This window comes from Dermacentor albipictus, chromosome 5 (assembly GCF_038994185.2).
Source record: "Dermacentor albipictus isolate Rhodes 1998 colony chromosome 5, USDA_Dalb.pri_finalv2, whole genome shotgun sequence".
NCBI lineage: Eukaryota > Metazoa > Arthropoda > Arachnida > Ixodida > Ixodidae > Dermacentor > Dermacentor albipictus.
The window spans coordinates 7,970,624-8,042,712 of NC_091825.1; the positions used below are offsets into that span (position 1 = coordinate 7,970,624).

The 72,089-nt window shown below is 47.0% G+C and overlaps 3 long non-coding RNA genes across 6 annotated transcripts; 1 reads left to right on the plus strand and 2 right to left on the minus strand.

Annotated features, from left to right (window-relative positions):
• Nucleotides 1-17,955: 17,955 nt before the first annotated feature.
• On the minus strand, nucleotides 17,956-36,783 carry LOC139060387 (uncharacterized). Of its 3 annotated transcripts, none has more exons than XR_011514770.1 (4): nucleotides 36,685-36,783; nucleotides 27,781-27,842; nucleotides 26,324-26,398; nucleotides 17,971-17,996 (listed from the first exon to the last, which is right to left on the minus strand). It is a non-coding gene; the product is annotated as an uncharacterized lncRNA (long non-coding RNA). The 3 variants fall into 3 exon arrangements; XR_011514768.1 differs by lacking the exon at nucleotides 36,685-36,783 and adding an exon at nucleotides 28,835-29,000; XR_011514769.1 differs by lacking the exons at nucleotides 26,324-26,398; nucleotides 36,685-36,783 and adding an exon at nucleotides 28,835-29,000 and having other exon boundaries at nucleotides 17,956-17,996.
• LOC139060385 (uncharacterized) lies at nucleotides 20,566-22,235 on the plus strand. Its single transcript, XR_011514767.1, has 2 exons — nucleotides 20,566-20,861; nucleotides 20,926-22,235. It is a non-coding gene; the product is annotated as an uncharacterized lncRNA (long non-coding RNA).
• A 120-nt stretch (nucleotides 36,784-36,903) lies between the features above and the next one.
• Nucleotides 36,904-45,040, minus strand: LOC139060388 (uncharacterized). 2 transcript variants are annotated; one of them, XR_011514771.1, is made up of 3 exons: nucleotides 44,947-45,040; nucleotides 38,910-39,009; nucleotides 36,904-36,974 (listed from the first exon to the last, which is right to left on the minus strand). It is a non-coding gene; the product is annotated as an uncharacterized lncRNA (long non-coding RNA). The 2 variants fall into 2 exon arrangements; XR_011514772.1 differs by lacking the exon at nucleotides 36,904-36,974 and adding an exon at nucleotides 38,537-38,597.
• Between the last annotated feature and the right edge of the window lie 27,049 nt (nucleotides 45,041-72,089).

The following is a 72,089-nucleotide window of genomic DNA, read 5'->3' on the forward strand; positions in this document are numbered from 1 at the left end:
GTAATACCTGTAAGAGTTGGTGTCTGCCATGAAAAGGGTACCTTGCCCATACCGTTGTTCGACTCATTCATGCTAAGGATGTTGTTGAAGGGAGGAAATTGTTCTCATTAAGAATGAGGAGTAGGGGATTTATTTACAATATCTACATGAAGGGTGGAGAACATTACATCTGATCAGTCTAGCATGACTGAAATGCACACTGAACAGCCGAAAATGCTTAAACACTCTCTGTCCTTACTAGATCCCTAGGCCAGGGAAAGCTGCCATCCAACCTTCATCCAACCAAAGCGTCCAAAGTCGTCGAAGTACCCGCCTTTGAGGGCGAAGGTTCACACACTCTCTTGCACTTTTGTTTTACTGAACACACCAAAATGAGTGGGGCCTCATAGACAGGTGTTGTCACGCTTGACTCAAGCTGGCACGTCTTGGTTCCTGAGCTGACTCTGCAGTTAGCTGCTGAATCTTTCATGACTGTGACTTTTACCAGAGTACATGGGGGAACACCATAGAACAAACATTTCCAGGAGTTTTCTTGCTCCAATTGGTCCCTGAAGGTGACAGCGAACCAGCTAACAATCCTGTCCGCCAAACGTGTCTAGCCTTACTGGCTCCGAAGGGATATTCGAAGGGTGCGTGTTGTTGGCTTCACGAAGCGATTCATTGCAGCGAAGCCAGAAGGTCACTATCCCCGCTGGCCAATCGTAACATCCCCCACCCCTATGCCTCCTGGGCTCTTTAGAGTACTTGAACAAAAAAAAAGTGTTATGGAAGTTAATATGACCGGTATAAACAGCAGCGTCGCAGCAACACGAACTGCTGCAGACGGCAGCACCAGGTGTGCTGATGACGTTCTGATCATTATAAGCTGATACTGCTCTTTAGTGCCTTATCCATCTACGTCAAACCATTATGCGCTGCCTGGACCATATCTTGAACGCCGTGTTCTCGTCGCTTTGCCTTGAAGAGCGGGCCCATATCTTGAAAGCGATCTGCGAAAGGGGCACGGTGCGGTGTGTGCTGAGAGATTTGTGAGCGCTGCTTCGATCTCGTGGTAGCGACAGGCAGAACAAAGGTAAAGCCACTCGCTGCTGCATGCTCTATCTATATTGTATGCACTTTTCACTTTGTTGAGTGCTTGAAGGCTGTTCACCTCCGCCGTGGGTCGGCCCAGTATTGCACTATCTCTGGGATCGGCCCACATTTTTATCTTGCGTGATGGACGTTTGGTAAGCATAGAGATGCTTACACATTTAAGAAAATTTTAACCAGTATGTTGCAAGTACTTTTATTTGAGTAGGTAGAAAGCCTTTGTAAATAATGAAATAAAAGTTTTGTGGGCTAATGAAAGCAGCTGTGTGCCTAGGCGTCGGAGAAGCAAGAAATTACAACTGCACTAGAACAATTCGCTCTGCCACACATAACAAAAGAAGTGAAGGTGAATGTCTTATGTGCATTTGCAAATGACGCATGTGCTTTCATATGCACTATGGTATGCACAAGTGTATTACACCCGATAACAATGCAAGAAGCTCGACAAGAGACTGCCGCGAGGCTATGAACGGCGTCCAGAAGGAGGGGCCATAGCACAAATGGATGCAAAGATGGCAGTGGTGGACACAAACAACATTGCTACCATTCCATGCACTCTTTTGTTACAAGGTGGTTTGCTGGCCTCTGCAAATAGATATGAGTCGATTCATCAGCTAACTGTAGCTTTAGTTGCTGATACCCAACCGACCTGATGAAGCAGTGCTGATTAGGGCCAATGGTCAGGGTAGTGTGCCATGAAATTAGCTTTTGTTGATTGTGATAGGGGCTGCAAGCAGTCGCAGGAAGCTTGGTGTTAATTTTATTTATTTATTTATTTATTGATATTGCGGTCCTGTTACCAGGACCTTAGCAGGGTGCATACAAAGTGAAAAACATCCAAGTAAATATACAGCGATACATAACATAGGTCACTCGCGATGTACAAATGCAAGCAGTTACTGAATAACACAGTAAATCACTCGCTACATAAACATAGGTGCGATTCAAATAATGGCAATGAGCATTGAGTTACAACGTCATCAGTAAGATTATTCCATTCAACAATAGTTCTGGGGAAAAAGGAAAATTTGAAGCAATTCTTCTTAGTAATTAACGGCGTTATTGTCTGCGAGTGTCGATGACGTGTAGCATAACCAGTAGAGAAAGTGATAAAGCGTGATGTATCAATGTTGTAGTGCCCCTTTATGAGCTGGAATAAAAACTTTAAACGGCATGTTTGGTTCCTTTGTGTTACAGGTGGCAATCCACTTCTCCTGAGAAGCTCCGCAACTGAAGTGCGACCATACGAATTATATATGAATCGTACTGCCCTTTGTTGAACTTTTTCTAGTTTAGTAATGTTTCTTTTAGTAAAGGGATCCCATATGACAATTGCGTATTCCAACATTGGTCGAATGATGGCATTGTAGGAAAGAAACCGCACAGGAGGCGTAGCGAATTTTAGAGAGCGTCTTAGGAAAAATAGTTTTCTAAGGCAGTTTGCCGTGACAATGTCAACATGTTTGTTCCACGAGAGAGTGTTAGTAATCCAGAGGCCAAGGTATTTATATGCGGTTACCTCAGAAAGCATGATGTTTTCGGCATTGTAGTTGTACAATAAAGGCTTCTTTTTTAATGATATTCTCATAAAGACAGTTTTATCGAAGTTAATTTCCATTTGCCAATCATTGCACCATGTTACTATGCTTTTAAAGGCATCATTCAGTCTAATTTGATCGTGAACAGAGGACATTTTTTCGTACAAAACACAGTCATCAGCGTACAACCTAATACCCACAGAAATCTGATCCACAATGTCATTTATGTAAAGTAAAAACAGAAGCGGGCCAAGAACTGATCCTTGGGGGACGCCGGAATCAACGGGCACCTTATCTGAACTGGCTGAATTTAGTGTTACAAACTGACGTCGGTTAGTCAAATAACTCTTTATCCAGGCGAGTAGTTTGTTATTTTGGAGAATGTAGCTTAGCTTATGCAACAATTTGTTATGCGAGAATTTATCAAACGCCTTACGGAAATCCATGAAAATTACGTCTGTTTGTTTACCCTCGTTTATGGCTGCAGCAAAGTCATGAATGATTTCTGCAAGTTGAGTATTAGTTGAAAATCCTCGCCTAAAGCCGTGCTGCATGCAGGTAAGTAGCTTATGTTCTTCAATAAAAGCAGTTATATGTTTGTGAATAATATGCTCGAATATTTTACAAGCTGTCGAGGTTAGCGAAATTGGACGGTAATTCTGAATGAGTGTTTTGTCACCAGATTTGTGCAAAGGCACGATTCTGGCATCCCGCCAATCATCAGGTACTGCAGCTTCGTTTAAAGACCTAGTGTACAGAACATGTAAGTATTTTGCACACCACTCAGCATAACGTTTCAAGAAAGCATTTGGAATATTGTCTGGTCCAGGAGATTTTTTTACCTCAAGGTTCAACAGCAGGTTAAAAATGCCATGTTCACTTACTACAACATCAGGAATAGGAGGTACGGACACTTCAAAAGGCGGAAGACGGCCGTCATCTTGCGTAAATATGTCTCTGAAATTTTTATTGAATGCCATCGAAGCCCCTGCATCATCCTGCACGCAGCCACCATAAACTACACGTCCGTCGTTAGAGCGAGACTTCGGGCTCACCAATCTCCAAAATGTTTCAGGTGACCTTTTGATAATGGATGGCAGTGTTATATCGAAATTGTTTTTCTTATCATGCGCAATCTTGTTCTTCACCTCCTCCGATATCTGTTCGACCATTAGTTTCAAGTCAGACCTGTTTGTCGTTCTCGCCCTCTTCTTTAGGCGTTTCAATTTTCGCTGCAGCTGCAGCGTTACTCGACTTATCCATGAATTTCGAAAGTTATGTTTTTAGCTATCCTTGGCACGAAACGCTGAATGCATTCGTGAATTACCCCCTTGAAGAAAAGCCACAAATCATTTACCGAACAAGTGCTGTTTCTGAAAGTCATAATTAAAACTGAGAGTATCAAGAATAGACTCGTCTTCTGCTTTAGAAAAATTAGGAAACAACTTGACATTGCCTCGCTGCTCCAATGCGACGCCCTCTAACGTCAAGACTACTGCTTTGTGATCTGAAATGCCGGAGGTAACGCTGCAGATCACTTTGTCTTTAATATTCCCACTTATAAGGAACAGATCAAGGACTGACTCAGAGCCGTTCTGAATTCTGGTTGCCTCATTTACAACTTGCAAGAGGTCGAAGTTGAACACAAAATTTAACATTTAATTCTCGACACTTTTGGCACTGGTTATCGAAAAGGTGTTCCAGAGCAGATTCTGAAGGTTAAAATCACCTGCCAGAATCAGTTTGTCTTCAGGCTTTACGCGGCGATGCATATACTGGTTAAGCTGTTCAAATATTGTGGCAGGTGAATTCGGAGGCCTGTAAACTGCTCCTAAAAGGTAGCAGACTTTATTTATGTAAAGTTTGCAAAATAGGCTTTCCACGCCTGTTACGTCAGGCATTGCTATAACATGTAATGAAGATTTGAAAAGAACCGCTACGCCTCCTCCTCTTCGATCACGATCTTTTCGAAAAACGTTGTAGTTTCTTGGAACGAACTCACCGTCGAAAACGTCTTCGTTCAGCCACGTTTCTGTGAGCACAACTAAGTCAGGATCGTGGCAGACCAACAGCGCTTCAAGGGACTCGATCTTATTCATGATGCTGCGGCAGTTAACATTAAGGATGGTGATGTTCCGCCTATCTAATATTATAGGTCACGTCTTATTTTTTGCTATATAGAAACGCCCTCCCTTCTCCTCATTCCACCCGTACAGTGTGCCGTTTACGATTAGCTTGTCAAAGACCAGCTTAGCTTTCGCGCCTTCTGCTCGTTCTTGTGCTGAGCTCAGCCAAAGTTTCTTTCTTGCTTCGCGCACGTTTATATATATTGATACGATTGGCGATTGTTTCCGAGATCATTCGTACGGGTTTTTGATAACTGATGAAGCACTGCTGTATGAGTGCATAAGATGACAGCAGATCTGCTTTCCATGTGAAGCTTTCATCACTTTAACTTGTATATTATTCTACTATATGCAGGGCTCGCAAACCATATACGATATTTTCCAGACAATAATTTGAACCTGGCACAAGTAACCTACCCCTCTTTTCACAAGTCAACAACTATCACAAGTGTGCACAGAAGTTAGTTTCTGTACTTAAAGGATCACAAATTGCCATACAGTTCTGAACCACGTGCAAGAACACATGTATGGAATGCAAACTGTGTGCCTCCCAGTGGTCAATGGGTCTTAGCGCATGCCATTGTGCTTGCTATGAATGCTGCTTTTGTCACCGTACCCTGTTAGCATTGCATATAGTAATTGCTTCGATTGGTGTTGACAGCCAGGACGAATTTTTACTGAGAGAGGCATGCCTGATAATCAGATCGTGGTATTGGCATGTAAAAACGCAGATTTGTTTTGTGTTCTTGTTTAGAGACAAACCAAGTGCCCTTGAAATGCTGCATGCAATGCAATGACCTCGGGCAATCCATTGCATTACTGCAAATATTACTCAATATTTGAAAAGTCTAGTAGATGATCCATCTCAAACTGAATTACTTGCACGTTCACTATTTGTTTCCTATATTTAAGTCTTCTTCTCATACCCCTGCTGAAAACGCTGCGTTGCCCTGAAAGCGTGAAAATACCGCACCTTTGCGCAGTTCACGTAGCCAGGTTTCAGGCAAGTTGAATAGTAGCTAAATGGCGTAAATGGTGTAGTAGAACCACCATTAAGCATGTGCTGGAAGTCCAGTGCTTAAGTTAGAATAAACCACCCGGTTATCTTTTTCCACAGCTACAAGTAAACAAAAGCTGAAGCGGCCTTCAAGTGTTAAGTGTGGAAAAAGATGTTTTGCGGCAATGGTTGTGACTGAAGACAACACAGGTATGTATGTGGTTTTCCAATTCAAGCACAGAGGCCAGGACTTTGAACTGGGTCGTGTTTTTCTGTCCAAGTCGGAAAGAGCTGCTATTGCTGGTAAGAAACCGCCTTTGCTCTGCTTTATAATACATAAAGAGTGGTTGTTGAGTTTTCAACATCCCAAATACAAAGCAATACTCATGCCAGACCATGCAATGAAATTGGAGCACATGTTAGTGCGTTTGAAATTCATGATTTCCACATAATTCGAGGCCACCTTTACTGACTGCAGGGCATTATAGTTAATGACATCATAAACATGTTTATCATTTTGCTACATTGTATCAATGCCTGAAGAGTTCAGAGAGAGAGAGAAAAAAGGGAACCGTTCTCCAATTTCACAGTGGTAACGACTACCTTGGCACAGCCAGTGGCCTATATTTGACCTATATGGCTATTCTTATTGCAGACAACGACTTTAATTATTTTATACTTGTTTGCATCACTTCATGTACCAAGCAGGAAGGTGTAGTGCCTCCTGGTGCACTGTAGGCCACGCAGCAGACGGTGGCTTTTTCTCTTTCTGCTTTATTTTTCAGGCTTGCAGTTAACTGGATTGGTATGACTTATGATCCTAGTGGGATTCAATGTCTCAAAATAGCAGTAAGCTGGAATAATTTCCACTTGGGATTACTTAAGGTGCATTGTACATAATTATGTCTGCCGTTTTGCCGAAACTGATGTGCAAGTATTACAGACATTGATGAAACTGCGACCTCTCACCACTACTGTAGGTCATCCACAGCAGATGTGCTTTCCATGTGAAACTTTCATCAGCTCAAGTTGTATTTTACTCTACCATATGTAGGGCTCAGAAACCATGTGCCATACTTTCTGGACTATAATTTGAACTGTTGTACAAGTCACCCCCTTTCCCCCTCTTTTCACAACCTTCAAAGAAAAAATATGTGTATATAACTCATTGTATAAGATGCATCTATCTTAACTTGTGTCAGCATCGTGAAATGCGATTGTGCATGTTTATACACTTATCCTAAAATGTCGTACTTACGCATTTCAGGGCACTAAACTTCAGTAAAAAAATTTTCATGAGCCGCACATTCTAGCAGGCAAAATAAACTGCAAGCACATTGCTGGAGAAAAAGAATGTCTCATGTTGGTCTTGCATATATAAGTTACACTGTTGTATAATACGCTTGGACGAAAATGAAAAGAATAGTGGCTCCTATGGTTTGGAAAATATGGTACCTAAATATTTTGAATGCTCATGAATCAGCTATGTGAATAAAAGATGATTGGAACGATCACGATAATTAGGCTTATATCCCTGTCACAAAGCAAATCTAATGTCATTTCCAACAAATGACATTTCTTGCGATTAATGTCATTATCACAGTGCGCTGTCACACGGCGAAAACTGTCATTTGAACATGATGACAATGACGATAGTAAAAAAAAAACACGCCTCAAACCCACTTTTGTCCAAGAATTATTTTCCAATATGCTAAATTCCACTAGAATATGTGATCGTTGCTTTCAAACCGTAGCGTTCGATCACTAACTTGTCGACATTGCCAACGAAGTCGAGTCCAGCTAAGGCAAGCAACAGGGAGAAGAGAACGATACGTGCGTCCGCTACATCTGCTAAAGTGGTAAGAGAAGGGCAGTTGCATGTCATCGCCGTTCTGATGTGCATGCGAGCTTCTAATATCCTCATTCTTGGAGCGTGCCATAGGAAAACAGCGCACGTTTTTACGCCAAGTCAATTGAAGTGGCCGCAGCCGATGCTCCGGTGAGAACCAACACAACTGCTGCAGCGAAAGAGGGGCGCTGTCTGGTCACTGGACTGAAAGTAGTTTTCTGTATTTACGCACGTGATGGACTTTAATGTCGTTAAAGCAATAATTAGGTAATAAAATGGATAGAATAACAGTGATTTTTTGTTAAAACAAAAAAGCATGTACTGTTCGCAAAACACTGGTAAACTTGTGGTGTCGAGGATACACATTCAGTTCCAAACGAATGCAAATGAGCTTGGCGAACTCATTTGTTTGTAAATGTCATTTTCGAAAATGTCCTTACGTTTTACCGTGCGACACCAAAGAAATGGCATTATCAGCAAATGTCATTCGTTGTAAATGAAATTAGATTTGCCGTGTGACAGGGGTATTCAGGGTGTCAACCAACCGGGAAAACCGGGAATTCTCAGGGATTTTGAGTAGTCTGGAAAAAACTCAGGGAGAAACTCAGGGAATTTGGGCCTCTATCAGGGAAAATTAGCGGCAATTTTATTGAAAGGGTCGAAAGTCACGGTAATGCTTGCTCGAGTAGCAGACAGGAATCGTAATGACTCGTCTTTGACGCCCTGTTGTTGGCAGGAGGAGTTGCCAGTGTACAGTCAACGAGCGACTTTCCGGATTCCTGATAATTTGGACGGCTTCGCGGCGCCACCTCGTACCCCATAGTGTCAACGTATCAGAACATGTGAAATTTCCGACGCAAGAACTCCTTGCCGTCCGATTTTCCGGACGTTTTGCCGCGACCGCAGGTTCAAAACGGCATTAATCAAAGGCACCACCGCTGCCGTTTTGATTACTTCGCCGCCTCGAACCAGCACTCGCACGCAGATCCGCTGGCACCCGTTGCCACCACTGCGGCAACACTAGGCCTAGCTGCTTCGAAGTTCGCTACGAAGCTTCTTGCCATTAGATGCCGAACTTTTTATTGAAAGAATTCGCTGCTGTCAGCAATGGCACGGACTCCACCTTTGTGGTCCTTGCGATTGGCTTAGAAACTTGGAAAACACGGTGCGTTGCATAATGCCGGTTCGTGAAAGTCAGCTTCGCCTCTGTACAGAAATGTTACTCGGTAAAGCTTACGCAGAAGTATTGCAGTGAAGCATAACAAGCGTGGGAAGGGGCTATTGCCACGGAATACAGTATGTATATCTTAATTATGCACGCGGGCACCCGGCATTTCCTGTCACAGTACGAGCACAGGTATGCCTAATATGTGTACTGACAGGCCTTCAGAGCGTTTTCGAACATGCCTGTGGCGGTTTGAGCCCCTAAGGGCAGTAAATGACACGCATTTATTTTTTTCCAACTGGCCGATTTTTCGGACGTTCTCGCAGCCCCTAGGGAGCTCGAAAAATCGGTCGTGGACTGTGCAACTGATCAAGATGCTTCAAATGGTCCTTGGGGTGGACAAGAACAGAAGTGACCTACGCATTGAGGAATAAACGAGAAAGGAAGCTTGTTGCCGCCGTTTTGAAAGAGCTCGAGCTCAAAAAGTAAAGTTTTGGCTGATGCCGAGATGCAGGTGTCCCTCATCCAAACCAAAATACACTCTTTGAAGCAGTGCAACACAACACTCAGGCATCGTGCGCGGGCTGAGAGTATGTCAGGACTGTTGAGGTTGACTTACGAGCTGTTGAGAGAGAATCTCAATTGTGACAGAGTTCAGGCCTCATGCCACTGAGGTTGCTATCAGTTGATAGAAATAGCTCATATTAGAAAATATTTGCCTTTGTATGCATCTCCTTTTTATTTGTATTTGATAATGTCCGACCCTATTTGCAATTGTTTTCGAAGACACTTTATTTGCTGTGCATTTTACTAACCCCTGCCGTCTATTCTCTTTTTGAATAACATAAACACTGCTCCTTAGTATTCAAATTGGATTAGGTTGCCTTTTTTTTCATGTGCTTACTAGAGAGTGACAGCATCAGGTGATATGGTTTCAGCCCGTGTTGATATAAAACATACTTCTGCATCACTCAGGGAAATTTGCAATGGCACTCGGGGAAAACCTGGAAAACTCAGGGAATTTGGAAATGTCAACTTGGTAGACACCCTGGGTATTAGACATGAACTCGTAAAACAGCTTCAAGTGTCCAGTCAGTACTCTACTTGACTGAAATAATACCTTTAACTCAAAAACCCGCATGACTGCATAGCCTTCAAAACATACGTTCACAGGTGTGTCTGCTCCGTAAATATGGATGAGTGACTGATAAATCAACTATATAAATAATTGCTAAAAGCTTTAATTGACAATCTTTATATTGACATTAATCAAATTATGTCCATCAATGCAGTCAGTAACAGTGATGTTTATATTTAAGTTAATCTGGAAATGCTGCGCGGTTTCGATTGCCGACTCTGTTTTGCCCTTCTATGGTGGCATGCCACTATGGAAGTGGCAATAACTTCTGCTATGGAATGTAATTGGAAAATGAAGTTCTAACTGAAGGATAGAAATTGTAAATAATGGCAATATTTAGTAAAGGGAATAAAAGTGGAAGAAATTTTTGCCCTGGGTAGGATATGAACCACAATCTTCACATGTCCAGTCCAGTGCAATGCTTTCACAATGCTTCAGTAATGTCTTTTGTGCGGACAAGGTTACCAACAGTGAAGGATGAAATTGGCAGCCTAGCTGTAAACTTGGTACACACAATAAATTTTTTCACTTACGTACCTGATAGCACTGGTGCAGATAATCCCTATGATGGTTTATCAATGACACCAAACATTGAAACACTTAAATATGTAATCTTGCCTCTTCAAATGTAATGTAATCGTGTAGTGTAATTCAGAAATGTAATCTTGCCTCTTCAGCAGCTGAAGGCTGCATAGCACCATGTCCTTGCAAAGAGCTGACCTAAAAATAAGAAAAATTGCGACAGCTTGAACTATTTAACACACACCATTGCAAAAGGTTTTTGTAAGTCAATGTAACTCATTAATCAATTAAAGGAACTCTAAATAATCATATTAAAAATGTTCATTAGTGCCCATTTCACTTCCTTGCGTGCTCGGTAATAGTTACTTATGCTTCAAGTAATATACACTATTTCTCTACTCTCTCAAGACAAGCTGCGAGAAGGCGTGTCCATTGATGCAGTACTGGATAATGTGCGGTCCAACGTGGATGAGACATTGCACCGCATTAACCTGTTAAGCAAGCAGGGTCTCGGCAACATAATGAGGGATGCCAGAGTCTCAAAGACCGAGCGGCTGCATGATAATGACTATGTGAGCGTGCAACTCTGGGTTGAGAGGATGCATAGTGAAAAGGAGAACCCATTGCTCTTCTTTAAACACCAAAAAGTGACATTCGTTTAGAGAAAAAATAAGGACCTTTTGGATGACAGATTTTATGCTAGTCATCATGACCACACCACAACAGGAGCTTTTCAAGAGGCTTGGAACTGATCGTGTATGTGTCGATGGAACACATGGAACAGCAGGTGAGCAGTACTATATAAATGCACTAATAATAAAAGCAAAAAAGAGGGAATGCTGTCTGAGAATAATTGCAATAGATATGATGAGTAGTATTCCTTCACACATGATTTTTCTCTTAATTTTTCTCACATTTTTTAATTGATGTAGTTCTCGATTATCGGTAACAGAGCAAGAATGAATTCATCGCACTGTACACTGGTAATATCATTCCATTGCTACTGTCCTCATCGCTACATGCCCTGCATATCCTGTCTGTATTGGCACCATGCAGTTATGATAGGTCGCATAATACAGCTCTTATCACATTTGTCTTGTGGGGATGCGCGACTGTCGCACGTCCCCTGATATGTTGTTTTTCCTGTATAGCTTCCGTCTCCTGCATTGCGACTTCGCCGCGGGCCCCAGGCCATGCGAGAGATGGCGCGAGTGTTGCACTGCCAACGCCGCCTCACGGCAGGGTTACTTGGGGGCGCAAGGGAGAACACGTTTCCTCTTTGGTTTGGGACGGCAAGCAGCGCGGACGTGCCACGCGTGCGCCGATCCATGCTTCTGGAAGACCGTCTCATGAGGCCTTGTGCGAAAGAGCCACCGTTCGCGTGACCGTACACACGAACAACCAGGCGTTGGGATCCAGCAAGGGGCAAACATATTCGCTCGCTATCCGGTCATGGTGAGTCGGACTTCCGCGATTTGTCGCGCACCCATTGACATGTCTTGTGGATAGCAACTTGGCTAGCAGGCATTGATCTATGAAACGTGCAATAAGTTCCCTTGTGATTGTTTGCACTACTGTACTGTCGTCCCTTTGACCCAATAGTAAGGGATGAGAATCCCACAGTCTAGAGTGCAGAAACAGTGCATTGCACTGTGTATTAGTGCCTTCTGTCAGAGGTACAGCTGTCTCGAGGCTATTTGGCATCCTGAACTGTTTGCCAATTAGGCGAATCACTGATTACTGCTACAGTCAAAGGTGCTTTTTCTTGGCGGCAAGGGGTGGTTCCCTGAGGACTGCAAAAACAAAACATTTAGAAAATCAGGCAGTCCAAAAAAAAATTAATGCATGCCTTTTACTGCCATTTAAAGGAGGTGCTAGTCGAAAACATAACAAAAACCTAGAACTATGAAACCCCAGCTGTTTACCTACTCTCTCAGGGTAATTTCAAATACTATATAAATAAATTTTATAGCAACTTGCATAGGTTTTGTTCTGTACAACGACAATGTGTAAAACGTAGACATTCTTGCCCCCACTTTTTTATCTCTAAACTTCCATAATTGCAGACCAGTGATGGCGCATAATCCTCCAAATCAACTGCAGAATACTGAAATATGTTACCGAAATTGATACCAAAATCGTTATTCACTGTTATGTTTTAAAAAGTGCGTATAACAAGTGTTAAATTAGAACCTGTGAAACCATTTCAAAATGTTTAGACAACCAGTAAGTGTTACTCAAGCATTTATCTTAAGTACATAAGTGATGTTGAAGATCAACCCCTCAGTGTGGTGGTCAAGACAGTTTAGGATTTCAAGCACAAAGTTGTCATACTGGAGCAGTTTAGGAGCAGAATTTTTTTTTCTACTTCGTGTTCTAAAAGTTTTTTTGGAGCACTTGGAGTAGTACAGAAATAATCTAGCCATTTGGTGGAGCTTGTTATTACTGTGCAGTCAGTAAGTGCTGCTCAAGAGTGAAGCAAGACACAAAGCCAACAGCAACCAATTAAGCTTGCCTTCCCAAGGACGGTATACCATGCACATCATGTTGCAAACATTTTTGTTTGGGTAGGCAAGGAACTTAATTTTGTACCCGCCCTAGTTGCTTAGTGGCTGTGGTGTTGGCCTGCTAAGCACGAGGTCGCAGGATCGAATCTCGGTCAGAGCCGCCGCATTTCAGTGGGGGCAAAAGGCGAAAACACCCGTGCACTTAGATTTAGGTGCACGTTAAAAAAACCCAGTTGGTCTAAATTTCCAGAGTCCCACACTACGGCATGCCTCATAATCAGAAAGTGGTTTTGGCACACAAGACCCCATAATTTAATTTTTCTTAATTTTGTAAACCGACCACAACACTTATTAGGCTTCTTGGTGCTTGTGCTGTAACAGAAGAGAGTATGTATGTGTGTAAATAAAGAAATGTAAATCATGCCATGTTACAATGGCCCCTTTCCACTGCTGGTATGCTCCACCACGATACATTGCATAAGCTTCTTCCCGTAGCAGCAAGCTATATTGCAGCAAAGTTGATGCTTGAAAACCGGCATTATACAACACTCGACAATGGTTGTGCCTTCCGCACTATGAAGGCAAAGCATCTCAGCATCCGAAATTTCAGCTGTCCTTATAATTAATTGCCTCTATGAGGTACGTGGCGGTGTTGCAAAGATACCCGAATTCTCATGCATGCCCAAAAAATAGTTTGTTGGGTGTATTTCTGCTTGGTAATGAAGACGGCTATGACAGTGCACATTAGTGACACAACAGTAGCCAAATGCTCAGATTTCTTTTAAGTAGAGTGCTGTGTGCTTTTATGACTTTGGTGAAGTTAGCATCTGAATTTCCCATACACACGCCTGCAAGTTATCTATTTATTAAACTCACGCACACATAGTATCACTATAATGAGAAATGCATAGTGTTTTAGCTGTTCCCTGCAGTATGTTTTCTGACAACTGTTTGATGATAGATGGATGGATGAATAAATTTCTTGCGGTCCGTCTGTACATGCGATTGGTGCGCAGCGGGCCAATCCCACGTCGGGACAGAGAGGCCATGCCCCTCCGCCGCGTCGCAGGCTCGATGGACAGCCCAGAGCCGTGCTTCGAGGTCCGAGCTGTGTGGAGCTTGGTTCCACTCTCCCTTGGTGGTCCCGGCACCAGGGGGAAAGCCCAGAGCATGTGATCAAGGCTAGCTACATCCTTACAGTAGAGACACGCATTGTGAGGGTGCGCATCCGGAAAGATTTTGTGCAGGAAGGCCGGGCATGGGTAGGTGCCCGTCTGAAGCCACCTGTACATGACTTCTTGTGCTTTATTGGGCGCTTTGTGTGGTAGCAGCATGGTCCTCTTGACCAACTTGTAATGCTGGGTGAGATCGTTGTAAGTGACGAGGGGATCGCCCTCGCTTGCCCATCCTGCCGAGAGGGAGTCCGGGCTCACACGGTGAGTTAGATCTTGTGTGGTCTCGTGTGCTGTCTCGTTGAGGTCACTTTTTAAGCACAATATTTGATCACGAATATACTCTTAATGCTTCACACACAAAACAATTTGTTACCTTGTTGTGTCCATGAAAGGGTTGTATTAAGAATAATTTTTGGCAGCCTTGTTGACAGTTTGACAGCATTAATCAGTGAATCCTTAACAGGCACTCTGCAACACTTTTTCAAGAAGGAAAGCCAACCTACTGAGTCTCCAACACATGCGATTTTACATTTTGTCACAATCTTAATGCAGCTGGCACATCTGGGTTCAAGCTTATATAGTGCTAACTTAGGCAAGTTGGCACATGTTGCAGCGCTTCATTTGTCTCCTTTATGTCCTATGTGTTGTAATGTTATGTTTTTTATTCAAGCAGCAAGCAAAATGCAGTTGACTTCATTCCATTAATTAGACTTTGACGGGACTGATGAAACAGATTGAATTATTTGGTGGGTCAAATTTAAGAAGATGCAGAAGAAATGCCAACACACATGACTGATTTATTTGCCATGGTTTACGTACAGATTCTAACATGCCCCAGAGTGAAACACACGCCCGCTGTCTGTGTGTCCAAAGTGTAAACTAGCATAGAAAGGACAAAAGCCCCTAAAATGAAAGAAATCAAATGCGCACACAATTTTTATTTTTAAAAAAATGGACAAGGGTCCAATGTGTTGCACATTGCAACCAATTTTCCAAAGTAAGCTTCGCCGCAATACATCCGTGTTATGCGGTGAAGCGTATGAAAATCGCCAAGGAAGTTTTGTTAAAGACGGCACATTAGAAATGGGTAAATAACACAATCAGACGTTTTGGTCTGTGATTACTGCTTGGAGCTCCTCCTGGGCAGGCAGAAAATAGGCATTTCCTGCAGGAGATAAAGTCTGTTTAACACATCTACTGTCCTCTAAGGTATGTCATGTCACCAAAGGGGTTGCTTATTGGGTTCACTGTAGGGGTCGGCATGCATGCAGACTGCTCAAGTTGAAATTATTGGGTGAAGACCTATTTTAGTATCAAAATAACTAAAGTTTGGACCTATAGAAATGCACGTGTGTCGGCTGGGACTTTCAGCCGGAATCAAAGTCTACTGTTCTGCAGCCACTGAGCACTGCAGTATGCCAATATTCTGCTATGTGTAGTAGGAGATACATTCTTGCTGCAAACTCCACTGCCATATATATGGTACAGTCGACTTCTGTTAATTCGACTCCGGGTAATTCAATCCTGGCCAAAGGTCTTGGCCGGCAGTCATACATTTCTCCAGTCCCAAATCTCTTATTTTTATTGTAAAATTGGTCTTCGCAGGATAATTTGAACTTGGAACAGTGACTCGCTGTTGACCCCTATGGTGAACCCAATAGCGACCCCTTTAGTGGCAGCATGTCTACCTCGGCGATGCTTAGGAAACAATGTATGCATTCAACACGTGTGATCGCGTGTCAACAGCTCCCATTTATGCTTGCCCTAGGAAACTTTTCAAGCAAGAACCATATATCACAACGCTTAATTATGGTATTTACCCGATTCTAATGTGTGCCTCATATGTTAGCACTAGTAGAATGCAGTAGTTGTACACTTTTCTTTTCAATGACACCCGCCGTGGTTGCTCAGTGAATATGGTGTTGGGCTGCTGAGCACGAGGTCGCGGGATCGAATCCCGGCCACGGCGGCTGCATTTCGATGGGGGCGAAATGCGAAAACACCTGTGTATTTAGATTTAGGTGCACGTTAAAGAACCCCAGGTGGTCGAAATTTCCAGAGTCCTCCACTACGGCGTGCCTCATAATCAGAGAGTGGTTTTGGCATGTAAAACCCCATAATTTAATTTTTTTTTCAATGACAGTGGTAAGCTCCCAGCCATGATTTGGTAATGCCTGCCATATGCATTCCAACCCATTTTTATTCTTAAGTAAATTGCCTTTTCATGATCAGGGTCCCTTGCGAGCATCTGACCTAGGTAAAATTACTCCTGTACAGACTCTAGAGGCTGACTGGCGATGTGAATTCTTGAACATTGTCTTCTGCATATTAATCTTCAAACACACTCTAACTCTATTTTGGTCAAGGTCCTCAATCACTAGTAATTTGTCCCCACTGTTGCCGAGATATTCACCATTGATCTGCAACTGCAGATTTGAAATGGCATTAATCAAAGTCAACACCACCGTGTTATCTCGCCACTTTGAACTGACACTCTCACACGCAGATCCACTGGCCACTGTAATCACCATGGCGGGAACGCTAGGCCTAGGTATGCTATTGCGGTTCTTGCCATTCGGTGCTGTCTTTTTCATTGAAAGAATTCACCGCTGTCAGCAATGGTACCCACTCTGCCTCTGCAATCCTCGTAAAGCACTGCGCGTTGCATATTGCTGGTTCTCGAAAAGCAGCTTTGCCTCAGCACAGTGATGCTACGCGGTGAAGTGTATGGGACGCAGCACATATACGTGCACTTGCCGTCTCCTGTCACAGTGCAAGCACCTATATGCCTAATAAGTGTACTGGCAGACCTTCAGAGCTTTTTCGGATGTGCCTGTGGCGATTTGGGCCCTTAAGGGCAGTAAAAGACATGCATTCATTTTTTTTCGGACATTGTAGCGGCCCCTAGGGACTCTGAAAAATCGGACTGTACAACTGACCAAAAGGATGCTTCAAATGGTCCATGGGGCGAACACGCAGCAGAACGAGGACAAGAATAGGAAGGACCATTGCATTGAGGAATGACTGGGAAAGGAACTGTGCCGCCACCTCTTTGAAGGAGCTCGAGCTCAAGATGCAAAGTGTTGGCTGACACTAAGATGCAGGTTACCCACATCCACACCAAAATGAACCCCTTAAAGCAGTGAAATGCAACACTGAGGCATTATGTGAGTCTGAGAGTATCTCAGGACAGTTGAGGTTGACTTTCCAGTTGCTTGGAGAATCTGATATGTGACAAAGTTCGGGCGTAATACCAATGAGCTTGCTATCAGTTGATACAAATAGCTCTATTTGCATCTCTTTTTATTCGCATTTGAAAATGTTCGACTATTTGCCCTGTGCTAGACCACTTTTTTTTTACAGTGAAGCTGTCTATTGCGAGGATCTGGCGGATCGCATCCGCTCATAGACCAACAATTTTTCATACGATGGGCCGATCCCGAAGAAATTGCAATACCAGGCCAACCCGAGGCAGAAGTGAAGCAAGCATTAAGCACTCCCCATATGTGGGCTGATCCCGAAGGTCGTGAAATGCCAGTCCAACCTGCGGCGGAGATGAAGCAGGCTTTAAGCACTCCTCACACATGGGCCAATCCCATAGGTAGTGCAATACCAGGCTGACCCGCAGCAGAGGTGCAGTTCACCATTAAGGGGCCCACATACGGAGCTTCGCTGGTCAGCCTTCACAGAGTAAAAGGGCACCGAGTTTTTTTCGAAGATATTTTAGTAGCTGTGCATTTTACAAACCCCTTGTTTCAGTTTTCTATTTTGAATAAAATAAACACTACTCCTTACTGCTCAAACTGCATTGTTTTTATTTTTTTAACATGCTTACCAGAGAGTGACAGCATCAGGTGTCAGCCCATCTTGACGTGAAACTTGGTGAAAACCTGAAAAAAATCGGGGAATTTGAAAATGTCAACTTGGTAGACACGTTGTTCTTCTAAGCATGCAGTATAGCACATAAGCCTGGAGGTTAACGAAGAATCTCGAGAACACGTTAAGGACCGTACAAAGAGCAATGCAATGATAAATGTTAAAGAGACAGGAAGAGAGCGGTGTGGATCAGAGAGCAAATGGGGATGGTCGATATTCTAGTAGACATTAAGAGGAAAAAATGAAGCTGGGCAGGCCATGTAATGCATAGGGTAGATAACCAGATGACCATTAGAGTTGCAGAATGGGCGCCAAGGGAAGGGAAGTTTCGCCAAGGATGATGAAATTTGAAAGCACAAGTTCGCATCAGCTAGTGCAAGACAATGATAATTGCAGGGAGGCGCCTTCGTTCTGCATAGAACTTTAAGATAGGATGATGATGATGGTGAATGCGTGCAACTCTTTCAAAAGAAATTTGGGCCGGAAATAGCTTGCACAGTTCACCAAGACACGAAACCAAATTCGTATGCTTTGCCACTAACACGGATGTATTCCAGCGAAGCTAACTTATGAAAAGCGGCCACCATTGTGTAATCATCTATTTCATTGTTGGAACAGCTTGCGAAACATAGCATGATGTGTTGGAAGGAGCCCTGTAACTTTTTTTTCTTTATAGCCGGCTATAATATGCACATGCTGAATTTTTTATAATTAATGCTATGTGATGTGCAAATTAAGCAGCAATTTTATCCAGTATTAAAACGTACCTTAGTGTAACAATACAATGAGACACGTAATCAAGAATTTGTATGTATGCACATCTGAGTGCGCATGCATGCATGCTGTCATCCTTGAGTGCGCAAAGACGTGAAACTGGTGCACTGGTCTTAGTGCAGCTTGGTAGCTCATAGTTTGTGAGGGGATTCGTAATGGCAGTGCTCCACCACGCCACAATGCAGCAGTCAACGCTGATGGTGTATCCACACGACGGACGGCTCCGCGCAAATCTCTGCCGCGGACGCTTAATCCGCCGCCGATCCAGACGATGGACAGACTGAGCAGACGACCGCGCCGGAAAAATAAACATGGCAGCACCACCCGAAGCGACTGCCGTCCGCCTCGAAGGGTTGTATTTGGTTTAAATTTGTGTCCAGAAGCTTCGACAGCAATCTATCCATGATGAGTGGGCACCGTTTCCGAAAGAGATACTCAGATTCTCGGCGTGTAGGCTTAGAGTAGCTGTACAGCTGAACATGGCCTCGACGATGTTGTGGCTGCCCGGGCGGATCTCAGTGGACGTAAGTTATTATGATTGCTTATTTCTACTCACTCTAGATGGCGCCATCGGTGTAACAAAGACTTTGTCATACATGTTTTTCACTCTGAATGAAAATGGCAATCGAAAGGAAACGACGGTTGGCCGCAATGGCTGTCGTTTTGTCCGAATTGGATGATGACAAGTGCTTGTTTCATCGAAAGAGGTCTTGTTACGCTCTCGTGTCCGCGTTATCGGTGGGAGTCATATCCCACAACGCGGCGAACTGCTCCACGAGATGTAAGAACAGTTACCTCGTCCACTCAGGTTCATTTCAGTCGCTCTTGTGCGAGTCGCACGCTCGCGAACAGACACGAATGGTCCCAAGTAACCACGGATATCCGTGGGACGTCCACCATAAGTCCCAACGTCCATCCATCCGGATATCCAACACGGACGTCCGTGGGACGTACAGGAGAAGTCCATATCCTGTTTGGATGTCCGAAGGACATCCCACCGGGATGTCCATGGGACATCCCATTTTGAACGTCCGCTGGCTGTCCATAAATAGGCATGCCCAGGATATACACTAGTGAGTTATATATAAACTAGCATAAATATATTGCCGGAAATTTTAGTTTGTTCATATTATATTTGTTTATTTTTGTTCTCTATCGGACACAGTTCATTCTTTTTCCAAAGCAAAATAAATATATTTCCAACTTGATATCAATTCTGCCCACTTTAACATCGCAGTATTAAAATACGATTTTTTTTTCTATCGGTGGGTCATACAAACAATTTGTAGTTTGCTTTAAAAAAAATGCTTGTGGATGACTAGCAGAATATATAAGCGCCCATTTGAAGCCACTTATTCGACCTAGAGCCAAGCACTCAAGTTATCCCTCATTATGAAAAGTTCCTGATCATAGAGTTTTGGTCCTGACCTCCGAACATGTAGGTTCAGGTTTATCATTGAAACAGGAAGTAAAACACGTTGTTGGGCTAGTTGGTGCATTGTATTAAGAAAAAACCAGCAAAAAAAAAGACGGACACAGGAAACATACACAAGACAGGCCTCGTAGCCTCTTCCAGCCTCTTTCCTGTCTTCTCGTATGTTTCCTGTGTACGCCTGTTTTTGGCTGGTTTCTTAAAACAGGAAGTTGTCTGCAGTGTTCAATTGTGCATACAATAATATCATTATAGGTAACAAAAATAAATCTCAAAGGCTACGCTTTTGGTGGCTGCGTGCGTTGAAAGCGATTACGAAAGCTATAATGCGTCAGAGCCGCCATGCATTGACAGTAATCTGAAAGGCTATGTTTTTCTGGCGCCGACAGCTTTAGCAGAAACTAAAAACTCGAAAATCAGATACCGAATATTCCCAGAATAAGTAAATATTTCACTGTGTAATAATAGAATATTTTAAAAACCTATTTATGTTTGCGTAGATGCACGTGGAAGTGTTACAACCTTGGCAAAGCAGAACGCTGCAGTCATCCAATCCAATCCAAGCTCTAGCCATCGTCGCCACGCCATTTTTCATTCTGCGATCGTTTTAAGGGCAGCGGAGCAGCGTTTGTCACCTTCCGTGCCTGCTGAAGTCTCCTACTCAGCTACCAAGGTATGACAGCTACATCGATTTCTTTTTTAATTCGTTTGGGTATTGAAATGTGTTTTCTTCACAGGTGCCAGGATGCCTAGACTGCGGGAGAAGCCGCACGCGCGAAAAAGAGCGTCGCTGGAAACAAAGACGATATTCGAGGACTTCGGATCTCGCACCGGCAGCCAGCAGTCAACAGCTCGAGAATTCGCAAGCCTAGAACTGTGCAGTGGCGCGCATACCCCGCACGCATGCATTAACATGTGCGTTCGGGCTGTCCCTGCAAACATTTGTACGCCTTGTGATGCTGGTCGCTGCACCGAGGCGACATCGGAAGTTCGGGACGGTGGTTGTGACACTACGCGCACTAAGGACAATGTGCCTTGCTTCCCTGATGGATATACTCTACGTGACGCTTCGGATGGTTCACTTCGCTGTGAGAACGGAACAGGATCCCTTAGGAGAGGTGTACGCACAAGTCAATGCGGGTTTTCTGGTAAGCAGGACCCCGGAGTCTACATTTGCTTTAGCTACCGCGGACTCTTCATCGGCGCCCTTTGATTCTCCTGGCAAACAGCTTCTCCTGGCTAATGCGCTCATGATCAGAGCTGTAGCCGTCAGTAGCGGCAAGATCGCCTGCTGATCTATACGAAAATAAAAAGCTCCTTTTAAAAAAGTGAAGAATATATTAGTTGTTTTTATCTACAAGTTTGTTTAATATCGTGAGAATATGGTCACTACGGCCACGGCGGGGACATTGTAAACGAGAGTACGCATTCGATGGCCAAGTGAGTTTTAATAATTGTAAGAACGCACTACGCCACGAGAAAGAGCTATTGTTTAAAGAAAGTGAAGATTGTATTGATTGTTCTTCACGAATAGTTCGTTTAGCCACGTCAGAATGTGGAGACATTGGGAACGAGAGTACGCATTTGACGGCAAGTTGACTTACGAGAACGCACTACGTCGCGAATAACATTTAAGCTGCAATACCATTAAGCATGTCCGTGTGGCACCCCGCGAATGACATTAAAGTTTAAGGCATTAGCCAGTTAATGTCATTTTTTGTGCCCGTGTCGCAGAGTGCTAGTGAAGTGATATAGTCAAGATTAATTCCTTCATGTCATTTCTGTTGCTTTCGCTGCTTAATAATGCTAATTGATGTGTTTTTGCTCTTTCTTTTTATTCCATGCTGCAAACTCAAATGTCAAAGCAGGGTGGGCAATAAGTATTTTTGTTCTGCTGTTCTCTACCTTGTTGTTGTACTATTGAAATTGCAAGTTTTCTTCTTTATCCGTGTATTTATTTGTTCTTTGAACAGTACGCATATATCTGCTTATTGGTCTTTTTATGTATATGTATAAGGTGACAATAAACGTTTAATTGTATTTGGAAGTTGGTGTAAGTTCATTTCTCGTTTATTTAAAACAAGAATGCATTCAAGCACTAGACCAATGTAGTATATATAATGGTCCGGTGCTTGAATGTGTCCGGCCACTATTGTCGCTTCAAGGCATGTGTATATCTGGAATATCCCCGGGAAGACACACACACACACACACACACACACACACACACACACACACACATATATATATATATATCCTGAACGTCCCCTGAATGTCCATGCTGGATATCCGCGTCGGACGTACTACGGATGCCAAAGCGATTACCTTTGGATTTCCTAGGGACGTCCCTCGGACGTACGTCGGACATTCATGGATATCCCACGGACATCCCGAATATCCAGAAAGGACGTCCGTCGGACGTCGCCCGGATATCCGTGGTTACTTGGGGTGTCGGCAGCGATGAAGCTGTTTCAGAAGGATCCCAAAGCCGCGCTTGTTGCCAGACTGTAGAGCATGCTAGGCTAAATCCGCATCGTTCAACTCCCAAAATCCGAATGCGAAAAATAGCACGGCATTTTCCGTCCGTGGGGGTCGCGGACGACGCGTGTATGGTACAAATTCGTGACGTGTAGTCACGTGATGCGCCGTCCGTCGCGAAAAAGACGGATTCCGTCCGTCGTGTGGATCCACCATGAAGAGAGGAAATGCTAATCTTACCGACGCTGCACATGCTCAACAGGCCAATGAGAGTGCTGACATGTGAGCTTGAAGCTCGCCAGATCCATCTAACAATTTGGCGTCGTACATGACAGCAGAATCAACATTTAATCATCGATTTATTTCAACTACCATGTACGTCGACATTGCCTCTTTAGTGTTGACCCCCTCCCCTTTTTTCTTCGAGGATACTTCTGACAGTGAAAAATAACACTGAATGTCCACATCAACAGGAACGGGCATAAGATGCAACCACTTGCGACCTTTTTAACAGAAGCTTGTATTGCCTCACTGGTGTCGGTGTTACCGCGCGAAAAAACCCAAGCTGCGCAAAAATAGAAATTGCTTATCAGGCTGCGGATTTGAACCACCGACCTCCGGATTGTGAGACCAACACGCTAACCGATTCAGCCACCGTCAGTTCATCAAACGCTGCCTTTAAGGTGGGTAAGTAGAAGCATGGCATGAGCCAATCACGGGCGTCCCCTTCCTCCAGAGGAGGGAAAGGGTGTGTTCGCGTGTTTGCTCGCCTGACACCAGTTCAGGCCCAGCAGTCAGATGGGGAGGCCGCGTTTGGTCTGTTCTGCCAAAGAGCAGGCTGCATTGAAGGAATGGCAGTGGGAGCAGGCCACGTGTTGTGCGTTTGGCCAAAGAACAGGCAATGTTTGATTGATGCCACCGGGAACTCATTCGAGAAAGGGGTCGACGTTGATGTGCCACTCTCGCCGTGAAGCGTTACAAAGAGCAGCAGATCCCAAGCTTCGCTTGCACACCGCTTCACAGCAGTGGAAGGGCAGTAACTTTTTTGGCCTCCATCCTTGTGTCATAGTCCAAGCATGCTCTTGCTAAATAGAATCATTCTTGGCAACTAAAGCTTAGTGTTTAAGTGCAATTAAAGCTTGTCATTGGAACAGTCTCCAGGACTTCAGAATTTCTCAAGTAGAATACCATTTTGTTGGTAAGTACCACGAAAGAGATAGTGACCTATAGGTAGATACTGAAAGAGCCAGTATTCAGTAAAAACTTATAAATGTAAAAAAGTTTGGCCTAGTCTAGTTTAGAGTAATTGGCAAGGATACCTGTTTTTGCAGTCTTATTCTAGTGAAGGTTTAGCACTACAGGACTGTGCCAGTTCCATTCCAACTAAATCTGCCCAATTGATGCCATTATAGATTAACATTACTGAATATATTCTGCAATCACATTATTTATTCATGAATTACACTTGCGCAGGTAACATGCATGTACTGTCAAAAAGAGCAGATATGAGAGAGATTATACAGCTAGCAACGCACTGCAAAAATAAAAGGTCACAAAGCGAATATGTTCTCGTTAAAGAAGCATAACATTATCTGCAATGTTGTTAGAACTTCAAAAATAATTTTTTTTGAAAGGCACAACTAGTAAACAACTATAGTAAGAATTTCATTTAAAGTTGGAGAAATAGTACAACTCTTGGCATTCTGGGGAGTTAAAAATAGTGGAATTAAGAAATCTCAACTTTGTCAAGTAGGAATGAAACGGAGGGCCCGCCCCATTCTGCAACTTTACTGTGGACCAGTGTACGCCAACATGGCAAGTAAGAAAAGAAATTTGGGTATTTCATGGTGCGTGTAGATCCATAGACTTTTGTTCCCAACGCTATCTTTTGATGACATGCCCAGGTTTTTTCTAGTCACTTGTTGCAGTTTAATGCGATAAAATCTACTTGAACCTCTTGTGGTCGCAAGATCCGCAGGCGAGCTCGTTCCCTCAATCGGCTGCCACCACCCAGCCTCTACTCAACCATATCTTGTGAACATTATATATATATATTTTTTGCCTCCTAGTATTTTGGGTGATATCCTGAGTGATGAAAACAAGCACTCCATAAAATCAGCAACATCTATCATTACGACAGATTCATAACAATAGTGCAGCCACTACATACTAAATAAACTTACTGGGTCTGCGTTAGTGTGGGCAGGGGTAAGCTTGCACACGTAAGTTTTTTGTAACATTCATAACAAAGCAAACAAGCTTTCAGGACTATAAACCTTTGAGTCACATCAGCTACGTGGGAGCAAAATATACATTCAAAAAAATGGCTGTGGCTTAGGTAAGGTTAAGCCCAGGATGCGAAGCATACTAGCCTTTATTTTAGTTGTTGAACCACTGTTTAGCCTGGTGAACTGCTGTTGCTTGGCTATATTTGGTTCGGCTAGACGAAGAAACAACTCATGCATTACTTCTTCGCCTTCAAGAGTGGAACGCGACAGCGTTCCCGTCGACCCGCCAAGGGGTGTAAGGCAATGGGCTACAGGGCAGCGACTACGCGCCCCGCATTGGACGCGGTGAGCGTCGAGCAAAGCAGCGTTCGGCGCGGCAACGAAATGTGCGCCTGAGCAAGAGACGCACGCCTTAGAAACAGCGCGTTTCTAAGGCAACACCGCATTCACTAGAGGCGCTTTTGTACCGCTTTGAAGCGTTGTACTCGTGGCTCAGTGGTAGCGTCTCCGTCCCACACTCCGGAGACCCTGGTTCGATTCCCACCCAGCCCGTCTTGCAAGAGTTGAGCCAAAGCCACTTCTCCTCTGTCGTGACGTCACGGTGTCACGTGATTTCATGGTCACCGCCGCGCCTGAGGAGCTGGGTTGAGCCCTCGTAATATGCTTCGCATAAAACAGGAAAAATAGGCACAGTGTTATGTGCCACTAATCCTTTCCTAAAAAGCTGCAAGAATTTTAGGCGGTTTTGATAGAACTATAGCATGGCACAAAACTGATGGTGCTGTGCATTTGGTCACTGCAAGCAGCTGTACATTGTTAACCTCTCTGGCCAATCATGTCTGCTGCAGAAGCATCCCTAGTATGTCTCCCAATTTCAAGATACTTGATTTAGTGCAGTATCACTCTTTGTTGGCCTTTTTATCAGACTAACGCAGAAGGGGGCGCACTGTACACTGTTCACATTTTCTTTGTGCGCAAAAGATAAGTATGCATTGCATTCACCACTAAGAGAATGTATTTAATGCTGTTATCAAGTTTACAGCCTTACAGCACATGACACAGGTATTCATGACAAATCTGTGCATGTCATACAGACAGCTGAAATTTCAAATGAAACACCACTTTCCTCCCTCTCGAGAAAGCGCCACACCCAGCCAGCCAGAGTCAAGGCAACACAAAAAAAATACAGTCTTAAAAGTGTCGCTCGCCATGACGGATTACTTAGGTAAATCGCCTAATTCAGAATGCGCAATGCCACGGTGGAAAATGTGCCATGCAACAAAACCGGATAAGAAAAAAAAAGCGGGTGGTGCTAGTCACGTGACCATGATGTGGTTCTTCGGCTCAAGTATGTGACAAGGCGAGGAAGGAACGTCGCTCGCGGAGGCTACTCGAGGCAGAGTGTCTCTCTGTTGGCAGTCATGCTCACCTCATGGTGGTGTGGTAAGAGGGCATTCAATTTCTGCTGTCTCCTCTAATAATAAACCAGTTTAAAAGATTATTTCTGTAAAGAAATGCCAGAAGTCTGAAGCCGTTACTCCAAACATTCATCGTGGATATGAAGTTCAATGCATGTGGAACTGTCGAAAGTGGTTCACTCATATTCTTCTCATCTACTTTCAAGAAATTTCACACTAAATTGATGTAGACCTCTGCATTGTCACAAACAGCAGAAAGCAACCTTGAAGTCTGTTTTGAATTCCTCATTAATGCATGAAAATCCAGGATGCAGCAGCCAAGTAACAGTCTACTACACATAACTCTATCTTCACCTCTGCGTTCAGGCAATGAAATGCAGTTTTTACCATAGCGAGCATGGGATGTTTACTTGGAGATGCAGCTCTTAGCCTGTCTACATATGACTGTGATATTTAAGAAAGATGCCAGTTATTTAAAAGTATGTTATTAAAAAAACATCTTTCATGTTCGAAACATGCCTGGAGGCAATAACCAGCTTGAAAAGTAATTATGTCCCATGGCTGTATTCGGGTCTCAAGAAGCTTGAAATTGCAGTGTAAACTAATAGCGTCCTCGATCACTCGCACCGGGGCGCCCTGGTGCGCGCACTTTAATCCTCGATCAACCGCACCGACCATCCTCGATCACCGGAAGGGCACCCTGTTGGAGCGGTTTTCCATTGCCCCGTCTCGCACCAAGAAAATCGGCGGTGCGCCGGGGTGCAATCCCAGCAAGCACTGCGGGACGCGCGCGCGCACTGCCGACTGCAGAACCGTGGATGCTCTGGCCTGATAGCTGCGGTTGCAATGGAGTTGACGGAGTTAGCCAGTGGAGATGTCGGCAATGAGAAAGGAAGCACTGCAAATTGCCGCAATCGATGAGCTTTTTTCAAGTTCTTCTGCCAGCGAAGACGGCATGCTTATCGACCTCGTCCAAAAACAATGTGGTGAAGAGCGGCCGAAAGTGGACAGGTTCGTTGAAAGGGTCGTCAGGATTAATTATAAGATCCATTGGTGTTTGCTTGCAACCAGGTATGTCGGAGCACGCAGTTTGACAAGGTTCGAGCGCTTGCCGCAGATGCTCAGCACCTGCAAACAACAAAATGTGCGCGCGCGCGTGTTCGCGCACGTCTTGCGCGCCAGGGGCAAAATAGCGCTGCATGCAAGCACCCTGCAATGGGTGCAGTTTTGTCCTCGATGTTGACCCTCCGCAGTGCGCCACCACAGCGGTGCAAGGCGCACCATTCTGGTTTCGGCGCAACCCCGGGGCAAGGTGATCGAGGACGCTATAAAACTTGCTAGGGGGCCTGATGCAAGGCCCTCAAAAAACAGGCCAAACAGGGGGCTAAATGTTTCTTCAATAGGATAGAAAGTTTGCGCTGGAAAGTTAACACCAAATATAAATGAAAATATATTACTTCAGACTTACCACCAGACTTTCACAATTCGAGTCTTGTTCTCCAAGGTGCATTGCCATTCCGACTTGTCCAGCTAGCGAGAAATGCAGTTCGTATTGCCTCCACCAATGTGTTTCACATGCACATGTGATGAACTCTACAAAATGAGAGCAGCATTGAAGATAAACTGAGCAGCTGAAAGTGCACGCACTGTTGCTTCTACGCACAATATGGAAACTAAACAGTAGGGGTAAATTTCATTAGAAGATTTGCGTAACACTTCATTCCCGTTCATATTGAAACATAAGTCGACTCTGAATATAAGACAACCCCTACTTAAAGACATCGCATTACAGTCCCCTTTATAATGGAAAACTACATGTTCTATAAAAAATTGGGCACTGAAAGCACCATGCCCCGCTTTGCATCAATTGTTTCGCTTAAATCTTTTGTGTACCCAGCAGAAATTCTAGATTCTAAGCTTTTGTTTTAAATGTAACGAACCTCGTCAAATTTGGTGCAGTGGTTGCCGAGAAAAACGAATACTCCGTTTACATGTATTTAGATTGGACCACCCGAGCTAAAGCTTCCTCTTAAACGCGCCCGCCACGCGGAGGCATTGCCGAGCCCGAACCGAAGGAGCAGTATGGTATCCACATTTTGTCTGCTGGAGGCACCGCCAAATTATACTAAACAAAGAAACATTGCGTACACTTAGTACACGTACAAATTTCCTCTTTATAGCGACAAGGTAGGGGACTGTGGCTAGCAGTGGCAGCCGGCTTTACCTATGCGCCGCCAGTCTGGTTTCTCAGACGTGTAACGATTGCGACAGTGTACGCGGCGGAAAAAGCACCTGGGACTCCTGCAAGACCAGACAAAACCTTGCCTCTGTGCATTATCTAACACCTTCGCATTACCGTTAAACAAAACTCGAGAACGCAGTCAAGAATTTCGCATTGAGCTGAGAGTACGCTGCACAAAGTCTACTGAAAGACGGAACTTTTAACGACAGCTTGTAGGCTAACTTCAAGACGTATCGATAAGCAACTGTTCAATAACTGTAGAATAAATACGCCCACTTGCCTGTCTGTTCACGCCAATACCGCAAGCTCTATTCAGAAGCACGAGACTGGCGCTGAAAAGCGTCGAGACATTTCATTCGGCGAAATTAACCGCTTGCATTTCCAATGCAGCGAAAAATCAAGTGAACGATTAGAGTGTATTAACGATGTCGACGATGCAGTCGGCCATTTTGGGAAGTTTTAGGCGTGGATCGGCTTGGCTATAGCTGCGCACAATCTTTGGAAGCGACCTTTTTTTTGTTGTTGTCGCCAGACGAAAATCGCTGTGTTACACTTTTTTTTTACAGAGAAGATATGTTTATACTTAGGGTATGGTGGCTAGCATACACTCTTAAGCATAATTACACCCTTTTGCCATACAACGATAATTGTCATCTGCTTGCCCGCATTTCCTTTCTTTAACACGGCGAGCCCGGTACTTTCCAGTAACGAACGACATGCGCGTTATCGGAATGACATAGCATTCCCGCCAGGAAAGTAACAGGTAATGCTATCATGCTGATAACGCGCGTGCCGTTCGTTACCGGGCTCGCAGCGTTAAATAAAAAACGCATCAAGGCAGATGACGATTATCGTTGTGTAGCAGAAGGGGCACTCGACAGGGTGTAAACTGTTCTTTGAGTGAATAATCGTCAATCTTACTCTAAAAACAGTTGCGCCCTTTGGGGTGTATATTTGCCACACAACGATAATCGTCATCTGTCTTGTACGCATTTCCTTTGTTTAACGCGGCGAGCCCGGTACTTTCCAGTAACGAACGGCATGCACGTTATCAGCATGCAGGCAGAGCATTCCCAACAGGAAAGTAGCGAGCGCCGAGCTTTCAAGAAACGAATCTCGGGCAAGACAGATGACGATTATCGTTGTGGAACAAGATAAGCCCCAAAGGGTGTAAATATTTCTACACTCTACACTCTTGGAAAAATTTACACCCTTTGGGGCGTATCTTGTCCCACAACAATAATCGCCATCTGTCTTGCCCGCGTTTCCTTTCTTTAACGCTGCGAGCCCGGTACTTCCCACTCATGAACGGCATGCGCGTTATCAGTGTGACGCAGCATTCTCGACAGGAAAGTAGGGAGCGCCGAGTTTTCAAGAAAGGAAACGCAAGCTAGGCAGATGACGATTATTGTTGTGGGACAAATATACACCTCAAAGGGTGCAACCTTTTTAAGAGTGTAAAAACTGTGTTGGCTGGCCTCAAAAGAATAGCAGGCGACCAGGTTCGCTGGAGGGTGTCGTATGTAGTCACTGGCTGACCTGGAGAGAGGGGTGGTAGGTGCCTTGTTGCACGGTTATAATAGACCTTCTGGCGTTGACGGATCTCCTGGAGCCGGCTGTGGACGGCTTTACTTGATACTGCCTCTGGTACTAGGTGGCTGGTGGGCACAGGCAGCAAGGTCCTGGTTTGCCGTCCCATACAGGCGACTTTAGAATATCATCTCTGGGGGTGTTGCGCCATTCGAGCAACGCCATATGGAAGTCAACTCGGTTATGTGAACATTTCTTTAGAAGCTTTTTGGCCTCTTGTACTGCTCTTTCCGTCATACCATTAGAGCGGGGATGATACGGACTTGACGTAACATGGGCAACGCCTAGCTGCTGCAGGAAATCTTTGAAATGCCGGCTGGTTAACGGTGGTCCGTTGTTACTGCAGAGCTTAAGCGGTAAGCCATGTGTGGAGAACAGCTCTGCGCACCATGACGCCAGAGCGCTAGCAGTGCTTTGACGGAGTTTGCGGATCTCAAAAAAGAAAGAATAAAAGTCCACAATTATGGCAAATTCACGACCCTCATGAAAGAACAGGTCCATGCCAACGAATTCTCAAGGCGGCTTTGGGATGTCGTGGCAGTAAAGAGGCATTTTCGCGTTTCGCGGCTGGTATTTCTGGCAGACAGCGCAATTTTTGCAAAACTGCTCTATCTCATATGACATATTTGGCCAGTACATGACGTCTCTTGCCCGTGCCTTCATCTTTTCCGCTCCCGGGTGTGCAGCGTTAAGCAGCAGCATAATTTCTCACTTTTTTGAAAATGGTATGACTACCTTGTTGCTGCGAAAAACAAGGCCGTCTTGCGTGTGCAGCTCTTCTTTGTAGGACCAGAACGGACGCACATTTTCAGGTACCTCGCTTCTTTCTGGCCAGCTTGTTTCGGCATAACCTCGAAGCTTGACGAGAGCAGGATCTTCATTGGTGGCCGCAAGAAGATCCCTCAGGTGCTGTTGCGAAGCTGAAATGTAATCAAGCACATTTACTTGAAATTGCTCAGCTTCTTCTTGCAAGAGTTGCTTGCTAGGGAATCTAGATAAGGCATCAGCCAAAAACAGCTCTTTCCCTGGCTTGTAGATCAGCTTAATAGGATATCGCTGCAAAGTCAAATGCATGCGCTGTAGGCGAAGTGGAGACTGATACAGTGGTTAGCGGAATATCAGCACCAAGGGGCGGTGATCAGTTTCGACAGTTACGCTTTCCTGGCCGAAGATGTAATCATGAAACTTGATGCAGCCATGCACAATTGCCAATGTTTCTTTCTCAATTTGTGCGTAGCGTTGCTGCGTCTCTGTTAGCGAACGTGACGAGAAAGCGACTGGGCGGCCGTCTTGAATAAGCACTGCACCAACTCCCATTTGGCTCGCGTCGACCGAAAGGGTGACCCGCTTAGTTGCATCGAAAAAGGAAAGAATTGGTGCGTTAACTAAGCTCTCACGCAACATTTCATAGCTTCGTTGCTCAGCCTCGGTCCAAACTCAGGCAATGTCCTTGCGCAACAATGTTCTCAGTGGTGCAGTCAGGACGGACATGTTAGGGATGAAACATTGTACATAATTCATCACGCCTAGAAAGACTTGGAGTTCCTTACTGTTCTTTGGTTCTTTCATTTCCAGTATGTCGTTCACTCGACCAGGGTCCAGGCGGAGGCCTTCTGTGCTATGGATGTGCTCTAGGTAGCGGACTTCAGTCTGCAAAAAAGTGGATTTCTTGAGGTTTAGCTTGAGGTTGTTTTCGAGACAGCGTGCCAACAAAAGCAACAGGTGGTGGTCATGCTCCTCCTTCGTGCGGCCCCAAAGTAGTATGTCATCCATTACCACGGCTACGCACGGTAAGCCTTCCCACAAGCAATGCATAGCTGCCTGAAAGATTTCTGGAGCTGACGCAATGCCGAAGGGCATTCGAAGAAATCGATATCACCCATACTGCGTGCTCATTGTACATAGTTTAGAGCTTGATTCAGAAAGTTTAATTTGCCAAAATCCTGACGCTGCGTCGAGTGTCGAGAAGAACTTAGCACCGGACAGTTGCGAGGCTGCGTCCTCTAGGGTTGGCATTGGGTAATGTTCGCGCAGCACCACTTTATTAAGTGCTGTAGGGTCTAGGCAAATTCTAACCTTGTCCTTCTTAACAACTGTAACCATATGGCTAGACCACTCCGTAGGCTCGGTTACCTTTGTTATGACGCCTTGTGCTTCCATACGCTGTAGCTCGGCCGTGACTCTGTCCTGAAGAGCAACAGGAACTCTTCTTGCTGGAACGACGACGCCCACCGAGCCTGGCTTGAGCTTCATGTTGTACTCGAAATCTTTTAGCTGCCCGAGTCCCTCGAAGACCTCTACAAAAGGCTGCGCTGGCGGGTACAGTTCGTGCTGTACGTTTTGCATACGGTATATGAAGCCGAGGCTTTCAGCTGCTGCACCACTTAAAGTGGCAGGGACGTCTTGTTTGACAATAAAAACGTTTGTTCCTTGCTTCTGTCATTTGCTGAAAGTATCAATTGGACTTTCGCATGCGCGGCTGTTGTGTGGCCAAAAAAATGTTGCGAGCTTGACATTGCAGGCTTGTTGAGGCTCTTTTGGCAGCTTTGCAACGTCGCTTCTTGAAATGACGCAACCATTGGCGCCTATGTCTAGCTTGCACGTGATGGGATGGCCCTCAGTGTAGACCGTTGCGCTCCAGTGATCGGTGGTTATCGCACCGATAGTCAACGTTTGCAAAAAAAATTAGTCTTCGGCTTGTAACCCTCGCATTTGTTGGTTGGCACTACGCGGAAAGTTCGACAACTTGCATGCTCGAGAGAAATGGTTCAGCTTTCCGCACTTCCGGCATGTTTTTCCTTTTGCAGGGCACGTGTCACTGCGGTGCATTTGACCCCCACATTTGTAGCAAAAGTTTTTTCTTGTTGCTACCGCGTTTACTATGGTGCCTTCACTGGCGCCTGTAGCTTCGCTTATCTCACGAAAGTGCTCTTTGCCTTGTTCTTGCGCGCGGCAAATGTCGACTGTCTTTTGGTACGTCGGGTTTTCTGCGATCAGTCTTGGCTGTAGGCTCTTATCCTGAGTGCCCAAAATGATTCTGCTATGCAACATGCGGCCTTCAAGGTCCCCAAATTCACAGTTCTTCGCTAACACACGCAGTTCTGTTTGCCACTCGTTAAACATCTCGCCTTCTTTTTCCTTGAACCGAAACAAAATTCTTGGAATGTTAAGTTCGTTGCAGGCTTGTAATGATCCTCAAATTTCTTAATCAGAACTTCAACGTCATTCCTGTCTTCCGCTTCATCGAACTTGAACGTACTGTACGACTTCCTAACCTCTTCACCTATGGTAACTAGCAACGTGGCTGCTTGAACGTCTTCTGGCTGCTTGTTCAATTGCGTAGCAGTGGAAAACAGCAGAAACTCACTTTTCCAAGTTTTCCAGGCAATCCAAGGGTCGTGCGACGGATCCATAGGCTTCGGGGGCGGTAGTAGCGCGGACGCCATCGACATATTGGCTGGGTTTCGCTGCCACCGCTGCCACCATGTAGCCAGGCCAGCAGTTGGGCGAACAACAACTTTATTGCGGTTGCGCAAGTTACATATATAGTGAAGCCTACGTGACGTAACAGATCACGGGATTACTGGTGCGCCGTGACGACTGCAGATTCAGCCGTGCTACAGTATTCACTGTTGTGTACACTACGCGTTAATCGGCGAATAGGCACCTTTGAATAGGCGGCTGAAGGTATCAACGAATATCATTGATGTAGATCAGAAATAGGAGGGGCGCAAGAACCGAGCCTTGTGGAACACCAGAAAAAAACGTTGATGTAATCAGATGTAATATCATTCACAGCTACGCATTGCTTTCGGTTTTCGAGGTAGTTCTTGATCCACGATACTGTGTTCTCGTGTACACCAATGGCAATTAGTTCAGTAACAAGATCTGGATGAGGAATAACATCAAAGGCCTTTGAAATATCTAAGAAAATGGCATCTATTTGGCCTCTGTTATTTATTGATGTAGCTACATCATGGGTTAACTCAGCTGAGTAATAGTACTTAGACTTGAACAGAATCCATGTTGCCGGCTGTATTGTAGGTTATTATTCTCTAAGTGCAATATTATGGCCTTATAAATAATATGTACGAACAATTTACTGGATGTACATGTTAATGAAACAGGTCTATAGTTACGTCGAGTTTAGAGCCAGATTTGTGCACAGGTATTACTTTGGCCCTTCGCCAGTCATCAGGTATCACTGAAGTTTCCAAAGATCGCCTGTAAATTACGTGTAAGTATTTTGACGTCCAAACTGCATGTTTTTGCAAAAATGCATTTGATATAAGATCACAGCCACAGGGTTTCTTTACATCCAGATTTTGTAAGAGTCGAAAAATTCCTTGTTGGTCGATATCTATTTCAGGCATTGGATTCTCGAACTGATACTGTGGAGAGGGACAGTTAAAGGTAGTTCTGTTAAATACAGATTGAAATAATTCATTAAGTTTGCTTGCTATAACGTCAGGCTGAACAACTGTCTCGTTCGAAACAGTAATCTGCGATACGGTGTGCCGCTCCCTCGATAGGTAGCGCCAGAATTTTTTTGGTTTATTCGTCAGGTAAGAAGGCAGAGTAACAGTGAAAAAACGCTCCTTGGCCATATGGATCTTATATTGTAATAAGCATACGAGATCTTGAAGGTCACGTGTGGTTTTCTTTCTGCGCTTCCTTTTAATTTTTCGTTTTATATGTATTATTTTGCGCGATACGCAAGGATGTTCTCTGTTCACTCATTTCTTTCTGGAGGGAATGTAGTTTTCTTCACAAAAGTGCACAATACGCTTAAAACGTAACCATAATTAATTTACGTCATGAAGTAATGAAAACTGCAGAAAGCAGGCGTTTAAATATTCTGAGATAGCATTGTCATCCGCTCTTGAGTAATCCCTGATAACAGCAATCGATGGCTTAATGCGTTCACGGTTTCCTAACATTGGACAGGAGAATACAATCATTTTATGGTTTGAAATGCTATTTTCAACGTTTAATGTGTTATTTTGAAATAGACTGCTTACGAACATCAGATCGAGCACAGAACATGACGGACCAGCTATTCTAGTCGGTTCGGAAACTAGCTGGTCTAGAGAAAAGGTAAATGACATGAACAATAGAGATTCAGCACTTTTTGCGTCACAGCTATTGTGCGAAAGATTAGACCAATTGATTCCCGGTAAATTGAAATCACCTGTGATGATAATATTGGAACGTGAATTAGTGTGTTGTGCAATGTAATTGTGCATAACGTCTAGGTATACAGGGGGCGCATTCGGAGGTCGATATAGGCCACCCAGAAATATGCTTTTTTCATTAAATGTAAGTTTACACCATACGCTTTCATGGTCAGGTATGCTTTTTAAAACTGTGAATTTTATGTTAGATTTAATTGCGACAGCAACGCCCCCCCCCCCCCCCCCCCCCGCCTCCCCGCGATTCTCTGTCTTTCCGTATGAGCCATTAAGGTGGAAACACTTCGGAATCCTGGACGCTTTCGTGAAACCAGGTTTCCATGATGACTATAACGTGTGGTTGATGGGCTGCAACTATGCTTTCAAGTAGGCTGAACTTATTGACTACGCTACGCGCATTCAGTGATAACACTCTGATACATTTCGTTCATTGTTGTCACGTGCAATCGCGAGCTGCTGAGCCAGCATGTGCAGAAGTTATCGGTTTAGATAGTTCAATTCTTCTGTCCTCACACTCATTCCATATGAAGGTTTTGCCATTTATTTTTAGTTTATCAAATGCCAGAGATACCTTTGCCTCTTTCGCCTTGTCACTTACTGCAGAACGCCATAATTTAGCAAGTGTGTCGCGTACTTTCTTTGAGAAATCTTTGGATATTGAAATCTGGGTGTTTTTCAGCTTGAAGCAGCTTGATAATATTTTGTTTTTCTCAGCGAAGTTGAATAGCCTGATAATAACGGGGCGTGTCCTTTGGCTTTGCTTTGTACCGATTCTGTGAACTCGTTCTATTGAGTTAACTTCTATCCCTAGGATCTTCCTAAATATACCGTCTCGCACTTCTTCTTCAAGTGTTTTAACATCTTCAGCAGAGCTCTCTCTTAATCCATAAATTACTAGGTTATTCCGCCTACTTCTATTTTCTAGATCATCGACCTTCGATGCCAGAAATTCTACTTGCGTCATGGTAGATATACAAGATTCCTCGCAGTGTGCTATCTTGTCTTCGCATTCTTTCCATAATCCCCTTTCATTCTCAATAACTGTCATTCTTTCTTGCAAATCTGCAACTATTGTCTCCACGTGCTTGATATTTGAAGACAGTTGTTTCATTGTTTTGTTCGTTTCCTTTTGTTCTCTTAGAATGCGTTTCATTAGTTCCCGTTGCGAACATTCATCTGAATCAGAGTCAGGGCCTGGATTTTGTTCAACGTCTCCGAATATTAGTAACATTAAGCGGACAACATTAAAACAATCCCGCAAAATAGCAACACAGCATTGTGGACTTGGGAGCACCGTTAACGTTACGTCATTGTCTCTAGTTGAAGAGACTAAATGCTGGTCACTAACCTGTGCGATCAGAAAAAATTTGATCAGCATCCGTACTCGTTCAGTGCTCCCAAGTCCACTGAAGGTAACGTCGAAAAGGCTGCTGCCTTTATCCGGGTGCCATGGTGTCTCCGACGATGTCACCGTGCTGGTCAGGTGGTCCCAGTGCAGTGCACGTGGTACAGCTTCCTTCGACTTGTTTCGTCCGATGAAGCCAGCAGGGCAGACAGCCAGAGGTAGCAGTAGATAGGCCTGATGCAGCACATGCTCAGACCCTGCGTCGACGAATCTGGTCCTCGACAGCACGATCTCTGCGATCAGAAAAAATTTGATCAGCATCCGCGCTCGTCTGGTGCTTCCAAGTCCACTATGATATATGCAACTGAGCCTGTGTTAAATAATAATTTGCAAGATAACAGATCATAATTGTATACTGGGAGTCATTTGACACAACTGTATTACAACTAGTTTCCATGTAATAACATGAAAATTTCTATATGTATTTGCGCTTAAAAACTCTTATATCCACACTTTATCCGTAATTGTATTGCTACACCAGCCACTTCCATGCCTGTCTGGGAGATCGGAACTTTGTCAAGCCGAAGAGAATTCGGCTTTTATCCCAGCTCTCCCTTTTTCACTTTGTATCCAGTGGTGAAAATAAAAAATTATGATGATGATGATGATGTAGCAGAATATGTTCACAGAAGTGAAATGCCACTGTACTGAATTTTCTTAAACTGAAAGGCATTTGCATTGGGTTGAATGGCGTTTCGATGGGGGATATAAAAAACTTCATACAGCTGAATAATTTGTTCAAGTGACGTTCAAGTGGTAGTTTACTGTATATTGGTTTTCTTGGATAAAAAATTTAGTTGGAAACAGTGCCTTGTATGTCCTCATTTTTTCTTAAACATTGCTCGATGAACAAGAGGTGCAAAAAGAGACCTTTCTATTTTGTTCCTTCCGACCTAACTGGCATTTGGCGAATACCTCTTGCGTGCGGGAGAAAGTAAGGAGGTAGGGGGGGTATATTGGAAAAAGTTTGGCAGTGTCTGGCTCCTCCTGGGGTGGTGTTAGAGGTGTGTATGAACCACTGCTTAGATAAATCGAACTCAGTACCTTTTTCTCAGTACAAGCATTCGTGAATGTTAACTTGTTATTCCAGCAGTTTAAAAATGCCTGCATAGGCCCTATATCACAATATGTCCCAAGCCTCCTATTTTTTTTTATTTAAGAGGACTTGAAAGCATTTGAACTTCAATGATAATGAAAAGAATGTTACAACTTTCAATAGCAAGGGATTGCTGTTATCAAGACTCCACAAAATGATGCAAAAAGAGCTCTTCTGCCATGAACAATTTTCAACATTGTAATTCTGAGAAGCGGTTATTAAGTTTTGAGGAGAAAGCTTGTTGGATGTATGTTCCAGCTTGTAAACCGCGCACAAACTATTTGAGGGTGGTAAGAAGATTTTTTATTGTTTAATATCAAGAGTTGACGAACAGCCACAGTTCAGCAATGTCATGTGTTTTCTCATTTTGAAGAGCTAAAATTATTTCAACATATCTGAGCTATCAACCCTACAATAGCCATGACATTAGCCATTAATCAAGTGGGGGACCAAGATTACAATTTTTATCCTGTGGACTTTTAGTTGGTCTAATAGGGCGATGGTTCATCTCAATATCCCTACTCACCAGAGGGCAACAGGATTGGGACACCACCTGGGCATATGTAGGAATAAAATTAAGGCACCGACTATGTGGGCAATGAAGCTATGAAGCAATGAAGGGATGGTCAGAACATATGCAGTAAGCATTATCATGGTACCACACCTATTGGTGCTGCTGCTGCCTTGCCCGCTGAAGAGGGGCAATCCAGTGGTGATAGTTTTGTAGACAGTGCCATCGACATCATGATGATTTAAAGGTCTGAAATGGTACCATTATGTACATTATTCACATAGCCCAGTGGGTCACTGGACAAACTATGACTGTTTCCCAAACAGAAGATAAATCAGTCCATGCTTGCATGGAAGAAAAATTGCACAAGCTTAGCAAGAGTCAATGACACGAATGCAGGGAAGTGAAACACTGTGGCAACAACAAGGCAAAGAAAAAGAACTGCACGAAGCACAGAGATCTAAGCATCGTGCCAGTGCTGCTAGAGGATTGCTCACTCAATATGAAAGTTCAGTTCCAATCATGCATACTACCTCTTGGTTTAGCTTAAGGATTGCTTACCTCAACAAAATAATGCCTCTTGTCACTCTCAGTTGTCCCCATGAGTTTAAAGCAGTCTTTCACAACCTAGGCTGAGAACACTCCCAGGAAATGTTGTATCCTGTACACAAGCCATGCAAGTTCCTGTAATATTTGAAGGATCCACATCTCACAGTATAACACAAGGTTGTGAAGAAGACAAAGGCATATTGAAATGAGCATGACAGCTCACTGCCTACTGGCAAAGGCTTTGCAAAATTTTTACAGCAATAATGCATTGTGGTGCCTCAGAACCACTGGGATTAGCAAGATTCCGCTGTAACTGGAATGAGAAAATACTGCGTTCTAATTGACTTACAGTGCAGTGTTAAGCACGACAGCAGCACTGCATTAAAGCATCAATGTTCTAATCGATTTTCCTCAAACACGTTATGGTACGAGTTTTAGTGACTAAGCAGCATTTGTACAAAGGCACCAAGCTGGTTTGCTTCAAGAAGTGTCTTCTGATCTATACTTTGAGAAAAAATGTTGCACTTATTGCTGGTTCTTTGGCATGCAAGTCTTAAAAAAATGGGATTAGCAAGCATCTTACTCAGTAACAGAAACTTAGCAAGTGGACCTACTTGGCTTCGACCTTCAGGGTGACAGATAGATGGGCATTGACATGTACAGTCAAAGACATAAGAAAGTGCCTGGGACCTCCAAAATCGTTCGTAATACTGGTCACTTCGTTGTAAAGATTGTACACCACACCGCCGCTAACAATTGAGCTGGCTGGACATGTTAAAGTAGAGAGAACCCTTATTCTATGAATTAAGGAACACTTAGTGAAATAGGTCACTAGTATTTTTGTTTATAGTTTGTGTGGCTGAATGTGCAACTAACATGTCACTAACCTTGCTCAAGTTTAATGTTATTGACGCATGCACAGCAGGAGTTGAACGACGATGACTCGCCTTCCCTTTCTTCTTTTACTCTCTTTATGCCCATTGTGAATTGTATATATTTGTGCACGCTTCAATAAAGGTGTTGTCGGCAGTCAGCGCTCGTTCTGTGTCCTTCCTTGTCCGTGTTTTTTGGTGCTGTTTTAAATATGAAACATCTTTAGCGGCTTTCTTGATGACCGACGCCCGATTTCTACGGCAGACATCCGTTATCCTTGCCTTGAACTAATCTGACTCTATCTCAATTACGTAAGCAAGATCATTCACATAAATAACCCCAAAGAAAGAAATCGAGTGGAGAGAGGTCACATGACCTAGCGGGCCAATTCACAGGCCTGTGCCTTCCAATCTATTGCGCATTGAATGTCGCATCCAGCCAGTTTCGTGCTTGACTGCTGCTGTGTGCGGGTGCCCTATCTTGCTGATACCACAGAAGCGGAAGAGGTGACAGCGGGACTTCACAGAGAAACTCATCCACCGCTCCTTCAAGGATTTTGTTGATGTAACACTGTCCAGTGAGTATGTGATCGAAGAAGGTGGGACCGATTATAGCACCAGCATAAATTCTGAATCACAATTTGGGCAACTACTGGTACTGGTGCCTATTGCACTTCACACAGCGTGGATTGGAGTCCCTCCACTAGTGCGCAATATGCAAATGTACCTAGGCGTTTCGGCAAAAATTGGCTTCATCTGTGCACATGATGTTGCTCAAAAGGTATGATGACTCATGGGCTTTTGCGAGAAATTTAAACGATTCTACGGGTCCCTATCTTCCAAGCATTGTTGCTGGTTAAGGTGGGACGGGTGAAAGGCTGTCATTTAGAATGCTCCAAACTGACTTGGAAATTGGTACCTGGGCGGCCACGTTCCGCATGCTAGCATGAGGATTTGAGGCCATAAATGCTAGAACATCCCTGCGTAGGCTAGGACTCAAACATGGAGTCCTCCGCCTGTTTGTTGAAGCTGCCGGTTTGTCTCAGGTTTTCACAATTTCTGATGATAGTCGATGCATTTGGTCTACCGCCACACTTCCATTAGTGATATACATACTTGTAGTCTTCCTCTTGTTGCCATTTGCAGATGCCAAGGCGAGGATCATGCTTACCGGGTGCTCATTAGAGAAACACATGGCAAATGGGATGGAACAAAACGTACATTTAAATCTTTGCGCTGACGTCAATTCACTTTCGTGGTGACAGGTTCTGTAGCAAAAAAAAAAACATCTGTGCACTTTATCTACGCTAAAACAACAGCTATCACAACTATTTTCCAGGTAACACCAAATGAGACGTGTTACTTCGGCAGGGATGCGGCAGATAAGACATTAGGTCGATCACAATGTTTTTCTTTATTTCCTTTATTTCGTCCTGGATTACTCAGAGGGAGCATGTTGAGGGCGCTGCTTTATGATGCGAGTGGGAGCACAGTCATGTGGTATTCTCCATATTTCACAGGGTTTATTTATCTATCATAAAAAATTAGTACGCAATTAGTATGTCGCTGAAAATATCGCAGTTAGATGTCCCTTGGCTGTGCCTTTAGGTGCCTCATTTATCATTTGATAATTAGGATAGTACATGTCGGCTTAGATAACTAATTAAACGACCGAATTAAATCTGGAACGAAAAAATTACTGGCAGCTACTGCAATGTACTGCAAACAATATGCGCTAGGTTTTCTTCGAGTAACGCATTGCTCTCTTTTTAAATCTTGGTGCATTATAATTAATTGGGACACTCTGTATATATTTACGTTTGCATGTAAGTGACAATGTTCCCATACGTAATAAATGTTGTAAGTTATTAGAAATGTTCTTTTTTTTCATGAGTCGTTGACATTGCTTACTGTAAAGAGAAGCAAGACCGAGACACACAACATTCACGTGCATTTCATACGCCGTGGATAAAAGAGTCTGCTGACGGGGTCAGTGAAGTTTATAGGTTTCATTCATGATCAAAAAAGCACGCAAAACAATTTGAAGCATCGTGAGCATACAACAACATATTCATTCTCTAGACATAGGCTATCCATACCGTTAGAAATAATTCTTAATTGGCTGCCTCCATCTCTTTCAAAAATATTATAAACTTTCTCCTGTGTGTATATTTAAATATATTGCATATGTGCATGGTGTTTACAGTGGAAATTTAAAATAATGTTGAAGTGAGAAAGTATGGATGAGGCAGCCACCGCGTGTCCCCCTATTGTCAGGATTTGAAGAAATAAAGTGACCCGCCGTGGTTGCTTTGTGGCTATGGTGTTGGGCTGCTAAGCTCGAGATCGCCACATCTAATCCCGGCCACGACGGCCACATTTCGATGGGGGCGAAATGTGAAAACACCAATGTACTTAGATTTAGGTACATGTTAAAGAGCCCCCCGTGGTCCAAGTTTCCGGAGTCCCCCACTATGGGGTGCCTCACAATGAGATCGTGGTTTCGGCACATAAAACCGCATAATTTAATATTCTTTTTTGCAGAAATAATCGAAAATAATAATTAAAAGCCGTTCAAATCTGCGCCAAAAGGATGCAGTGAGCTATTAGCCTCAGTAAAATTTCAAGTGAAAAAGTCGAGGAAAGTGAAAAGAAACCTCAAATGATGTGGGTGACAAAGCACTGGTATTGGCACTTTAGGTGTGTGTGTGGGGGGGAAGGGGGAGGGAGGCTTCGCCTAGGGTAGGGGGCTCAGCCCCCCCCCTCTCCCTGGAAATCTCCAGAGGGGGCTCGGGCCCCCGAGCCACCCACATAGTCGCCGCCTATGCTACTATGTTAACATGGATGGTATTATATGTGCATTTCTCAAGTGAATAAATTAAACAAAGTACAAGTAGTTCATTTTCAGGGGAAGCAACATTGAAGCAATCAATTTTGCATCCTTCCATTTTAAGGTGAAAGCCTTAGATGCCTATGCTTCAAGGTCTCATTGTGAGGTACAGAAAATATCATGTGACCCAAAGAAGACCAGAAGCGAACGAAAACATGTCCAGCCATGTATAAGACATGATTAATGATTATCGAAGTTATCACTATGTGGTACCTGTTTCCAAGTTCCTGTGATGATGTCAAAGGTTATTTCAGATGCACTGCTTCATCACTATCATTATATACAGTTCTTTCATATGTGAATGCATAGCTAGCTTGTAGAAGACAGGTAGGTAGAACCATAACGCAGAATGGACCATTTGTTAAAGAATTGGTTTTCTTCAAATGACGATCCATCTATAAGATTTTTATAATGAGTGGGACATTGCACCAAACTGGTAGCCCATGACGGTGAGGTGCTCATCGTTACCAACCTTCTAGTGAAAAAAATATACTTTCGAAGAACTCCCAAGAAAAGAAATGTATAGATATTGTTTTATGATGGCCCTAGAGAGTGCGCTTTATGCTTGAGAGGGTGAATGTTGCAAGTTTACAGAGATGCTGAGTGCATAATTGAATCATAGTGTCCGTAATTATGTATGTTGATGCTAGTTTTTCATGATAGATATACAATGGAGCAAAACTGTTTAATAGCTAGTGCTGTGGGTAGCTGAACGGCGAGAGAGAGAGAGAAGGGAAGACGGAAAGGCACGGAGGTTAACCAGACTGAGTCCAGTTTGCTACCCTACACGTGGGGAGGGGAATGGGGAGTGAAAGAGAAAGAACTTAGGTGTAGGATGTGTATAGTCGGGCCCTGAAGTCTGTTCAGCGCTTTTTCACTGAACAGTGAAATGCACATTATTGCAAGGACCTGAACTTTAATCAAAGTGGTGACAATAGTGGTCAAAGTTTTCTTATTATTTGTACTAATGCAATGTGAAGATGGGGATCATGATCCTGGCAACGAAAAATGAAAATTAGTATGACAGCGGTCATTGTCAGCTTAAAGAACTGGGTGGACAGACAGACATGGGAAACCAGCACTTAAGTGGTGTCGGAGCAAAGTTGGAACTTATGGCTGAGCCAAGTAACTTATAAGGGCTGTGGCGCACATGATAGCTGCGCGGGTATGATATACTAGAAATCATCAAGCAGTATCTGCCACATGGTGTCAGCGCATGCTGCCTGCACTGATAGATCTCCCACCGAGCTCCTACATCTATACGAATACAGAGCTACAAAATGCATGCCGAGATGCAGGATCCGTCCAGTAAAGAGAACAAATTCGCCAGTCGCTTAATATGATATTGACCGACACCTACAGAAGTCGCTTAATCATTTAAATTACTAGGTGAGAATGACTTGGTTCGACAGGCAAGGTTCTGACTGGTGTTGTATAAGTCGCAGGTCGCTTTTTAAGTCGCGACGATAGATTGGATTTTTTACAAGCACAGCTCCAGGAGGGCACATGCAACCGGAGGCCTCAGGAGAGGACCTGAGGTTATAATAAATCAGGCGGCGCAGGATCCCCAGGGCACCCAAGGTGTAGTGGGGAGATAAAAGCTGGAAGCAGGATGGTCCGTAGATTGGAGTGGCGGGGGCCTAAGCGTGCTGGACTTAAAATAAATATTATTACGTCCAGCCGTCAACTTGTGACGCCAAGACTTCTGCAACAGCTGTCAGAAGTTTGCCGTTTGACATACTAAGGCAGCAGCGGAAGCGGACGAAGACACAGAAACGTGAAAAAAAAGACCCCACGCTACAAGTTAGTAGTATTTTAAAGTTTAAATTATGGCAATTGAATAACGCGCAACTGAGCCCTCTCGAAGCGTTCGATGCATGGAAAAATTCGCGAGGACGGTAAGATACCAGTGTGACAGAGGCACAAGCAAGGAACGAAAACGCACACACAGGGCTAACTGTGAAGATGCTATATATTTTGCTATATATGTAATATATGCTATATCTATCAAGTGACTAGTGCCATGCTCTAATCTTCAAAGGTCGCAATGCTTTCGCAATGAAATTGTTGACAGTGTGCGCTGTGTGTGTATCTTCTGTTCTGGCTCACTGCTGATCGCGATCACGCCCGATCCTGATCGAATTTCGCGGTCGTGATTGCCTCCTTTGGACAAAATGAGCGAGAGACCCAATCACAGTCGAGAGTTTCGATCCGGATCGGTGCCGATCGCGATCAGAAGTATACGTGTGACACTGGTAGTGACAGGGCAACGCCATATCATACTCGCCTTCACGGGAGACCACTGACGAAACGACAACAATCGTTCGCGCCAGTGCACTGTGCCAGCAACACCCAAGGAGACGCACGAGGAAAACTTGTACACGACGCATGGATCGCCAGCCGACACATGGCAAAATGCCGCCACGCCAGGGCACGCCTAGGGACAGAACGAGCAAAGAAACTGCTCCTCCGTGGTACCTAGGCAAAGGGAGAAATTTCAGGCGCAAACGCCCCCAGATTTTCTCTCTCGCACCCGCTGAAACGACTGGCCAATCCCGTGAACTGGCGTTTCCTCTAATGACCGTCTCGTCTCCGATCCGCGAGCGGCACCGCGAGACGACATGTTCATTTGAGGAATCGCCAGTCGTCTCTGCGCAGGCGCGAGAAAGAGCGGGCGCGAGAGAGAAAATCTGGGGACTTCTGCTTCTTGCATACTGGCCTCGCGCTCCAGCACTGGAAAAGCTGGCGCCACCGTCGGCGCGACGTGCTATTAGGGATCACGTGGACATAGCGTCCGCCTTGGCTGCTTCGGGAGCGCCGAAGCGAGCTCAAAACGAGAGTTTAAATTCCCTCGTACACTGCGGTCCTCATTTAGTGGCGAGATTATCCCGCTTCGAGTGTCTCCTTTACAACGCTTGAAAGCACTACAATAGGTTGTGGCTGCCTTTGAAGGCGCGCAACATGGTAGGCTACTGCTCGGTGCCGCAATGGCGGACGTGCGCAACGGAGCCCGGTGTCAGCCTTATTCACACGTAGCCGCAGGACAAGAAGCTGCGTGAAGCTTGGCTCGCGAAACGAAAAAAAACTGGCTGTGGCTTAGCTAAGGTTAAGCCCAGGATGCGAAGCATACTAGCCTTTATTTTAACGCGACAGCGTTAAGGAGCTCGTGTCGCAGAAAAGCCGGTGTCGTCGGCGTCGGCTCAGGCGTGTGGCGCTTGCTCAGGCGCACATTTCGTTGTCGCGCCGAACGCTGCGTTGCTCGACGCTCACCGCGTCCGATGCGGGGCGCGTAGTCACTGCGCCGTAGCAAAGCTACCTAGAAACAGTCTGTAGCACGCCGCAACCCTCGCTTCTCTTTCCAACGAGCAGCTGTGTCTCCAGGAGGCATCTCACCTCGTGAGTGTCTAGCAGAGGCAAGCGCAGCTGCTTATATACCGCCGCGACTCCGCGAGCGACGGCGCGAGTTGAAGCTCCGTTTCTCCTCTGTCGTGACGTCACTGTGTCACGTGGTCAGCCTTGAAAGCGACGCCGCGAGCGACGGCGCGAGTTGGAGTCCCGTTTCTCCTCTGTCGTGACGTCACGGTGTGACGTGTATTGAAGGCGACACCGCCGCGCCTGAGGAGCTGGGTTGAGCTCTAGTAACATGCTTCGCATAAAACCGGCAAACAGTCATCGGCTACAACTCGGGTATGCAGCAAGCACAGACGCGAGGAAGATTTCTGCTACGGCGCCGGTTCTGCGATGTTCTGAAAACGCGCACTGAGACGCTCGCCCGAGTCCGCTGCCCGACTAATGTCATGACGATTTGGTTTATGAACGTGTCGATGCTGTAGATACTGGCAAGTTCACTGGAGTGGAAAGGGAGTGGTAAGAAGCACATTAAAAAAAGCATGGCATATGGTCATGTTTGTGTTATGAATTATGCACTGGATTACAAAAAAGGAGCAGTGGGAAATTGCAGGCTGAGAACACCGATAAACATACAGTGCGACGCAACTCGAGAAATAATACTGAAAGTTCAAAGAATTTAGAAGAAAAAAATATTGAATCGTCGCGACGGCACATCACAGTCCCTGTAGGCGTCGAAGTCGCTATAATGAATTTGCTTTTGAACCGCTCTGATAGCACCCACGACACAATGATTGCTTGTATACTGTCAAATGCTCATATTCTGCGGCCTAAAGCTCATGGCATGGTGCGAAAACGCGCGCGCGGAGAAAGCGAAACAGCGCGCGGACAAGCATGCAGACGCGCAGTGGGTCGCTGCGAATCTGCGCGACCGCTGCATTGAGGCTTCGTTCTATTACGCTCCATTTAGTTATACAAACACTATAAGACTATATTTCACATAGTTTGCTTTCGGCGTTTACCTACCTTTCACGCAAGAAGCCGGTTCGGGAGACTCCATCGCGGCGACCGCGCGCAGTGGCGTTCACTGTACGTATTCGGTAAAGAGATAGCGTCTGTAACCGATTCTGTACTTTCAGTTTGCCCATGATAATTATTTAGACAATAACAAACTTCTCGTTTCGAAAATACTTACAGAAATGTCTGGGAGAGCTCGAGCGTGGTGTTTTCAGTGAGCGCTGACAGCAAAACCTATGAGGAGCGCGCCACATGATCCCTCATACTACGCCAGCCACGTGCTTCCGAAAGATGGCGACTCCGTAACTCCTCGCCGCCAATATGGCTCTGCCTAGGCCTTACTTCATCATCATCATCATCAGCCTGGTTACGCCCACTGCAGGGCAATTTCTCCAACAACCCCGGTCATGTACTAATTGTGGCCATGCCGTCCCTGCAAACTTCTTAATCTCATCCGCCCACCTAACTTTCTGCCGCCCTCTGCTACGCTTCCCTTCCCTTGGAATCCAGTCCGTAATCATTAATGACCATCGGTTATCTTCCCTCCTCATTACATGTCCTGCCCATGACCATTTCTTTTTCTTGATTTCAACTAAGATGTCATTAACTCGCGTTTGTTCCCTCACGCAATCTGCTCTTTTCTTATCCCTTAACGTTACACCTATCATTCTTCTTTCCATAGCTCGTTGCGCCATCCTCAATTTGAGTAGGACCCTTTTCGTAAGCTTCCAGGTTTCTGCCCCGTAGGTGAGTACTGGTAAGACACAGCTATTATACACTTTTCTCTTGAGGGATAATGGCAGCCTGCTGTTCATGATCTGAGAATGCCTGCCAAATGCATCCCAGCCCATTCTTATTCTTCTGATTATTTCCGTCTCATGATCCGGATCCGCAGTCACTACCTGCCCTAAGTAGATGTATACCCTTACGACTTCCAGTGCCTGGCTGCCTATTGAAAATTGCTGTTCTCGTCCGAGACTGTTAAACATTACTTTAGTTTTCTGCAGACTAATTTTTAGACCCACCCTTCTGCTTTGCCTATCCAGGTCAGTGAGCATGCATTGCAGTTGGTCCCCTGAGTTACTAAACAAGGCAATATGATCAGCGAATCGCAAGTTACTAAGGCATTCTCCATTAACTTTTATCCCCATTTCTTCCCAATCCAGGTCTCTGAATACCTCCTGTAAACACGCTGTGAATAGCATTGGAGAGATCGTATCTCCCTGCCTGACGCCTTTCTTTATTGGGATTTTGTTGCTTTCTTTATGGAGGACTACGGTGGCTGTGGAACCGCTATATAGATCTTTCAATATGTTTACATACGGCTCGTCTACATCCTGATTCCGTAATGCCTCCATGACTGCAGAGGTTTCGACAGAATCAAATGCTTTCTCGTAATCAATTAAAGCAATATATAAGGGTTGGTTATATTCCGCACATTTCTCTATCACCTGATTGATAGTGTGAATGTGATCTATTGTTGAGTAGCCTTTACGGAATCCTGCCTGGTCCTTTGCTTGACAGAATTGTTTAAGGTGTTCCTGATTCTATTTGCGATTACCATAGTAAATAGTTTGTAGGCAACGGACAGTAAGCTGATCGGTTTATAATTTCTCAAGTCTTTGGCGTCCCCTTTCTTATGGATTAGGATTATGTTAGCGTTTTTCCAAGATTTCGGTACGCTCGATGTCATGAGGCATTGCGTATACAGGGTGGCCAGTTTCCCTAGAACAATCTGCCCACCATCCTTCAACAAATCGCTGTTACTGGATCCTTCCTAGCTGCCTTCCCCCTTTGCATATCTCCCAAGACTTTCGTTACTTCTTCCGGCGTTATCTGTGGGATTTCAAATTCCTCTAGACTATTTTCTCTTCCATTATTCTCGTGTGTACCACTGGTACTGTATAAATCTCTATAGAACTCCTCAGCCACTTGAACTATCTCATCCATATTAGTAATGATATTGCCGGCTTTGTCTCTTAACGCATACATCTGATTCTTGCCAATTCCTAGTTTCTTCTTCACTGTTTTTAGGCTTCCTCCGTTCCTGAGAGCATGTTCAATTCTATCCGTATTATACTTCCTTATGTCAGCTGTCCTACGCTTGTTGATTAACTTCGAAAGTTCTGCCAGTTCTATTCTAGCTTTAGGGTTAGAGGCTTTCATACATTGGCATTTCTTGGTCAGATCTTTCTGCTCCTGCGATAGTTAACTGGTATGCTGCCTAACGGAGTTACCACCGACTTCCATTGCACACTCCTTAATGATGCCCACAAGATTGTAGTTCATTGCTTCAACACTAAGGCCCTCTTCCTGAGTTGAAGCAGAATACCTGTTCTGTAGCTTGATCTGGAATTCCTCTATATTTCCTCTTACCGCTAACTCATTGATCGGCTTCTTATGTACCAGTTTCTTCCGTTCCTTTTTCAGGTCTAGGTTAATTCGAGTTCTTACCATCCTGTGGCCACTGCAGCGCACCTTGCCAAGCACGTCCACATCTTGTATGATGCCAGGGTTAGCGCAGAGTATGAAGTCTATTTCATTTCTAGTCTCGCCGTTCGGGCTCCTCCACGTCCACTTTCGGCTATCCCGCTTGCGGAAGAAGGTATTCATTATCCTCATATTATTCTGTTCAGCAAACTCTACTAACAACTCTCCCCTGATATTCCTAGTGCCTATGCCATATTCCCCCAATGCCTTGTCTCCAGCCTGCTTCTTGCCTACCTTGGCATTAAAGTCACCCATTAGTATAGTGTATTTAGTTTTCACTCTACCTATCGTCGATTCCACGTCTTCATAGAAGCTTTCGACTTCCTGGTCATCATGACTGGATGTTGGGGCGTAGACCTGTACAATCTTCATTTTGTACCTCTTATTAAGTTTCACAACAAGACCTGCCACCCTCTCGTTAATGCTATAGAATTCCTGTATGTTACCAGCTATATTCTTATTATTCAGGAATCTTACGCCTAGTTCTCTTCTCTCCGCTAAGCCCCGGTAGCACAGGACGTGCCCGCTTTTTAGCACTGTATATGCTTCTTTTGGCCTCCTAACTTCACTGAGCCCTATTATATCCCATTTACTGCCCTCTAATTCCTCCAATAGCACTGCTAGTCTCGCCTCACTAGACAACGTTCTAGCGTTAAACGTTGCCAGGTTCATATTTCAGGCCGTACTCAGGAGGTTTCTTAGCGCGCGTTGCATGCGTTTGTCATGCCGGTATTGCGGATTGCGGTGCAGTTTGTTTACGCTCCGCCACTGGCTGCACGCGCGGTGAGGCAGTGGGTACGGACGCCCCATTTGGTGATCGCTGTGGTGATCATCATCATCATCATCAGCAGCAGCAGCAGCAGCAGCAGCAGCAGCAGCCTGGTTACGCCCACTGCAGGGCAAAGGCCTCTCCCATACTTCTCCAACTACTCCGGTCATGGCCACAATTAGCACATGACCGGGGTAATTGGAGAAGCATGGGAGAGGCCTTTGCCATGCAGTGGGCGTAACCAGGCTGATGATGATGGTGTCTGAATGGGCAAGGGTCTGACTGGTGCTGTATAAATCGCGGGTGGCTTTTTTCGTCGCGACGATAGATTTTATTGTTTACAAGCACTGCTCCAGGTGGGCACCTGTAACCGGCAAACGGAGGCCTCAGGAGAGCACCTGAGATTATAGTAAAGCAGGCGGCGCAGAATCTCCAGGGCACCCCAAGGTCTAGCGGGGGGATCAAAGCTGGAAGCAGGGCGGCAGGTGGGCTGAGGCCGCGGAGCCCGAGGCATGTCATGTCGCGATAGCGGAGAGCCGATCTTATCCACGCCAGGCACGCGCAGGCCTCAGCGAGCCCCAGCCGACGGACCAGTCCGGGTTCTAGCTTTGGTGTCCCCGTTGCCGCTTCGGTTTCCTGGAGGCGCCGCCAATAATGCGAAAAATGACACGTTGTAGCAATTAGTGAAAAACAATTGAATAAATATAATTACGTCCAGCCGCCAAATTGTGACACGAAGTTCAACACTACCACGCCCCGCGACTTCTGCAGCAAAAATCAGAGCTTTGCCTCTGAAGGTACGTCGGAGAGAACTTCTCGCACCTGCGGCGCTGCTACTAAGTCAGTCATCGTCACCGGCGGCCTTTCAGCCACTTGCGTTCAAGCGTGGTTGCTAAGGTGCTCTGCCTTCTAGATTTTCAATATATGCTGCCCGGGCTCTACTACGGTAGAGCTAAGTCAGTCATCGTCACCGGCGGCCTTTCAGCCACTTGCGTTCAAGCGTGGTTGCTAAGGTGCTCTGCCTTCTAGATTTTCAATATATGCTGCCCGGGCTCTACTACGGTCCCTACTGCTCCCACAGAAGCATCTGTGATGTTGTTTACAAGGCACATTGCCGTAAGGCGTGAGAAAGCTATGATCCGCCACGACTGACCACGAGCGCAGGAGGTGCGAGACAGTCTGCCCGACACAGCGGTCGCCAAATCGTGCGTCAGCACCTGCTGCTTCACCACATTATCGCGCCAACAGCCAGCGTCGGAGCGTAAACTAACACTAATTTGCTAAAAAACTGAAGGCTGCATGAAGTCCATTGGTGAGGAAGTCCTTTATAGTGTTTGGAATACCTAGAGCTCGCTCAAGAGAAGGAGAGAGAAAACGACCTCCAGGCTGGCGGCCGCCGCTCGGTACATGGAAGTGTTCAGCTGACTTTCTAACCGCCACTGGCTCAGCAGAAGCAAAGCCACTGACGTGCACACACGCACACACAGACACTGCCGGCGTCTTCCCTGCCGAGCAGAAAGAGAAAGAGCGAATGCACACACGAAGCTTAACCGTCCCACTCGCTAAAGGGAGACAGCACTGTGGAGACTACGCAAGCGTCAGGGTGTTGTGCAAGCCGTGGGTAAGAAGGCGAAAATGCCTGTACACAGCGTAAAGTCTCTGCACTATTCGGCGGCAGCGGCAGCACGAAAGACCATCGCTTGAACACCGCTCTGCTTTTTCGCACTTTCGTCTGCACCGCGGCTTGGTTGCCCACGCTGTACCTGACGAAGGAACCCGACTGCGCAAGTGCGGCAGACCTAGATCTGTGAACTGCTTGGAACCACCCGCGGCACGACAAGCGACCTTCTCTGAAGGTAAAAGACGGACTGCTCATGTCTACCAGCACTCGGCGGCAGCGGCAACGCTAAAAACCATCGCTTGAACACCGCTCTGCTTTTTCGCAGTTTCGTCTCCACCGCGGCTTGGTTGCTCACGCTGTACCTGACGAAGGAACCCGACTGCGCAAGTGCGGCAGACCTAGATTTGTGAACTGCTTGGAACCACCCGCGGCACGACAAGCGACCTTCTCTGAAGGTAAAAGACGGACTGCTCATGTCTACCAGCACTCGGCGGCAGCGGCAACGCGAAAAACCATCGCTTGAACACCGCTCTGCTTTTTCGCAGTTTCGTCTCCACCGCGGCTTGGTTGCTCACGCTGTACCTGACGAAGGAACCCGACTGCGCAAGTGCGGCAGACCTAGATCTGTGAACTGCTTGGAACCACCCGCGGCACGACAAGCGACCTTCTCTGAAGGTAAAAGACGGACTGCTCATGTCTACCAGCACTCGGCGGCAGCGGCAACGCGAAAAACCATCGCTTGAACACCGCTCTGCTTTTTCGCAGTTTCGTCTCCACCGCGGCTTGGTTGCCCACGCTGTACCTGACGAAGGAACCCGACTGCGCAAGTGCGGCAGACCTAGATCTGTGAACTGCTTGGAACCACCCGCGGCACGACAAGCGACCTTCTCTGAAGGTAAAAGACGGACTGCTCATGTCTACCAGCACTCGGCGGCAGCGGCAACGCGAAAAACCATCGCTTGAACACCGCTCTGCTTTTTCGCAGTTTCGTCTCCACCGCGGCTTGGTTGCTCACGCTGTATTCTCCGCGGCGGCCCTAGTAATCACAAGTAACGACCCAAAAAAAACATCGCTCTGCGAAAAAGCAGAGCGGTGTTCAAGCGATGGTCTTTCGTGCTGCCGCTGCCGCCGTGTGCTGGTAGACACGAGCAGTCCGTCTTTTATCTTCAGAGAAGGTCGCTTGTTGCGCTGCGGGCGGTTCCAAGCAGTTCACAGATCTAGGTCTGCCACACTTGCGCAGTCGGGTTCCTTCGTCAGGTTCAGCGTGAGCAACCAAGCCGCGGTGGAGACGAAACTGCGAAAAAGCAGAGCGGTGTTCAAGCGATGGTTTTTCGCGCTGCCGCTGCCGCCCAGTGCTGGTAGACATGAGCAGTCCGTCTTTTACCTTCAGAGAAGGTCGCTTGTCGTGCCGCGGGTGGTTCCAAGCAGTTCATAGATCTTGGTCTGCCACACTTGCGCAGTCGGGTTCCTTCGTCAGGTACAGCGTGAGCAACCAAGCCACGGTGGAACCACCCGCGGCGCTACAAGCGACCTTTTCTGAAGATAAAAGACGGACTGCTCGTGTCTACCAGCACTCGGCGGCAGCGGCAGCGCGAAAAACCATCGCTTGAACACCGCTCTGCTTTTTCGCAGTTTCGTCTCCACCGCGGCTTGGTTGCTCCCGCTGAACCTGACGAAGGAACCCGACTGCGCAAGTGTGGCAGACCTAGATCTGTGAACTGCTTGGAACCACCCGCAGCGCAACAAGCGACCTTCTCTGAAGATAAAAGACGGAGTGCTCGTGTCTACCAGCACTCGGCGGCAGCGGCAGCGCGAAAAACCATCCCTTGAACACTGCTCTGCTTTTTCGAACTTTCGTCTCCACCGCGGATTGGTTGCTCACGCTGTACCTGACGAAGGAACCCGACTGCGCAAGTGTGGTAGACCTAGATCAGTGAACTGCTTGGAACCACCCGCGGCACGACAAGCGACCTTCTCTGAAGATAAAAGACGGACTGCTCGTGTCTACCAGCACTCGGCGGCAGCGACAGCGCGAAAAACCATCGCTTGAACACCGCTCTGCTTTTTCGCAGTTTCGTCTCCACCGCGGCTTGGTTGCTCACGCTGTACCTGACAAAGGAACCCGACTGCGCAAGTGTGGCAGACCAAGATCTATGAACTGCTCGGAACCACCCGCGGCACGACAAGCGACCTTCTCTGAAGGTAAAAGACGGACTGCTCATGTCTACCAGCACTCGGCGGATGCGGCAGCGCGAAAAACCATCGCTTGAACACCGCTCTGCTTTTTCGCAGTTTCGCCTCCACCGCGGCTTGGTTGCTCACGCTGTACCTGACGAAGGAACCCGACTGCGCAAGTGTGGCAGACCTAGATCAGTGAACTGCTTGGAACCACCCGCAGCGCGACAAGCGACCTTCTCTGAAGAAAAAAGACGGACTGCTCGTGTCTACCAGCACTCGGCGGCAGCGGCAGCGCGAAAAACCATCGCTTGAACACCGCTCTTCTTTTTCGCAGTTTCGTCTCCACCGCGGCTTCCCACGAAACACGCAAGCAGCTATTTGATGTCTAAAAGATGTCTTCAACGGCTAATTCAAAAGCCTAGTAGCTGTCTTGATCAAGACATTTTGTAGCCATGGACGTCTAGAAGTACTTCAGTTAGCCCTGCTAACGTTACGCTAAAAGTTGGCTAATGGACAGCTTGACAAGAACAACTGAAGACTTTTATTAGACATTTCCTCAAATTTTTGCGGCAGCTCTTCGGTAACACGACGTTTGCCCACAGTTACAATTTATTTTAAACGAGGCATGGACATCAGAAAAAAAATAGTTTATATTGTCGGATAGAGTGATGCAGAGGTATTTTTTCCAGATGTGAAACATGGCAATAGTGTAGTACAGCCTCATTGGTCAATTTGTGCTTTTTAATTAGACCAATCAATTGAATGCCACCTGTCAGAATTATTTTGCAAATCAAACAAGATCTGTATTGTATGCCGATATACTTCCAATGTTCACTCATTGACCTAAACAAGAACATCTCTGCGTGAAACACACCATTATTGACAAAACTTCGCCCTGCTGGGTCTCCACCAAATTGAAATAGTTTCTAGCAAAGAAAAAGTTTGTCAGTGATGCTGCAGTTCAGGCAAAAATTATATCCTGGTTTCAGCTACAGGGGGCACAATAGCCTTACACCAGTATACGAAACAGAACACTGTGCTGCAATGAGTTAAGAAATAAAGGATAGTACACATCTGGAAAAACACTCTGCGAACCACTCTAACTAGCAATATAAATATATTTTTTCTGATGTCCATGCTTCATTTAAAAGTAAATTGTAACTTACTTTCCGGGTGCCTCTTGTAAGGTAACGCCAAATGCTTGCACAGCATCACGCAGAAATAATGGCCAGTTCTTCGGCATACCATCCATTAGTGAATTCCTTGTATGTTGCATGTGACAAGATACTGAAAGATAAATCATAATATGCTGTTATTTTTTTTTCATAAATTGTATGATGAGCTTTTCATGCATAAAAGGTGATTGCAAGCTAAAATGCAGCAAGGCATCAACTTCACACCATGTCACATACTCATACTTTATTACCTAATAGATTAGAAAAGATGCAGAAAGTGTAAATAAGAAGAGTGACAAATAGCAGCAAAGGTGATCATCGATAAATCTTGAAGATGATTGCCGCCGCTGCCAGAGTAGGCCAGCCTTCGTAGGAGAGCACTGGCTGCCCACAAAAGCTTGCTGTCAACAGGCCACCCGTGACGGTTCTTGTAGACATAGGAAAGCAATACCTGCACAGAACAGGAAAAAAAGGGCAAGGGAGGAAATGGGAATGTTGAAATTGGAACTTCAATTAGCAATATGTGCTACGTAAGAAGTTTGGCTCACATTAAAAATAAATTTAAGCATTCCTTTCTCTTAAATTACGGGTATCTTAAAGGGACACTAAAGGTTACCAGAAAGTCAAGTTAAAGTGGTAGAGCAATGTTCTAGAACGTCTAAGGCGTCAATATAATCGCGAACAGAGCTTTAGTAACCGAGAAATTGAGGTAAATGCATGACACGATTTGAGACCCCCCAGCGACATTCCGGTACTAAACCGATGACGTAAGGTCTCCCCGTAATTTATGTTACTAATACTCAACTACTCGTATTAAAAATATCATTTCATTCGATTATAAGACGGAAAAAAAATGCTACTTGTCTACGTCTATTCGATTCTAAGAAAAAATAACATTTTGACGTTGCCCTTCAGTAATATGGGCGTTCGAAAGGTTTCGTTTTCGCTCGACTCTGCGCGCTCGACCCTGCGCCGCGCACGCTTTGGAGTTTCAGTACTTTCGTTATCGCGTCGTGCTGTGAGGGTTCTGCTGGCTCGCGAAACATTCATTTGGAACAAGCAGCGAGAATGCCACGTCCATATGATGTCGTGGGAAGCCCTCGTTGCTTTCCCGCTCCGGAGAGCCGGTGTCGAGGCCGCCGTCGTAGTATGCAACGACGCCGGCAGTGCGAGCCCTCAGCAGCAAGTTGCGTCGTCGGTGCTCAAATCGCTGAAGTTGAGCCCACCATCGCGAGCCAATCTGTCGGTGTCAGGGTCCATTGCGACGAGCGTCGAAGTTAGCGTCATAGAATGAAGTACCAGCTTATGGGCGTATTGCGGTATAGTAGCGGCGCCTGGTGGCGGTGCGGGAAACGACATCTGGGTCATGCCAGCTTGACTGTGGCGAAGCACGTTTCTAGGCCGAGTTTTGCGTCGATTCGCACTTTTTTATGCCCTGTTGCGAGTGCGAAAAGGCTCACAGACCAAGCCGACCACGCTGCGAGCTCGCCGCAGCCTATAGTTTAACGAACACGGACTCTCCGTGTGCCGTGGGACGTAATGCGTTCCTCCTTCCGCTAGCCACCATACTCCCGCTTTCGCACTGCTGTCGGCTCTGTCTTGGCTCTGTTTCTGGCCGCGCGTTTGCGTTTTGCGCAGAAAAGCCGTAGCGCCGTCTGCGGACGCCGTTCTACTCACCGATGGCGCAACGTCACTATGAGACCATGATGTCAGTTCTCCTCGATCGGAGGGCGGGCGATTTGAACTGCACTAGAGGTACGCGGACGCTTCAGAACGCATTTTCTCTTAAAATAAGTCTCTCCTTGGCACGAAACAAGCGTTTCGAGGTTTCTGTGATGGTATTTCAATAGTCCACGTTGACTTAATAGTAACCTTTAGTGTCCCTTTAAGGTATGTATGTGATGATGTTTAAAATGACTAGTATATTTCCTATCATGAGAAGCCAACAAACACTGACACCAAGGACAACATAGGGGAAATTAATTGTGCCTAATAAATTAAATAAACGATAAATTAATGGAAATTAAAGTGGATGAAAAAACACCTTGCCGCAGGTGGGAACTGAACCCACAACCTTCGCATTTCGCGTGCTATGCTCTACCAATTGAGCTACAGCGGCGTCGTTTTCCCATCCACTTTCTTGGGTATTTATGTGTCCTAGTAGAACACTGGGAGTGTTAGCCAGCGCCTCAACTCAGAGGCCTTGTTCCTGGCATATAGTCATTAAGTTGCATAGCAGAGTCAAAATCAGCCTTTAAATTATTGTATGGTGTTTTGTGGCTAAAAAGCCACTTATCAACCTGTCAAACAAGTCTGAGAAGCTTCCTGCAAAATATAATCAGTTTAAAACAGTAATTCACTCTGCAGGTAAATGATGTACTAACTTAATTAAGTTAAATAGCGTCTTATATTGTTGAACTAAAAGCAAGTTTGGCATTTTGCGCTGCCTAACTGTTGCCTTTCTTTCAAACTTAAACATGACACAGTACAGAGTAAGCAGGTAGCATGCAAAGGAGGACTGGTGATAAAGTAGTGTTCCAAAGTAACACTCCTAGCTGGATCAATCACTTTTGTTGATATATTTTCAAGTGACCCTAATTGGCTTCGGGCAATACCTCACACAAATGATGCAACACCTTGGATGATGCTTCATACAAAGTTGAAAGTATCTCATGATGTGATTAAACGATAACATTGCCCGCTGACTTGGAAGTGTTAACATGCTGTTTGCGTGAGAAAGTGCGAAGTGATTCGTATAGGTGGCAAATTATCAGTGTATCTATACTCTCAGGTAATTCTGAGCATCTATGCTGACTTGCAACTGAGAAGCTACTGCACACAAAAAGGTGTATTCAAGTAATGGTCCATGCAGAATAATTGCCCACCTAGTGAAGAGGCAAATGTGGCAGGCTAATGGGCCAGGGCAAATAGATTGATAAATTCTGATAACACATCCAATGATATTATTGAAATAAGTGATAAAAAACAGCACAGGTAAAATTGCAGTCATGACAAAATTTTAAAAGCACCTCTGCAAACTGCTGGAACCCTCAGCATCATGCCTGTTCTACATGCACATATGTTGCAGCGCAATCTATATCTCAGACGCAGGCGCATCCACATATCACTTTGTGATTTCCTCACAATAAGGTTAAAAAACAGTCTGGCACAAGCTACTTGATGCGATTCATTTTGCAAGCACCAGCCAAGTGCTCATGGTGGTAGAACGAAATTGAAGTTTGTCCTTGTATGGAAGCCTTGGCCCATGTTCTATCAATTCTAGCGGCAAAGCACACCTTTTACAGCACACATAAATCTTAAATAAGACTGCTTGCTGATGCTGTACAGTAAGTTCCTGTAAAGAAACTAAATCACACAGGAAACATTTAGAATACCAAACTAATCAAATACTGGCTTGAATACATTTGTGCATGAGGGAAGCAAGGTGTAATGTACACTGTTGTAGAAAATTTTTACTCATGTATGGAATACTTCTATGAGACAGCAGAGTTAATTTGTGAGTTCTTACATAGCAATGACTACCTACAGGTAAATTTTGTAAGGCTTAGGGAAACTAATTATTAGTAGAACTGTGTATGTACACTGGCACTGAGAAATTGGTTATAGTAGTGGCAGCTTATAATGGACCAGAGCTAAAAAATGGCCGTTGGTGAGACACCAACTAGCTATTTTACCACGAAGCGCTCCCTGGCCTTAACCCACATAAAAAGCACTGGGAGGACCAGAGAGGGTACAGTACATTGGCTTACACTGATCATGATGAGGTCCCGTCATCCAGCTAGCGCCAAGGTACAAGAAGGATGTCCAGCCGTCTATAGAGTGAAAGGGACAAAATAAGATAGCATCAAGTCAGTTGAAAGGCAGATTTGCAATTACACATAAGGTGACCCAGTCACAGTCATTCATTAATAAATGCCAAGCTGTCGTGATTTCACTCCCAGATGAAGCACCTACTAGGTTAAAGGTTTTGCTGCTTATTTAGAACAATACAAGTGAAATTTGTACATCAGCAGACGATTTAATTTGGAATTGTATAGATGAAGTAAACATTGCAGTTATATTTTTTGTTTTGCTATAAAGTGGGATAGCTACAAACTGCATAGTCACTGACACACGCGCGCACACGGAAGTACAAAAGGACACAAAATAAGGCGAGTTCACTCTGGTTCAGCATTACAGCCAGCGCGTCATCTTCGAATGCACTCCTTTCGGTTGGCTCGTGCTACGTTAACCACAGGCTAACAAGCAGGGTAAAGTTCTGACTGTTGTTGCGGAAGTCGTGGAGCGCGGTAGTGCTGAACGGCTGAACACAAGCAGAACCCTCGTATAAAAGTAATGACGAAAACTCGCAGGGCAGAAGAGCCCATATATCAAGAATTGCCGCGGGTAACACCTAAATATATTCACATTGTTGACGAAAAACGAAGCGCAATGCATTTCACTTACCGGAAAAAGTGTTATCCGAACGCGCGACGTACAAAGACGCACCGAGACACGAAGGCGGCGAACGCAGATCCCGCCATTGTGGTAGTAAGGCGTCCGGCGAAAACACGCAATACAGCCGATGTCACAAAGCACTGATGCAAAACACACGGCAAACAGCATCAGCACAGCTAAAGGACTCCAGTTAATGTCCAGTATAAATGTACAGAACGGCTTGAACAACTGGCATAACGAACCCACGACCGAGACATTGCGGGCGGGAATGCCCGTTTTTTTCAAACTTCCTGCCTCCCAGTGTTTCCAGCACAGAATGAGATGTATGACAAATTTGGATTGTGCCGCCGAAGTGGTCACAGCGCGGTGGCTCTGTGACACCGCTGTGCAACACCGGCATTTCGCTCCTGCTGCTGCGCGATCATAGAATGGTTTCCAGGCGTCGCATGCGCGCCCTGTATGGAAAACAATAACACGCCCTTGATTGTTGAAGTTCTGGTGTGAAATTATTTAATATTAAAGCCAACTAACTTATGTTGCTTCGAACGAGTTCGATTAGTCTGAGGCGTCTTTTATTCGCTAACGTCGACGGCCGACGGTAACCGCACATTTAACACGTCGTTTGGCATTTTATGCACTTTTAGACAAAAAGATCTAGAAAAGTTCTTGAGTTAGACATTCTGAATGCGTTTACCAAAACAGACTCTAGTGACACCCGTAGTGGGTTTTGCCGCAGATAGAATATATGCTAGCATATTCCAAGTGCTGAGGTTATGTTTAGAAGAAATTCTATTTTCAGTCTTATCATAGACCAAGACGTCTATAGCCATTTGTAGCCATTTCAAGAAGTTTTTAAGAGGTTTTGTGTTTCGTGGGTTGGTTGCTCATGCTGTACCTGACGAAGGAACCCGACTGCTCAAGTGTGGCAGACCAAGATCTATGAACTGCTTGGAACCACCCGCGGCTCGACAAGCGACCTTCTCTGAAGGTAAAAGACGGACTGCTCATGTCTACCAGCACTCGGCGGCAGCGGCAGCGCAAAAAACCATCGCTTGAACACCGCTCTGCTTTTTCGCAGTTTCGTCTCCACCGCGGATTGGTTGCTCACGCTGTATTCTCCGCGGCGGCCCTAGTAATCACAAGTAACGACCCCAAAAAAAACATCGCTCTGCGAAAAAGCAGAGCGGTGTTCAAGCGATGGTCTTTCGTGATGCCGCTGCCGCCGTGTGCTGGTAGACATGAGCAGTCCGTCTTTTACCTTCAGAGAAGGTCGCTTGTCGTGCCGCCGGTGGTTCCAAGCAGTTCATAGATCTTGGTCTGCCACACTTGCGCAGTCAGGTTCCTTCGTCAGGTACAGCGTGAGCAACCAAGCCATGGCGGAACCACCCGCGGCGCTACAAGCGACCTTTTCTGAAGATAAAAGACGGACTGCTCGTGTCTACCAGCACTCGGCGGCAGCGGCAGCGCGAAAAACCATCGCTTGAACACCGCTCTGCTTTTTCGCAGTTTCGTCTCCACCGCGGCTTGGTTGCTCACGCTGAACCTGACGAAGGAACCCGACTGCGCAAGTGTGGCAGACCTAGATCTGTGAACTGCTTGGAACCACCCGCAGCGCAACAAGCGACCTTTTCTGAAGATAAAAGACGGACTGCTCGTGTCTACCAGCACTCGGCGGCAGCGGCAGCGCGAAAAACCATCGCTTGAACACTGCTCTGCTTTTTCGCACTTTCGTCTCCACCGCGGCTTGGTTGCTCGCGCTGTACCTGACGAAGGAACCCGACTGCGCAAGTGTGGCAGACCTAGATCTGTGAACTGCTTGGAACCACCCGCAGCGCGACAAGCGAACTTTTCTGAAGATAACAGACGGACTGCTAGTGCCTACCAGCACTCGGCGGCAGCGGCAGCGCGGAAGACAATCGCTTGAACACCGCTCTTCTTTTTCGCAGTTTCGTCTCCACGGCGGCTTGGTTGCTCACGCTGTACCTGACGAAGGAACCCGACTGCGCAAGTGTGGCAGACCTAGATCTGTGAACTGCTTGGAACCACCCGCGGCGCGACAAGCGACCTTCTCTGAAGATAAAAGACGGACTGCTCGTGTCTACCAGCACTCGGCGGCAGCGCGAAAAACCATCGCTTGAACACCGCTCTGCTTTTTGGCAGTTTCGTCTCCACCGCGGCTTGCTTGCTCACGCTGTACCTGACGAAGGAACCCGACTGCGCAAGTGTGGCAGATCTAGATCTGTGAACTGCTTGGAACCACCCGCGGCGCGACAAGCGACCTTCTCTGAAGATAAAAGACGGACTGCTCGTGTCTACCAGCACTCGGCGGCAGCGCGAAAAACCATCGCTTGAACACTGCTCTGCTTTTTGGCAGTTTCGTCTCCACCGCGGCTTGGTTGCTCACGCTGTACCTGACGAAGGAACCCGACTGCGCAAGTGTGGCAGACCTAGATCTGTGAACTGCTTGGAACCACCCGCGGCGCTACAAGCGACCTTTTCTGAAGATAAAAGACGGGCTGCTCGTGTCTACCAGCACTCGGCGGCAGCGGCAGTGCGAAAAACCATCGCTTGAACACCGCTCTGCTTTTTTGCAGTTTCGTCTCCACCGCGGCTTGGTTGCTCACGCTGTACCTGACGAAGGAACCCGACTGCGCAAGTGTGGCAGATCTAGATCTGTGAAGTGCTTGGAACCACCCGCGGCGCTACAAGCGACCTTTTCTGAAGATAAAGGACGGACTGCTCGTGTCTACCAGCACTCGGCGGCAGCGGCAGCGCGAAAATCCATCGCTTGAACACCGCTCTCCTTCTTCGCAGTTTCGTCTCCACCGCGGCTTGGTTGCTCACGCTGTACCTGACGAAGGAACCCGACTGCGCAAGTGTGGCAGATCTAGATCTGTGAAGTGCTTGGAACCACCCGCGGCGCTGCAAGCGACCTTTTCTGAAGATAAAAGATGGGCTGCTCGTGTCTACCAGCACTCGGCGGCAGTGGCAGCGCGAAAAACCATCGCTTGAACACCGTTCTGCTTTTTTGCAGTTTCGTCTCCACCGCGGCTTGGTTGCTCACGCTGTACCTGACGAAGGAACCCGACTGCGCATGTGTGGCAGATCTAGATCTGTGAATTGCTTGGAACCACCCGTGGCGCTACAAGCGACCTTTTCTGACGATAAAGGACGGACTGCTCGTGTCTACCAGCACTCGGCGGCAGCGGCAGCGCGAAAAACCATCGCTTGAACACCGCTCTCCTTCTTCGCAGTTTTGTCTCCACCGCGGCTTGGTTGCTCACGCTGTACCTGACGAAGGAACCCGACTGCGCAAGTGTGGCAGATCTAGATCTGTGAAGTGCTTGGAACCACCCGCGGCGCTACAAGCGACCTTTTCTGAAGATAAAGGACGGACTGCTCGTGTCTACCAGCACTCGGCGGCAGCGGCAGCGCGAAAATCCATCGCTTGAACACCGCTCTCCTTCTTCGCAGTTTTGTCTCCACCTCGGCTTGGTTGCTCACGCTGTACCTGACAAAGGAACCCGACTGCACAGGTGTGGCAGATCTAGATCTGTGAAGTGCTTGGAACCACCCGCGGCGCTACAAGCGACCTTTTCTGAAGATAAAGGACGGACTGCTCGTGTCTACCAGCACTCGGCGGCAGCGGCAGCGCGAAAAACCATCGCTTGAACACGGCTCTTCTTTTTCGCAGTTTTGTCTCCACCGCGGCTTGGTTGCTCACGCTTTACCTGACGAAAGAACCCGACTGCACAAGTGTGGCAGATCTAGATCTGTGAACTGCTTGGAACCACCCGCGGCGCGACAAGCGACCTTCCCTGAAGATAAAAGACGGACCGCTCGTGTCTACCAGCACTCGGCGGCAGCGCGAAAAACCATCGCTTGAACACCGCTCTGCTTTTTCGCAGTTTCGTCTCCACCGCGGCTTGGTTGCTCACGCTGTACCTGACGAAGGAACCCGACTGCGCAAGTGTGGCAGACTTAGATCTGTGAACTGCTTGGAACCACCCGCGGCGCGACAAGCGACCTTCTCTGAAGATAAAAGACGGACTGCTCGTGTCTACTAGCACTCGGCGGCAGCGGCAGCGCGAAAAACCATCGCTTGAACACCGCTCTCCTTCTTCGCAGTTTTGTCTCCACCGCGGCTTGGTTGCTCACGCTGTACCTGACGAAGGAACCCGACTGTGCAAGTGTGGCAGATCTAGATCTGTGAAGTGCTTGGAACCACCCGCGGCGCTACAAGCGACCTTTTCTGAAGATAAAGGACGGACTGCTCGTGTCTACCAGCACTCGGCGGCAGCGGCAGCGCGAAAAACCATCGCTTGAACACCTCCCTCCTTCTTCGCAGTTTCGTCTCCACCGCGGCTTGGTTGCTCACGCTGTACCTGACGAAGGAACCCGACTGCGCAAGTGTGGCAGATCTAGATCTGTGAAGTGCTTGGAACCACCCGCGGCGCTACAAGCGACCTTTTCTGAAGATAAAGGACGGACTGCTCGTGTCTACCAGCACTCGGCGGCAGCGGCAGCGCGAAAATCCATCGCTTGAACACCGCTCTCCTTCTTCGCAGTTTTGTCTCCACCTCGGCTTGGTTGCTCACGCTGTACCTGACAAAGGAACCCGACTGTGCAGGTGTGGCAGATCTAGATCTGTGAAGTGCTTGGAACCACCCGCGGCGCTACAAGCGACCTTTTCTGAAGATAAAGGACGGACTGCTCGTGTCTACCAGCACTCGGCGGCAGCGGCAGCGCGAAAAACCATCGCTTGAACACGGCTCTTCTTTTTCGCAGTTTTGTCTCCACCGCGGCTTGGTTGCTCACGCTGTACCTGACGAAGGAACCCGACTGCGCAAGTGTGGCAGATCTAGATCTGTGAACTGCTTGGAACCACCCGCGGCGCGACAAGCGACCTTCTTTGAAGATAAAAGACGGACCGCTCGTGTCTACCAGCACTCGGCGGCAGCGCGAAAAACCATCGCTTGAACACCGCTCTGCTTTTTCGCAGTTTCGTCTCCACCGCGGCTTGGTTGCTCACGCTGTACCTGACGAAGGAACCCGACTGCGCAAGTGTGGCAGACCTAGATCTGTGAACTGCTTGGAACCACCCGCGGCGCGACAAGCGACCTTCTCTGAAGATAAAAGACGGACTGCTCGTGTCTACTAGCACTCGGCGGCAGCGGCAGCGCGAAAAACCATCGCTTGAACACCGCTCTGCTTTTTTGCAGTTTCGTCTCCACCGCGGCTTGGTTGCTCACGCTGTACCTGACGAAGAAACCCGACTGCGCAAGTGTGGCAGATCTAGATCTGTGAACTGCTTGGAACCACCCGCGGCGCTACAAGCGACCTGTTCTGAAGATAAAAGACGGACTGCTCGTGTCTACCAGCACTCGGCGGCAGCGGCAGCGCGAAAATCCATCGCTTGAACACCGCTCTTCTTTTTCGCAGTTTTGTCTCCACCGCGGCTTGGTTGCTCACGCTGTACCTGACGAAGGAACCCGACTGCGCAAGTGTGGCAGATCTAGATCTGTGAACTGCTTGGAACCACCCGCGGCGCTACAAGCGACCTTTTCTGAAGATAAAGACGGACTGCTCGTGTCTACCAGCACTCGGCGGCAGCGGCAGCGCGAAAATCCATCGCTTGAACACCGCTCTCCTTCTTCGCAGTTTTGTGTCCACCGCGGCTTGGTTGCTCACGCTGTACCTGACGAAGGAACCCGACTGCGCAAGTGTGGCAGATCTAGATCTGTGAAGTGCTTGGAACCACCCGCGGCGCTACAAGCGACCTTTTCTGAAGATAAAGGACGGACTGCTCGTGTCTACCAGCACTCGGCGGCAGCGGCAGCGCGAAAAACCATCGCTTGAACACCGCTCTTCTTTTTCGCAGTTTTGTCTCCACCGCGGCTTGGTTGCTCACGCTGTACCTGACGAAGGAACCCGACTGCGCAAGTGTGGCAGATCTAGATCTGTGAACTGCTTGGAACCACCCGCGGCGCGACAAGCGACCTTCTCTGAAGATAAAAGACGGACCGCTCGTGTCTACCAGCACTCGGCGGCAGCGCGAAAAACCATCGCATGAACACCGCTCTGCTTTTTCGCAGTTTCGTCTCCACCGCGGCTTGTTTGCTCACGCTGTACCTGACGAAGGAACCCGACTGCGCAAGTGTGGCAGACCTAGATCTGTGAACTGCTTGGAACCACCCGCGGCGCGACAAGCGACCTTCTCTGAAGTTAAAAGACGGACTGCTCGTGTCTACTAGCACTCGGCGGCAGCGGCAGCGCGAAAAACCATCGCTTGAACACCGCTCTGCTTTTTTGCAGTTTCGCTCCACCGCGGCATGGTTGCTCACGCTGTACCTGACGAAGACACCCGACTGCGCAAGTGTGGCAGATCTAGATCTGTGAAGTGCTTGGAACCACCCGCGGCGCTACAAGCGACCTTTTCTGAAGATAAAAGACGGACTGCTCGTGTCTACCAGCACTCGGCGGCAGCGGCAGCGCGAAAAACCATCGCTTGAACACCGCTCTTCTTTTTCGCAGTTTTGTCTCCACCGCGGCTTGGTTGCTCACGCTGTACCTGACGAAGGAACCCGACTGCGCAAGTGTGGCAGATCTAGATCTGTGAAGTGCTTGGAACCACCCGCGGCGCTACAAGCGACCTTTTTTGAAGATAAAGGACGGACTGCTCGTGTCTACCAGCACTCGGCGGCAGCGGCAGCGCGAAAAACCATCGCTTGAACACCGCTCTTCTTTTTCGCAGTTTTGTCTCCACCGCGGCTTGGTTGCTCACGCTGTACCTGACGAAGGAACCCGACTGCGCAAGTGTGGCAGATCTAGATCTGTGAAGTGCTTGGAACCACCCGCGGCGCTACAAGCGACCTTTTCTGAAGATAAAGGACGGACTGCTCGTGTCTACCAGCACTCGGCGGCAGCGGCAGCGCGAAAAACCATCGCTTGAACACCTCCCTCCTTCTTCGCAGTTTCGTCTCCACCGCGGCTTGGTTGCTCACGCTGTACCTGACGAAGGAATCCGACTGCGCAAGTGTGGCAGACCTAGATCTGTGAACTGCTTGGAACCACCCGCGGCGCGACAAGCGACCTTCTCTGAAGATAAAAGACGGACTGCTCGTGTCTACTAGCACTCGGCGGCAGCGGCAGCGCGAAAAACCATCGCTTGAACACCGCTCTGCTTTTTTGCAGTTTCGTCTCCACCGCGGCTTGGTTGCTCACGCTGTACCTGACGAAGAAACCCGACTGCGCAAGTGTGGCAGATCTAGATCTGTGAACTGCTTGGAACCACCCGCGGCGCTACAAGCGACCTGTTCTGAAGATAAAAGACGGACTGCTCGTGTCTACCAGCACTCGGCGGCAGCGGCAGCGCGAAAAACCATCGCTTGAACACCGCTCTTCTTTTTCGCAGTTTTGTCTCCACCGCGGCTTGGTTGCTCACGCTGTACCTGACGAAGGAACCCGACTGCGCAAGTGTGGCAGATCTAGATCTGTGAAGTGCTTTCAACCACCCGCGGCGCTACAAGCGACCTTTTTTGAAGATCAAGGACGGACTGCTCGTGTCTACCAGCACTCGGCGGCAGCGGCAGCGCGAAAAACCATCGCTTGAACACCGCTCTTCTTTTTCGCAGTTTTGTCTCCACCGCGGCTTGGTTGCTCACGCTGTACCTGACGAAGGAACCCGACTGCGCAAGTGTGGCAGATCTAGATCTGTGAAGTGCTTGGAACCACCCGCGGCGCTACAAGCGACCTTTTCTGAAGATAAAAGACGGGCTGCTCGTGTCTACCAGCACTCGGCGGCAGCGGCAGCGCGAAAAACCATCGCTTGAACACCGCTCTGCTTTTTTGCAGTTTCGTCTCCACCGCGGCTTGGTTGCTCACGCTGTACCTGACGAAGGAACCCGACTGCGCAAGTGTGGCAGATCTAGATCTGTGAAGTACTTGGAACCACCCGCGGCGCTACAAGCTACCTTTTCTGAAGATAAAGGACGGACTGCTCGTGTCTACAAGCACTCGGCGGCAGCGGCAGCGCGAAAATCCATCGCTTGAACACCGCTCTGCTTTTTTGCAGTTTCGTCTCCACCGCGGCTTGGTTGCTCACGCTGTACCTGACGAAGGAACCCGACTGCGCAAGTGTGGCAGATCTAGATCTGTGAACTGCTTGGAACCACCCGCGGCGCTACAAGCGACCTTTTCTGAAGATAAAAGACGGACTGCTCGTGTCTACCAGCACTCGGCGGCAGCGGCAGCGCGAAAAACCATCGCTTGAACACCGCTCTGCTTTTTTGCAGTTTCGTCTCCACCGCGGCTTGGTTGCTCACGCTGTACCTGACCAAGGAACCCGACTGCGCAAGTGTGGCAGATCTAGATCTGTGAAGTGCTTGGAACCACCCGCGGCGCTACAAGCGACCTTTTCTGAAGATAAAGGACGGACGGCTCGTTTCTACCAGCACTCGGCGGCAGCGGCAGCGCGAAAAACCATCGCTTGAACACCGCTCTTCTTTTTCGCAGTTTTGTCTCCACCGCGGCTTGGTTGCTCACGCTGTACCTCACGAAGGAATCCGACTGCGCAAGTGTGGCAGATCTAGATCTGTGAAGTGCTTGGAACCACCCGCGGCGCTACAAGCGACCTTTTCTGAAGATAAAAGACGGGCTGCTCGTGTCTACCAGCACTCGGCGGCAGCGGCAGCGCGAAAAACCATCGCTTGAACACCGCTCTGCTTTTTTGCCGTTTCGTCTCCACCGCGGCTTGGTTGCTCACGCTGTACCTGACGAAGGAACCCGACTGCGCAAGTGTGGCAGATCTAGATCTGTGAAGTGCTTGGAACCACCCGCGGCGCTACAAGCGACCTTTTCTGAAGATAAAGGACGGACTGCTCGTGTCTACCAGCACTCGGCGGCAGCGGCAGCGCGAAAAACCATCGCTTGAACACCGCTCTTCTTTTTCGCAGTTTTGTCTCCACCGCGGCTTGGTTGCTCACGCTGTACCTGACGAAGGAACCCGACTGCGCAAGTGTGGCAGATCTAGATCTGTGAACTGCTTGGAACCACCCGCGGCGCGACAAGCGACCTTCTCTGAAGATAAAAGACGGACCGCTCGTGTCTACCAGCACTCGGCGGCAGCGTGAAAAACCATCGCTTGAACACCGCTCTGCTTTTTCGCAGTTTCGTCTCCACCGCGGCTTGGTTGCTCACGCTGTACCTGACGAAGGAACCCGACTGCGCAAGTGTGGCAGACCTAGATCTGTGAACTGCTTGGAACCACCCGCGGCGCGACAAGCGACTTTCTCTGAAGTTAAAAGACGGACTGCTCGTGTCTACTAGCACTCGGCGGCAGCGGCAGCGCGGAAAACCATCGCTTGAACACCGCTTTGCTTTTTTGCAGTTTCGTCTCCACCGCGGCATGGTTGCTCACGCTGCACCTGACGAAGACACCCGACTGCGCAAGTGTGGCAGATCTAGATCTGTGAAGTGCTTGGAACCACCCGCGGCGCTACAAGCGACCTTTTCTGAAGATAAAAGACGGACTGCTCGTGTCTACCAGCACTCGGCGGCAGCGGCAGCGCGAAAAACCATCGCTTGAACACCGCTCTTCTTTTTCGCAGTTTTGTCTCCACCGCGGCTTGGTTGCTCACGCTGTACCTGACGAAGGAACCCGACTGCGCAAGTGTGGCAGATCTAGATCTGTGAAGTGCTTGGAACCACCCGCGGCGCTACAAGCGACCTTTTTTGAAGATAAAGGACGGACTGCTCGTGTCTACCAGCACTCGGCGGCAGCGGCAGCGCGAAAAACCATCGCTTGAACACCGCTCTTCTTTTTCGCAGTTTTGTCTCCACCGCGGCTTGGTTGCTCACGCTGTACCTGACGAAGGAACCCGACTGCGCAAGTGTGGCAGATCTAGATCTGTGAAGTGCTTGGAACCACCCGCGGCGCTACAAGCGACCTTTTCTGAAGATAAAGGACGGACTGCTCGTGTCTACCAGCACTCGGCGGCAGCGGCAGCGCGAAAAACCATCGCTTGAACACCGCTCTTCTTTTTCGCAGTTTTGTCTCCACCGCGGCTTGGTTGCTCACGCTGTACCTGACGAAGGAACACGACTGCGCAAGTGTGGCAGATCTAGATCTGTGAAGTGCTTGGAACCACCCGCGGCGCTACAAGCGACCTTTTCTGAAGATAAAGGACGGACTGCTCGTGTCTACCAGCACTCGGCGGCAGCGGCAGCGCGAAAATCCATCGCTTGAACACCGCTCTTCTTTTTCGCAGTTTTGTCTCCAACGCGGCTTGGTTGCTCACGCTGTACCTGACGAAGGAACCCGACTGCGCAAGTGTGGCAGATCTAGATCTGTGAACTGCTTGGAACCACCCGCGGCGCTACAAGCGACCTTTTCTGAAGATAAAGGACGGACTGCTCGTGTCTACCAGCACTCGGCGGCAGCGGCAGCGCGAAAATCCATCGCTTGAACACCGCTCTCCTTCTTCGCAGTTTTGTGTCCACCGCGGCTTGGTTGCTCACGCTGTACCTGACGAAGGAACCCGACTGTGCAAGTGTGGCAGATCTAGATCTGTGAACTGCTTGGAACCACCCGCGGCGCTACAAGCGACCTTTTCTGAAGATAAAGGACGGACTGCTCGTGTTTACCAGCACTCGGCGGCAGCGGCAGCGCGAAAATCCATCGCTTGAACACCGCTCTCCTTCTTCGCAGTTTTGTGTCCACCGCGGCTTGGTTGCTCACGCTGTACCTGACGAAGGAACCCGACTGCGCAAGTGTGGCAGATCTAGATCTGTGAAGTGCTTGGAACCACCCGCGGCGCTACAAGCGACCTTTTCTGAAGATAAAGGACGGACTGCTCGTGTCTACCAGCACTCGGCGGCAGCGGCAGCGCGAAAAACCATCGCTTGAACACCGCTCTTCTTTTTCGCAGTTTTGTCTCCACCGCGGCTTGGTTGCTCAGGCTGTACCTGACGAAGGAACCCGACTGCGCAAGTGTGGCAGATCTAGATCTGTGAACTGCTTGGAACCACCCGCGGCGCGACAAGCGACCTTCTCTGAAGATAAAAGACGGACCGCTCGTGTCTACCAGCACTCGGCGGCAGCGCGAAAAACCATCGCTTGAACACAGCTCTGCTTTTTCGCAGTTTCGTCTCCACCGCGGATTGGTTGCTCACGCTGTACCTGATGAAGGAACCCGACTGTGTAAGTGTGGCAGACCTAGATCTGTGAACTGCTTGGAACCACCCGCGGCGCGACAAGCGACCTTCTCTGAAGTTAAAAGACGGACTGCTCGTGTCTACTAGCACTCGGCGGCAGCGGCAGCGCGAAAAACCATCGCTTGAACACCGCTCTGCTTTTCTGCAGTTTCGTCTCCACCGCGGCATGGTTGCTCACGCTGTACCTGACGAAGACACCCGACTGCGCAAGTGTGGCAGATCTAGATCTGTGAAGTGCTTGGAACCACCCGCGGCGCTACAAGCGACCTTTTCTGAAGATAAAAGACGGACTGCTCGTGTCTACCAGCACTCGGCGGCAGTGGCAGCGCGAAAAACCATCGCTTGAACACCGCCCTTCTTTTTCGCAGTTTTGTCTCCACCGCGGCTTGGTTGCTCACGCTGTACCTGACGAAGGAACCCGACTGCGCAAGTGTGGCAGATCTAGATCTGTGTAGTGTTTGGAACCACCCGCGGCGCTACAAGCGACCTTTTTTGAAGATAAAGGACGGACTGCTCGTGTCTACCAGCACTCGGCGGCAGCGGCAGCGCGAAAAACCATCGCTTGAACACCGCTCTTCTTTTTCGCAGTTTTGTCTCCACCGCGGCTTGGTTGCTCACGCTGTACCTGACGAAGGAACCCGACTGCGCAAGTGTGGCAGATCTAGATCTGTGAACTGCTTGGAACCACCCGCGGCGCTACAAGCGACCTTTTCTGAAGATAAAGGACGGACTGCTCGTGTCTACCAGCACTCGGCGGCAGCGGCAGCGCGAAAAACCATCGCTTGAACACCGCTCTTCTTTTTCGCAGTTTTGTCTCCACCGCGGCTTGGTTGCTCACGCTGTACCTGACGAAGGAACCCGACTGCGCAAGTGTGGCAGATCTAGATCTGTGAACTGCTTGGAACCACCCGCGGCGCTACAAGCGACCTTTTCTGAAGATAAAAGACGGGCTGCTCGTGTCTACGAGCACTCGGCGGCAGCGGCAGCGCGAAAAACCATCGCTTGAACACCGCTCTGCTTTTTTGCAGTTTCGTCTCCACCGCGGCTTGGTTGCTCACGCTGTACCTGACGAAGGAACCCGACTGCGCAAGTGTGGCAGATCTAGATCTGTGAAGTGCTTGGAACCACCAGCGGCGCTACAAGCGACCTTTTCTGAAGAT